This window comes from Lissotriton vulgaris, chromosome 7 (assembly GCF_964263255.1).
Source record: "Lissotriton vulgaris chromosome 7, aLisVul1.2, whole genome shotgun sequence".
NCBI lineage: Eukaryota > Metazoa > Chordata > Amphibia > Caudata > Salamandridae > Lissotriton > Lissotriton vulgaris.
The window spans coordinates 741,378,720-741,450,808 of NC_141695.1; the positions used below are offsets into that span (position 1 = coordinate 741,378,720).

Below are 72,089 nucleotides of genomic sequence, written 5' to 3' on the forward strand. Positions count from 1 at the left end.
AGTGCTATTTAACAACAAAAGTCTCTTTTTCGCAACAATGTCTTTTTCTCTTTAGCAACAGACAACCCTAACCCTTCTCCGTCCTCTAAATGTAATCCCTAATTTTATTCTTCGTTCCACTCGGCGCTAGGTTATCTTCTTCTTTATAGCTTAAACACAAAAGTCTTTATGCATCTACAATTATTCTCGTACCTGCAGCTTTAATAACATGTTCCAATAATTCAAAACGAATGACTTTTTCTTCTTGTTCTGGTATTTGATGACCAAAAGTCGGAAACTGTAATCGATTTAGCACTAGATCTTTGATCCGACTTAGGTATGGGGGTATGGGAAGTGTGAAAGTCAGTAACCCCTCAGTCTCGAGTCCAGGCGTCAACATCCATATCTCCACTGCCACACATGGATCGAGATCGATTACCTTCACTTCTTTCACTCTCCCAGATTTCTGTCCCCAAGACATCTGCTAGATAAGTCCACTCTGGGGTGGCGTACCTTCTGCAGGGCACACGTACCCTTCTCGATCTTCTTGGACTCTCAGTGCCTGAGTCTGTAGTTTCTTCTTCTTGGTCCGACTCTTCGGAAATCGGGACAAGGGTTCTTTCTTTGTTTGCTTTTAAACTTGGCCTTCTCCTTCTCTCCGGCCAACTGGCTTCGTCACTCCTTGTCCTCCTGCTCCTTGTTCTTGGACTTGTCTCTTGGTCACTCACAGCTTGTTCAGTATCTGATTCGAACTCCCAGGTACTCTCTTCTTCTGAGACGACTTCGGTCCCACTGGTGTCCTGACCATCGTCGGCCTGCTCCGACACCGGCTCAGCCTCTTCGATCACCTCTACAGCTTGGCTTTCCCCCTCTGTGGCTTCTCCGCTTTCCGCTGGATTCTCATCCGAGAGAGGAGCTGTTTCTTCTAGAGGTGTTGGCACTCTTCGGGTGTGTGAAGCGTGTATCCAGTTGGGCAAACCTCCACACTTTACTGCAGTGTTCGTAACTAGTATGACTTGAAACGGTCCTCGCCAGCGCACGTCTAGACAGTTCTTTCTAACGTGCTTCTTCACCAGGACCCAGTCCCCCGGACACAGGTCATGGCACAAGTCTTGTGCTGATGGAACCTCTGCAGCCTGGACCTGGAGGGACACAGAATTAATGGCATCAGATAGTCCCTTGCAGTAGTCCAAGATCAAATCGTCTGTGATGTTCAACAACGCTGCAGTCGGAACCGATGGCAATCTCATAGCTCTCCCCATTAGCACCTCATGTGGAGAGAGACCTGTTTTCCTATCTGGTGTGCTACGTATGCTCATAAGAACCAATGGAAGTGCATCAGGCCAATTCAGAGATGTCGATGAACAGACTTTGGCAAGTCTGGACTTGATTGTACTGTTGATTTGTTCTACGATCCCTGAAGCTTCTGGTCGATAACTGCAATGGAGCTTCTGATCGATACCCAAAGCTGAGCACAACATCTTCACTATTTCGCTGTTAAAATGAGTTCCTCTGTCCGATTCCAAAGAGGATGGCACCCCAAACCTCGGTATCAACTCTCTAAGTAACAATTTCGCTACTGTGAGTGTATCGCATCTACGTGTCGGGTAAGCTTCAACCCATCTAGAAAATATACAGACAATCACTAAAACGTATCTGAGTTGATTGCACTTGGGCATTTCAATAAAGTCCAACTGCATTCTATTGAAAGGCCCCCCAGACCTCCCAATGTGACTCAATGTGACTGGCGTTCTCTTTCCTACGTTTAGCTGCTGACAGATCGCACATCGCTGACATACTGCTTCTGCCGCTACTCTAAACTTCGGGTTAAACCACGTTTGTCTGAATACTCTCACCATAGCATCTCTACCTATGTGTGTTGATCCATGCAATTTCCTTGCCATTGGATTAACAAGCTCATTTGGTAAAACTGCTCTCCCATCTGCAGAGATCCAAAAATTCATCTCACTTCTAGTACATCCAGCTGTCTCCCAGCCCTTTTTCTCCTCCTCTGGTGCATTTTCCTGAACACTCTTTAGCTCATCCCACGTGTCTACAGTGTCTAACAACATTGTCAATTCAGTTCTTTCCTGTATTCCCCGCACTTCTACATTGGTGTGAGAATAACCTTGTTCTGCGCAATAACGCGCTACCTCGTCAGCATAACGGTTGCCTTGCGACACAAAGTCTACGTTCTTCGTGTGCGCGGCACATTTGACAACTGCTATGGCTGACGGACCTTGCAATGCCTCTAACAATAATCTCACGAATTCTCCATTCCTAATTGGAGAACCCGAGGAGGTCATATAACCTCTTTGAGACCATAACTGCCCATAGTCGTGAACTACCCCGAAACCATACTGGCTATCGGTGTATATGGTGACTCGAATTTTGTTACCTGCTAAACAGGCACGGGTCAAAGCAATAATTTCAGCTACCTGAGCGGAATGTACTCCTTCCAGGCAAGCGGCTTCCACAACTCTGGTAATAGTACAAACTGCATAAGCTGCTCTCAGCTGACCAATATCGTCTCTTACGCATGAACCATCAACGAAGAATATTTCATCGGGGTCAGTCAATGGCTCATCCACGATATCTGGTCTCGGTTTGGTGCATAGTTCAGTCACATCAAGGCAGTCATGATCTGTACAAATTTCATCATCAATATCATTTGGAAGTGGCATCAACGTAGCAGGATTCAAGACAGAGCATCTCTTTAGGGTCACATTCTCGGCAGCCAGTATGACTTGCTCGTAGCGTGTGAGCCTGCTATTCGTCAGATGCTGAGTCTTAGTCCTGGTCATTAACAATTCTACAGAATGCGGTACGTACACCACTAACTGATGTCCCATTACCACACTTTCACACCTTTCAATGCTGACACCCGTTGCAGCTACGGATTTGAGACATCCGGGCAACGCTGCGGCTACTGGATCTAATGTAGCCGAAAAGTAAGCAACTGGCCTACGCGCATCTCCGTGTATCTGGGCCAAAACTGCTAAAGCGCATCCCTCTCTTTCGCAGCAGTAAAGCAAGAATGGCTTTGTGTAATCAGGCATTCCTAAAGCCGGGGCACGACATAAGTCCTCCCTCAGCTGCAAAAATGCCATCAAACAATCTTTGTCCCATGGTACCGGATCACTTACTCCTTTGTGCGTCAGTTGTAGTAACGGTTTTGCCTTCAGTGAGAAGTTGGCTATCCACTGCCGACAATAACCGACCATGCCCAGAAACATCCTGACTTCTCTTTGTGTTGTAGGCGCATTCATTTTCATGATCGCCTCTATTCTGTCTGGAGACACCTTCCGCTTTCCCTTTTCAATCCTATGGCCCAAGTACTGCACTTCAGTCTTACAATACTGCAATTTACTTGGAGACACCTTGTGTCCGTTCTCGGCCAAGTGATTTAGTAAGGTAATGGTGTCTACTTTGCAAGCTTCCTCAGTTTCTGACGCAACTAGGAGGTCGTCTATGTACTGGACTAGAACCGAGTTCTTGGGCAGTACTAGACTTTCAAGATTCTTCTTCAGTAGCTGGTTAAAAATCGATGGGCTTTCTGTATACCCCTGAGGGATACGACACCATGTTAAAACGCGATCTTCCAGCTTAAAAGCGAAAAGATACTGGCTCTCTTCATCTAAAGGAATCGAAAAGAAAGCCTGGCACAAATCTATTACGGTGAACCATTCAGCTTGGAACGGTATCTGGAATAATATCACTGATGGATTCGGTACCACTGGACAACATGAGACAACGATATTATTAACCTTTCGTAGATCCTGCACAATTCTGTATTTTCCGCTAGGCTTCTGTAAACCCATAATCGGAGAGTTACATGGACTTCCCACGATCTCTTTCAGTATTCCCTGTTTAATCATGAATTCAATCACAGGCTTTATTCCTGCAATTGTCTCTGGTGTCAACTTATATTGTGGTGTTCTTGGATACTCAGCATTGGGTTTTACCATGATCTTTACTGGTTCTACCCCTTTGATCAATCCTATTTCTTCTCCGGTAAAATCCCACACCTCAGCTGACACTTTCTCCCTCAAATCCTGTGGAAGCTCCTCCACTGTCAAGGTAGGATATAGTTCCGCACATTCCTGTGAGTTTACGACTTTAAAATCGGCATCCTCATCATTGGTCTGCACTTCTACCCCTTCAGGTGTGCAATGTATTGTGCAATTCAATTTACACAACAGATCTCTTCCTAACAGACACACAGGGCTAGAATCACAGATTACAAACTGATGATCATCACTGTAATTCCCTATCTTCACTGACACTGGTTCTGTTAGAGGATTTGTCATTCTCCTGTTTGCGACTCCTACCACCTGAATCGTCTCTCCCGACATTGGCAAACCTGGGACTACCGCTGATCTCAAAGTGGATCGAGTGGCCCCCGTGTCTACCAAAAAGGTCGTAGGACATCCAGCCACCTCAGCCTCTACGTATGGTCCTCTCTGATCTACTTCCAGGGCTGCTCCTAGAGTACAGTCTTCTTCTCTATCCACTCGTTGCCCTGTAAGAGGATCAACGTAGTAGCATTCTTCTCCTCCTACGAACAATGGCATTTGTCTATAGGTTTTTCCTCCATTTGTAATGCGAGGCGGTTGGGGAAACGGCGCTCGAGGAGTCTGATTCCCCCCTTTGATAAACTTTCCCTTCGGGACTGCTGTTCCCTTTATCATGCTGGGTTGAACCTCATCCTCCTCCTGTTCTATCTCCCCCGTCTCGACATTATAGGGACACTCGCGTCTCCAATGTCCCACCTCGTTACACTGATGGCACCTCGTTGTCTTTTTCAGTGTTGCGATATCTACCCTCGGTCTCGATCTTTCTTCCTCATCTCTGCTCTGATTATTCTGTTTCTTTATTGGTGTTCCTGTTCCCTGTTGCCGCTGTCCACCCTTTCCAGCTGATTGCATCTGCACCAACATCAGCTTTTCTTTAAGTTTCTTTGCTTTTGAGTCTATTTCGTCGCTACAGTACCTTGCATATCTTAGAATCTCATCTAACGGTTTGTTCTGCCAACAAATCAAATGCTGTTGTATCATTAGGCTTATGTCTGGTCTCAATCCTAGAACAAACTTCGACACAAATTGTCCTATGTCTTTAGGATCCATGACATCCAATCCGCTATACTGTTTGAATGCTTTCAGCAATCTCTCGTAGAATTCGTGAACGGTCTCTTTAGGCTCCTGAGTTGTTCGATCTATCTTAACCCAGTCTATGTCTTGTACTGGCACTTTCTCCTTTAACCATGCTATTACTCTCTCGTACTTTTCCATGACTCTATCTGATGGACCATTCGTCCTGGCAACTCTCGGAGGCTCACAAGCGGGCCATTCGATACTAAGTTTGCATGCCGTCCACAAATCTCCGGGTACTACGATATCAAACAAGGTGTTCAAATCGATCCACAGTACCTTAGAGATCTTCACGAACCTCTCTACCTGCTTGTACCACTCCACGGGGTTCTCTCTAAGCTTGGGGAAAGAAATAGTAAATGCCGCTAAATCCCCCCTACTCCAGGGTACATGCACGTAGTTTCCGTTCGCGATTTCTCGCAAAGGGAAAGCTTCCATTCGCATTAGGTCTCCATCCTGGGACTTCACAAGTGCACTCCTTCTGACAGATCCCCTCTTGGACCATTTTTCCTCCCATCTATCCAGATCTCTCCATATCCTAATACACATAATCAGTTCCCTTATGTGTACTCTTAGCCCAATCGTCCTACGCTCATCTAGATCTCGATCTGTGCAATTCAGCCTATGGTTGGCCTGTAAGGCTTTAGTTCGTGACATGTCTATCATATACTTGTCTGCCAATTCAGATAATTTTTCATGAGCTGCCCTTGCCTTTCGAGTAACATCTTTAGATAAAAACAGTATTTCATCTGGTTCGTACAGCTCTAACCTTTCTATTGCCACTGTGCCGTCAATTATCTCATCCAAGTCTGATTTTAAACTCATCACATCAATCCGTCTTGCTTTGATTTCAGCTCTCAGTACATCAGTCCTAGGTTGTTCTCTTACATCCCTCTCACCTCCACTATGCGCCCTACGCCTAAGCACAGGTGAGTTATGAGGAGTTTTTCTTGCTTCTTTTTGTTCCCACCTCTCTAGATCCCAAGCTTTTCCATCTTCCCTTGGGGTGTGGTGGAACATTGCTCCATTCCCCATCACTACATTCCGTCTTTCTGGCTCGGTGTCTCCAGATACGATATAGGATCCACCGTGCTGTTCTAAACCATTGTAACTCGCTTGCTGTCTGGTGTCGCTCAACAACCGATAAGATCCTTCATGGCCCTCCATGTTCCCGCGATCTCGTTCGTGATCACCGGATGCATCGCGAGACGTTTCGCGACTCCCCATATTCTCATGACTTTGTTCGCGTTCACCGGATGCATGGCGAGACCCTTCGCGACTCTCCATCACACATGTCACACATTTTTGTCCGGGGCATGGTGAGTGCACTTGAAACTATTTCGGTACTCCTGCGTCCTTCGTTCTCCCTCACTAAGGATGACGCGAGGCACCTCCCCACACCCTGTACTTCTGTCGTTACACATTTCCCTATTGCCGCTGGTAATATGGCAAATATCTCCCCTGCTTTCCTGGCTCCCTCTCTCCCACTCCGGGCTGCTTTCGCCAGCTCCACAATGAGAGAGGATCTTGTTATCCTGGTCTCTCCACTCTGCTCCTGTTTCTAAACTTTTATTCCGCATTTCTTCGGCAGTATCCCATTCTTTCAGGTATTCCCTTAATTCCTTATGGGATTTTGGTTTCGGTCCCCTCAAATCCATCTGTTCTCTTTGGCCCCCTTGTTCTATCCAGGAACCCGTTGCGGAATCTAGTGGGGTACTCCGACTCATTGGTCCTAGCAACTGCCTCTGAGAATTGATCGTATTATTCCTTCCCTCTATCTCTGCCCTCTCTCTGTCCCATCGTGCCTGTTCCTCCTGCTGGACCCCCTCTGGGTTGTAGATTGACACTATAGGGCCTATGGTAACAGGAACTTGTAAAGCGTCGGGCATTTGATACGACCTTGCATGCTGTGTTTCTGGCACCTTCTGGACCACGAATCTTCCCACTACTCTCTGTTCGGGACTAGATTGAGGTACTTCCTCACCTTTCTTGGCATCCCACTCTGTTACTGGGAGTGATTTATATTCCCCCCATCTAGCTCCGTCCCCTTGCTGTAGTATGGGACTTGCGGTTTCGCTGTGGTACGGAGGTGGTCTATCTGTTAATAGCCTCTCTATCAGATCCTCCTCCGTCTCGCTTTCCTCATCTTCCTCTAGAGGTTTCTTTTCTCCCGTAACTTCTAGCATCGGGTATAGTTTGTCTGCTTCTATCCTTTGTACCCTCCACTTTTTAGCTTCATCGTCCCATTTAGCATCCTGCACTGCCTTTACCGATCGCCTCACTCTTTCCTGGCGTCTCTTTAAGCTCTTTTCGTGTGCTGCTCTAAACCATGCACTAAGGGCTTCGAACTGTGTTGGCCTCGGTAGAGGTCTCGTTGCAAGCATTACCGCTTTCAGTTGGTTCAATACTTCCAATTTAAACGTTCCGTATCTCGGAAACGTCAGTTCCTTATTCCCCTCCGTTAGCTTATTCCACTCGGAGATCCATAATATCGAGTGTAAGCCTACATTCACTGCCATATGATAAGCTGGTGTGCCTTCTGGTGGAGCTTCTTCTCCGGCATACAAGTTTCTTCTGTCTCTCTTAAAGATCGCCCTTAAACGTTTAAAACACTTCATTTTCGATAATCTACAATTTTCCTTTTCTCTTCCTTGTTTACGTCCCGATGACAAACAACCAATCCCTACGCGGCTCTCGCTAATCAGCCTATCCCAGCGCGATTCTACGCTGACCGACCAATCTCAGCGCGGCTCTACGCTGACGTCACTCGTTTCCTCTGCAGCAGTTCCCCTCCTTTCTCAACTCGTCTCACGATCCTGCATGCGTTTTCATTCATACGCTGAAAAATGACTACTTCCGTCCAAGCGATCACTTTTCTCTGACTGTACGGCCACAGTCTAACTGTAATTGTCACCTCAACTGACGAGACGTCTTTCCTTACACGGTCAGACGCTCGCCTTAACTGATAGGTTACTTACACACAGTAAACGTCCGACCAGCGTCCGTTTACTCATACACTCACTCTTACGCTCCCCCTATCATCGGTCTGTCGGGCGATCAATGGTACCTCATGACCCCCTTTACAATGGTGAACAATTACTCTGGGTGTTCGATACACCCGAACCACTTAAGCTCTCCTTGAACTTAAGATTTTATCCGGTTGCGCGCGCTCACAACCTTCCCTCAATCACACTACAGGCATTCAACTCCGCTTGACATTACAACACAGGTACAACATAAAATACCGCAATCTTACAACGCATGACCCTTATACTCACTCTCGACCGACTCTGCTGCTTTTCTCTCGACGCACCGTCAGCACCGTCTTCGGCAGGGATTCTTCTTCTGGTCGTCGATGACTAGGGACCTTGGGGTAATCTAGACCTGACCTAGGTTGTCTCCCTCAAGAAGAAAACCATCTTTCTCTGCTACCAACTGCGGGGAATGAGATTTTGATACCCTTTTTGATCACTTAGATACTAATCTCATTCATCAATTTGGATCGGTTGTTTTCTGTCATTGAGTAAAAGACAACCCCCGCATAGGTTAGATAAACCCCATAAACTGACGCAACTCTGAAGAACCACTTACAACTGATGAAGTTTTAAGAGTTTTATATAAAATCAGAGTTAAGTGCATATACAATCCTCTCAGGATGAGTTTCAAGAAATATACAAAAGAATACAATTAAAATCAATTCCAAATCTCCTCCAATTTCTGTTTCAAATCTGGTTCAAATCTGTAATTAAAGCATAGATACAATGTGGTCTCGTTGCGTCATCTACAAAAGAATAGGCAAGTTAATTCTGTCCCTACTCTGTACTATGTGACATCCCTACTTCGCAAGTTCCTTACCTAAAAAGGTGTCAGCAGTTTGACTTCCAAAGAAGTTCAAACTCTCTTAACCCCTAATGGTAATTTATCTCGAGAAGCAGTACCCTCTCTCTGCCTACCCATCCGCTCTCTAAGGGTCCTCGGCCTACTGCTCTCTCGCGCTCCGTTCTTCCTGCGCTCGCTCCTAACTTGCTATCAGGCCATCTGTGCTCTCTTCTCCCCGGGGTACTGTCCCTAAATACACAATCACAGTGTGGGTGGAACGCCCCTTCGACGCCCACCACGTACTTTCTTAATGATGTCATTCTTCGCTCTTTCCATGGCTTCATCTCTTTGCGTCGTTCATTAAGTTGACCCTTCTCCTTAGGCGCCATCTTCGTCTTCTTGCTGGTGACTTCATTGACATATCACTTGTCCTTTCGGAGCAAAAGTCTATCACCTCAGCAGAACTCTACTCTTTACAACTATATGCATAACCTTTCTTGGTCCTGTGAATGGTCATTTCAAAACAACACTCAAATTCCAAGCGTCTCTTATCACGTTTTAGGCCATAAACTCCGTCCGGCATTGTCACCTTAAATCTAGCAAGACTAGACCCCTTGGCTCGCACGTTCACATCAAGGCTTATTCACGACTCCTGTGAGCCCACTAAATTACAAACAGCGGACTACACTCCTGCGAACCCTTGGTCAGCTAGGTTAAAATCACACATGACCTAAATCCTTCTAACATTCTTGCAAGAAGCTTTCTACACAGTATAACCTTTAACACACATTTATATATAATCACATTTAGTAAATCGCTTGCTTAAGTGAATACATTCTACATAGAATATAAATTACATAAGATACAAATTACATAGAATATAACTTTATATTCCCATTCGTTACATCGTTATGTATGTTCTCTGCACATCTCTCCGTGTTACATTTCTCGTCGTTTCTCCATTTAAAGTTATACACGTACATGAATTCTACTTTGCACGTTCTTCAGTTCATAAGCATTTCTACACATTCCTACATTAGCCCACTATGTATACGGGCCTTCTAATTCTAATACACTTTATAGAATATATACATTTCCTATTACTTTGATTACATCGGCTAACTTTATACTACAAGTGTTAACTTCACGTTGCAGTGTACATTTCATTCCTACATTATACGATATGCTTGTGAATATGGCTCGGATATACGTTTTATTCAAATTGCGCTCTCTCAATAGCTTTGTTGCCTTCGCCATCAATTTGATTCCCCGACATAAAAGGATAGGTGAAATGCAACCTTTAGATATGTGCCTAATTGTGAATGCAGCGATAAATTTAGTCTATGCCAAGGTGTACAGCAGGTCTGTATTTTAGTGTCAATGTTATCCTTATTCTAGATTAACAACCTCGATATTAATATAGTTACTAATGAAAAGGATATGCCAATTGTGTGAGGGTGGAGTATTCCTGTCCTCCTTAATGCAGATGATGCTGTTTTAATTACCCGAACCCTGATGATCTTTAGCAACTTTTAGACCATTTTTGAAACTTCATGGAAAGGCTTCCCTACACAAAAATATGAAGCTGCAAACTCTTGTGTTGCATGGTATTCCCATTTCTAGACCCTGTGCATGTTCATGCCTGGGGCTTACAATTGACACCCAGGGAACATGGGGCCCATGTCTGAAACAGAGACTCAAATTCTGTAATTAATTTTTTTTTCTTTTTAGTATTGCTAGGAAATAAGTCTATTGCACCCATTGAGGCGATTTTTAAAAGTGTGTACTAGTCCTCATTTATGGAGCTGGCCTGGTGGGCTTTAAGGAAATCAGATTCCTCCAGGGAGAGAACAGAGTGTGCAGATGAATCGTTGACATTTCACTGGGCTCGTCTAAGTACTCTTTGCACAAGGAGCTTGGCATACCCTATGTTGCTTATGAGATCAGTTTAGTGTCACTTGTTATGGTGTTCAGTTTGGAAAAACCCTGAAGCCTTACGGAACAAGAAGATTATATTAGAATCTCTGTCATGTGACAGTGGCCTCGGTATTCCATGGTTTTCATACATCAAGGACACCTGTGTCAAGTTAGGCAGACCGACTTATTTATCCAGTCTGCTAACACTTTAAGTTGTGATAAAACCTGGGTCAAGATCAGAATGGGGAGTTTAATAAGGGGGAAAGAGTGCAGTTGGAGCTGAAGAAACTGGCCAACAGGGAGTAGCTGTCGGTCCAAACTACAACAGGGCTATAACAGTATCTGGAGTGGGTTACAAAATTCCAGGCCAGGACCCGATTGGCTAGATTTAGGCTGAGTTTGTTAAGGAGTCAGCTCTCATTTCCCCTGGGTCTGTAGGATCCTCATTTCATCTTGGTATGCCCTTGTGATGAACACTCTGCAAACTCTAACACAATTTCTATTTTTTATAGATTTTATCGCCGCTTTACCAAGAGTTTTATAAATACACTGCTTAAAGGTGCCTCAATTAACAGGTATGCTGCCGCCCTCCTATTTCTACAAATACTTTATGATTCTGTATTTACAAATCAAGCAAAGTAATAAAGAAGAAGAAGAATTATGAGTTTATATTACTTGTGATGTACTTGCATCTTGCTAGTTCATGATATTGATTGAGTACACTTATTTAGAAAGCATTTGGAAGCCTTTGTTAATTACATTCAATGTGGTTTTCATAATGTCTCCATTTAGGTGTCTAATTCTTTTTCCGGCTTACTTTACATGCTCTTGTTGATATTGGCTCGTGCTAACGTAAGTATGAAGTGTTTCAATTTTACAGGATGTGGACCAAGAAGACAATCATTACAATCAATATTTTCACTAGATTTGGATAGACGCTCCTTCACAGCCGACAAACAGGAAAGGGTTACCATCACTGGCAAGGTTTGCTTACACTGCATGTGGTTACTGTCACAGGAGTGTATATTATACCTTGATGCACTAAAATAGCATGACCTTAGAAAAGAAATATGTTCATACATACATTAGCATCTATAAGCCATAGGGTAATTGCATTAGAATCAAATGCAGTCACTTTGTAGGTATAATTCATTTCATTTAATTAATTATTAGTGGTTATATTTTCAATGCTAACTAGGAAACTGTTGAATTAATGTTTTGAATAGATAGTGTTTTAGCTCTCTGGTGTAAGCAAATCCTAGGCACAGGGTCTGCAGAATGGTCTCGATCAAAAATCATAATTTCTCTGGATATCATGCACGCTGTAAAAAGGCTTCTGCACCTTTAATTTGCCAAATACGTTTCAACATTTCAAATATAATAGCCTTAGACACTAAAGGCCTGATTACGATGTAAATCGGAAAGCCTCCGACCAACCGTGGCTACTGCAGGTAAGAGCAGAGGGGCCGGCTGGGGGGTGATTTTGAGAGACAACTACACTGGAGCTTGCAAACTTTAGGCCGATCTCATTACTCCCGGGACTTAGTAAAATCACAGAAAGACTGGTGAATTGCCAACTTTCCCACTTCCTGGAGTCCAATGATCTTTTTCGTAACTCTCAAACTGGATTCCGCCCAGGCCAGGGTACTGATACGGCCCTCCTCTCTGTCATCGAGGAGGCAAGGTGCCTCTTGGACTCAGGAGGATCAGTGTCAGTGATCCTCCTGGATTTGAGTGCAGCCTTTGATACGGTGAATCACCGTATCCTTATCCAGCGCCTGGCCGAGGTGGGAGTACGGGGGTCCGCCCTGACTTGGTTAACATCATACCTGTCTAACCACACCTTTCAAGTCTGGGAAGGTAACTCACGATCTGCCTCAATCCCCCTCCAGTGTGGCGTGCCGCAGGGCTCATCCTTAAGCCCCACATTGTTTAATGTGTACATGCCCCCCCTGGAGGATGTGGTTGCCCAGTTTGGGATTTAAATTGTAAGTTACGTAGACGACACCCAACTTGTCGTCTCACTCTCCCAACTCGATCAATGCCCTGACAGTCTTCGTTTATGTCTGACGAAGATACATGCCTGGATGTGTGACTCCTCCCTTAAATTAAACAGATCAAAAACGGAAATCATGTTACTTGGTCACAAGTTGACCTCAATGCCCACCTCCATCTGGCCTGCCTGTCTGGGGGATCCTCCCAGCCCAAAAATAAAAAATTAAAAGTTGAGGGGTCTGATTGGAGCAGGATCTCTCACTTAAAACACAAGCTAAAGAAACAGCAGGAATTTGTTTTGGTCTTCTTCGGTCTGCCCGGAAAGTCCTTCCTCTTCTCCCGCAGCACTCTAGGAAGTTACTAGTACAAGGACTGGTGTTGTCCAGACTAGATTTCAGTAATGCGATCTTTTTAGGAGCTCCTGAAGCCACCATCAATAAGCTCCAACAGACTCAAAATGCAGCAGCTAGGCTATTAATGGGTATTTCACTTAGGACGTCAGCTAAACCGGCCCTCAAATCTCTCCACTGGCTCCCATACGGGAGAAGATTAAGTTTAAATCTCTATGCATCACCCATAAACTTCTTCAAGGTAAAGGACCCTCGATTATGAAGAGTCTAGTTACGCCCTACAAGGCTAATAGGCCCCTGCGCTCCGATACTGAGTACCTGGCGAGAGTGCCTAGAGTCAAGAAAGCACGCACAGGAGGCCGGCGCTTCTCTGTAAATGCAGCCTCACTATGGAACTATCTCCCCTTGAAATTACGCGCGGAACCCTGCTATCTGCGCTTCCGGAAGCTACTGAAAACCTTCCTTTTCCCTAAATGACCCTTTGTTCTCCTTTTTCCCTCTTGAGCCTGATTCTACTGCAGCGCTGGGATGCCTCTGGGTAACCATGCGCTATATAAAAACGTGTTACATTGCATTAAATTACATTACAAGGGGAAATTATATAAATAGTTAATTTTCCCTCATGGTTGTCTCTCGAAATCCCCCTCAGCCGACCCCACCACCCCACCGCTCTTACCTGCAGCGACTGCTTTCTGACTTACATCATTGGTTTCAACTCTGACAGCCATATTACAATGAAGGCTGTCAGATTTGAAACTAGCTGGTCGGACTGACTGGCTTCTGAAGGGCTCGTTTACGCCTTGGGGATTATGATGTCAGTTTCTGACAGGCTTTTCATGCCGGACTTTTGGACATGAAAAACCTGTGGGAAAGCAACTTTGGGGGCCCATATTAGGGCCCCCTTGCTACAACAGCCTCTGGTTGGAGGCCTAGGGACATCTATGGTGCCCCCCTGTTAATCCCTGCACCGCATGGCAGGCACCCTTAGAAGCCTGCCACGCGGTGCAGGGATTTACAAAAACAGCCATTTCTCTATTGGAGCTTGTGCTACGGCTGGTTTATGGCTGCAGCACAAGCTCCAATAGAGGTATGGTAGTTTGTGACCGTACCATGTGCGATCGCATTGTAATGGTGGTATTGGGACCTTCAATTGGAGGCCTGTCGGTCTTGTGACCGTGGCGATGTCATTTCCTCCGATCATCGTAATCAGGCCCAAAGTGATGAAGAGTATATGAACTTGTGCCTGGTAATTACATTTTTCTGGAGATTTTTGTGCTTTCTGGTAATAACAGAAAGCATTGGTATCTGACCTGTAAGCAGTTTTGAAATAGGGAAATTTATTCGGAAAATGTTTGGGTCTATTAATGGACAGAGCCGAACAATGCTCCCACTGTGTATGGGAAACATCCATTACAATGCAGTCATTACATCAAACTGCTTTTACAATGCAGCTGTTACAAGGCAACTGCCTTTACATAGCATGCCATAACAACGTATGCCATTACAACGCATTATAAGGTAAGTAATAGAGATTCTTTACTTTTAGGGTGGGTATGGGTTTTGGGGTGGATAGGAATAGTAATTTTTACCCCTACACTATCCAACATTTTACCTACTGTTGTACTCACTGGAGTGGGAATAGTAATTTTTACCCCTACACTATCCAACACTTACCCTACTGTTGCACTTACTGGAGTGGGAATAGTAATTGTTACCCCTACACTATCCAACAGTTACCCTACTATTGCCCTAAACGTATTATGAGTTGTAATGGTATGCATTGTAATGGTATGCTTTGTAATGCAATTCTTTGTAATGGTAGTTTTTAAAAATGTGTTGTAATGGCATGCGTTGTAAAATCTTGTGATGTAATGGAAGTTGCGATGTAAAAACCATGTTCTAAAAGCATGCGTTGTAATTGTTTGCATTGTAACATCATATATTCCTGTGTATAGTTATATATTTCTCATGGACTAGTAGTTCTATGTATGTAATGGTGACCATAATGATGAAAAAAAACGTTTTTGCTGATTTTCAGCATTCAAATACATATCTTCACTATCTAATGTAGTGTATGAAGACAACTCAGTGATCAAATGTTTAACAGTGTGTATGAATGACGTGATTTGAATGAATGACGTAAATTTATAAAGCACGCATTACCCGGAGGTGTCTTAGAGCTAGGCGGATCAAGGACAGAGGACATGGCAGCAAGCTGAGTTAGGTCTAAGTCACTTTATTGTTACGAGCGATAAAGAACCAGGTCTTTAGCTCCTTTCTGAAAAGCTGCAAGCTTGCTTGAGACCAGAGGGAAAGAGGAAGAGAGTTCCATAACTTTCCCCCAGGAAGGTCAGCATTCTGCCAGCCCAGTTTGCTCGTTTGATTCTGGGGATCAGGATCATGTGTGCCGAGCTAGATTTTAGTGTCTTACTGGGCGCATACCAGGTAAAACATTCCTGAAAATAGAGCGGACCAGTACAGTGAAGAGCCCTATGTATTAGACATAGAGCCTTAAATGAAAATCTCTTCTCCACCAGTAGCCATTAAAGGCCGTGTAGCAGGTGAGATATTGGTTTAAACTTAGGGATGTTCAAGAGGGTTCTGGCCACCATGTTCTGTAAGGACTGTAATTTTTTGAGCAGATATTTCGAGGTGCCCAGATTAAGGACATTGCAGCAATCCAGTTTGGATCCTATAAGGGCCAACATTACGGTCTTCTGTAAATACATTGGAATAAACCGTAGAATTTTTTTGAGAACCCGAAGCATAAGTATCCCCCGAGGTCACTGTATTGATCTGAGCATCGAAACATAGTTTGTGGTCAAAAAAGGCTCCCAGGCCTTCTGCACAGGCTTGGGCAGGTCTCCCAGCTCCTGAGGCCACCAGGATCCATTCCAGAAGGAAGTCTCTCTCCCACAGAGCAGCACCTCTGTTTTTTCAGAATTTAATTTGAGGCTACTCTCCTCCATTCAGCTTGCAACTGCGGCCATACAGCTGCAGAAATTGTTGGCATCATTTTCAAACTTGGATGAAATGGACACCACTATCTGAGTGTCATCCGCATAGGATGATAAAGTCAGGCCGAAGCTCAGAACAAGCTTCACCAGGGGGTGATGTACACATTGAAAAGTGTGGGGCTAAGTGTCGATCCCTGAGGCACCCCACATCACTCAGCACTCAGACCTCCCGAGGCTTCGCCGGGAGCAACGTCAACTTTTTAAAGCCCCTCACTGACCTTGGTCATCGCTTGCTGTGCCCCTCAGCTGCGCTCTGGACTTTCGCGCACGGCAGCACCTTTTAGCAGCTTCTACCTTCTCCCTCCTGCACGCCACCCAGAGCGCCTCCCGCTGATTGTCTCCTCCTGAGACGGGCGAGTCCTCCATCTTGGGCGGCTCTGGGTCAGCGTTGCAGCGTTTGGGCCCCTCCCCCCCAGACCAGTACTTTAGGCGCACTGCGGACCTCGCGCCTCATCACTCAGCACTCAGACCTCCCGAGGCTTCGCCGGGAGCAACGTCAACTTTTTAAAGCCCCTCACTGACCTTGGTCATCACTTGCTGTGCCCCTCAGCTGCGCCCTAGACTTTCGCGCACCGCAGCACCTTTTAGCAGCTTCTACCTTCTCCCTCCTGCACCCCACCCAGAGCGCCTCCCGCTGTTCGTCTCCTCCTGAGACGGGCGAGTCCTCCATCTTGGGCGGCTCTGGGTCAGCGTTGCAGCGTTTGGGCCCTTCCCCCCCAGACCAGTACTTTAGGCGCACTGCGGACCTCGCGCCTCATCACTCAGCACTCAGACCTCCCGAGGCTTCGCCGGGAGCAACGTCAACTTTTTAAAGCCCCTCACTGACCTTGGTCATCGCTTGCTGTGCCCCTCAGCTGCGCCCTGGACTTTCGCGCACGGCAGCACCTTTTAGCAGCTTCTACCTTCTCCCTCCTGCACGCCACCCAGAGCGCCTCCTGCTGATCGTCTCCTCCTGAGACGGACGAGTCCTCCATCTTGGGCGGCTCTGGGTCAGCGTTGCAGCGTTTGGGCCCCTCCCCCCCAGACCAGTACTTTAGGCGCACTGCGGACCTCGCGCCTCATCACTCAGCACTCAGACCTCCCGAGGCTTCGCCGGGAGCAACGTCAACTTTTTAAAGCCCCTCACTGACCTTGGTCATCGCTTGCTGTGCCCCTCAGCTGCGCCCTGGACTTTCGCGCACGGCAGCACCTTTTAGCAGCTTCTACCTTCTCCCTCCTGCACGCCACCCAGAGCGCCTCCCGCTGATCGTCTCCTCCTGAGACGGGCGAGTCCTCCATCTTGGGCGGCTCTGGGTCAGTGTTGCAGCGTTTGGACCCCTCCCCCCTAGCCACTCCCCCTCATGTGTCCCTACATAATGGTTGGCCAGCCCCGGCAGCGCAGCGGACGAGCGCAGTGGGCGCGCCGAAGGCGCGCCGAAGTTGCGCCTAAGTTAAGCCCGTCTGCACCCGTCCGCAATGGGCCGGGACCAGGGGCCATAGACCCTGCCCCTCCCTTGGTGTACACCTCTGCCCAGTTACTGTCCTTTTCTGTTTCTGCCCCTCTTTCCCCCTCTGCAGTCCAACACTTAATTTTGCACGGTATCTACGTCCCCTACTCTCCTTGCACTCGCCCTGTCTCTCCTATTTCCTCTCCCTTTACCTCTCCTACTCCTTTTGCCACTGGCCCCATTTCCGGCTCCCCAGCTGTCTCTGCTATTCTCCTTAATACTCGTTCCGCCGTTAAAAACCAAACTGCCCTTTCAATCTTCTGGATACTGACTCCCCGGATTTTCTTTTTCTTACTGAAACCTGGATTTCTTCTGATTCACTCCCGGACCTTCTTGCTATTCTCCCCAATACCCACTATGCCCTTCGTGCTGACCGCCCTGACGGAAACACTGGAGGGGGTGTGGCGATGATTATTCGCTCTTCTATGAAATTCCAGCTTCTTTCGCACCCCGCATATCCAGTGTTGACTTTCTGGTGGCCCGCTCCCTCAATCTCCCGGTACCCCTTATGGTGGTCCTCATGTACCGCCCCCCTCAAAGTATGCCATCATTTGTGTCTACCCTGCAGGATCTCTTGGCCACCTTGGCGGTAAATAACTCCTTGCTGCTCCTGCTCGATGACTTTAACTTTTGGTCGGGTGATCCGAGGGAGGACTCCTCATCCAAAGACTTCTCTGCTACTCTTCAGTGTCTTAATTTCTTACCTCACGTTCTGGCCCCTACCCACAATCACGGTCACATCTTGGACCAAATCTGGTCCCTACGTTGTAATCTTTCGCCCACCTCCATCCTTCCCTGTGTCTGGTCGGATCACTCCATGATCTCCTTTTCCATCCACTTGGGTCAAGCTGAGAAAGCCCCCCTGCCTAAAAACATCCTGGCTCGAAGCTGGAATAAGACCGATCTTAATGACCTTTCCTCTTTATTGTCTTCATCTGCTCTTACCCTGACTGACCTGCCTTTGGAAAGTCAGGCGGATGCCATTAATACCTGGCTTTCTTCTGCTTGCGACCAGGCCGCCCTACTAAAAAAGGTCAAATCTGCTCGCCCCCACGACGCTCACAAGTGGTTTTCCAATGACCTTAAATCCCTTAAATTAGAGCTTAGGAGCTCGGAGCGTCATTGGCGACGCAACTACTGCCCTATCCTCCGCCTCAAATATAAAGCCCTCCTCAATAACTACAAAAAAGCCATCTTAGCGGCCAAATCTAAATACTTTACTGAGAGAGTGGCCCTCTCGGCCAACAAATCCCGTGAGATTTTCTCACTAGTTCATAGTCTTGCCACCTCTGATCGCGCCTGTCTCTCCCCTGCCCCCTCTCAATCTCTCTGTCACTCCTTGAACGATTATTTCATTAATAAAATCATTACCATTAAGGCCAACATTCCCATTGTGTCTCAACCTGAACTTTTTGATTATTCTCCTCTGTCTCCTTCTGTTCTGGATCACTTTGAACCAATTTCACCGGAGCTTTTCCTCGACCTGCTTGTCAAGGTCAAGTCTGGTTCTCCTGCGGACTGTGCTCCCGCACGGATCCTCAGAACTCTCTATAGTAGCTGTCCCATCCCCCCCCTTACTTTTCTCAACACTTCTTTGGCCTCGGGTTGTGTTCCCTCCCCTTTTAAATCCGATATTGTTTTTCCTATTTTGAAAAAAGCCGGTCTTGACCCCTCTCTTCCATCTAATTTCAGGCCGATTTCCCTTCTTCCCTATCTAGGGAAGATCCTCGAAAGCCACGTGACATCTTGCCTCTCCACATACATTGAGGAGAACCATCTCTTGGCCTCCCACCAGGCGGGCTTTTGTCCCGGCCACTCCACTGAGGGCGTGGTCCTCGCGGTCCTGGATGAACTTAAGGGGAAGGCTGACAGCAATCTCCCCCAGGCCTTGGTCCTTTTGGATTTGTCCGCTGCGTTTGACACGGTCGATCATGCCATCCTTCTCGACCGTGTCAGCGCAGTGGGCATCCAAGGCATTGCCTTCTCCTGGATCGCGTCCTTCCTTCAAGGCAGATCACAGGCAGTTCACCTCACTGATTTTTCTGCTCCCCCTCTTCCGGTCACCTGTGGGGTCCCTCAAGGCTCTTCCCTTTCCCCACTTCTCTTCAATCTTTACATCCGCCCCCTCATCTCCTCTCTTCTCGAGCTGGGGGTCTCTGTGTACAATTACGCAGATGACCTCCAGCTCGTCTTTGATCTTTCATCCCCAGCTGACTCTCTCCCTAAGTTTTGTTCCACTCTTGTTTTCATTTCCCAGTGGATGAGCTTCAATCACTTGAAGCTCAATCCCGATAAGACAGAGCTCGTCCTCACTGGTGGTTTGTCTAATCCCTGGTCCTCAGCTCACTGGCCCCTTTCTTTTGGCCCTCCCCCTCCCCTGTTTCCTCTGTCCGGACTTAGGGCATCAAGATCAGCAATGATCTGTCCATGCATGCCCAAATCAGTTCCGTCGTGTCTTCTTGTTTTTCTTCCCTCCGTTTAATCCGTAAGATCTCCCGGTTCTTTTCTGTGCTTTCTCTTAAAACCATTATCACGGCCCTCATTACATCCCGCCTGGATTATGGAAACGGCTTGTACGTAGGTATTCCTGCCTACGAAACTCGCCGTCTCCAGGCCATCCAAAACCAGGCGGCCCACCTTATCCTTCGTCTCCCCAAATTCTCCCACATCACCCCTGCCCTCAAAACCCCCCATTGGCTCCCGGTTCATTTCAGGTCTCATTTCAAACTAGCTTGCTTGGCCTTTCGGGCGCACGCTCGCTCTGCCCCGCTTTTCATCAACTCACTTATCTCTTCTCACGCCCCCAGCCGTACCCTCCGCTCTTCTTCACTTTCTCTCCTTCACGTCCCCCGCTTCCGCAAATCCCGCACCGGGGGCACCCGATTCTCTGTGCTGGCCCCCCAGATTTGGAACAATCTCCCTCTCTCCATTCGCTCTATCCCTATTTTTTCTCACTTTCGTAAAGCTCATAAAACTTTTCTTTTCCTTCAGGCATTCCCCGGCTAATCTCCTTGGGTTTCCTCTGTAGATTCTGTTGTGCTCCTCAGCGCCAGGAAGCCGCTTGGCCGCAGTGCGCTTTAGAAATTTCTTTTTCATTTCATTCATTTCATTTCAAGGAGAAGGAGCTGGATTTTGCATCTCCCACCTCGACCCACTGTTCACTGTTTTTGAGGAAAGAGCTTAGCAGAGTTAGTGAAGTGCTCCTAAAGCCCAGGCAATGCAGGCGTTTTATGAGAAGCATAAGGTGGCCGAGAGATCAAGTAAAATTAATAAAGCTCTTCTGCCCTTGTCAACCCTATCTCTAATTTCCTCTTATGCGCCAACCGGTGCCGACTCCGTACACTGGTGGCCCATGAATCTGAAAAAGGACCAGGAATTATAACTTCATCTAAAAGACTTTTTAAAACATTATGGGCCCGATGTAGGTAATCCCAGATTACCGATTCTTAAATACCGAATCATACCTATTCGGTATTTAAGAACTGGCAATCGGGATATGGGTATTTTTACGGAATTCAATACCGAATCGGTAAGTTTCAGTATTTACCGAATCGGTAATTACCGAATCGGTATTTGCCATTGATTCCTAATCTATGGTAAATACTGATTCGGTATTTTACAGAATCTGTAAAATACCGAATTGCCAAGGGGGACAGGGTGCCACTTTGACACCCTGTTGCACCCCTGTTTCTGGCTTGTGTGCCATGTGGCACACATACATGCCCTTAGGGCATGTATGTGTGCCACACGGCACAGGTGTACATGCACAGATGTGCATATACACAGAAATTCTTAATTTACCACCCAATAGTATTCGGTGGTAAATTAAGAATTCCTAAGGGCCTGTGGCACTGCAAACTGTGCCACCGACATATGGATTTACAGAATCAGTATATTTACCGATTCGGAAAAATACCGAAGCGGTAAATTTACCGAATCGTTAAATATAACGATTCTGTAAATTCCAAGCCACCTACATGTCAAAAGCCAAATACCGGTCAGTAACGGCCAAAATCGGCTGTTACCGACCGGTATTGGGCGACCTACATTGTGCCCTATGCATCTGAATTAGTTCTATTGCCCCCATAACTTGATAAGGGCCATTTTCCAAAACTACACCATCCAACACATTATATGTTTACAGCATGATTGTCCTAACAGAAGAATGTGGCTGCAATTGCTGGACCACAAAAAATGGCACAGTTTTACTGAAAAATATACTTTCTATCTGTTAATAGCATAATTGTAAATGGCATACTAATCCAAATCAGAAAGAAAAATACTTTAGTAGCATTCCAAAAATAAGACCATGGTGGTAAAATGTATCTGTCTCAAAACCAACTGGCAGGCAGGAAGCTATTTGTAACATTGGACAACCGTACAATGATTAAGTGAGTTTATTATTTGAAAATCTCCATTAGAATTATTCTGACAGCACAATGTCTTGAAGGGCTGCCATTTCAAAAGATGTTGGTTCGGTTGTGAGTTCCTACTAAACCACAGGAGAAGTTCCGGTAATTTTAATTGGTGAAATTTCAGCATCATGTTCTTTTACTACAACTGGCACTTAGGGGCCGATTATGATGGCGGACGGACCTGGGTCCGTCCGCCACCATAGAGAAGGAGGGACCGTCCGCAGGGGCAGCGGCGGTCCCTCCATGCAGATTAGGATGTGACCGCCAGGGTGGCGGTCACATCCTCTATTTTTAACATTGCGGCGGGTGCAGCTTCAAGCTGCACCCGCCGCAATGTTAAAAATGCATGTATTACATTTACATGCACAAAGAGGCAGGCACCGCGCGGTGCCTGCCGCTTTGTGCATGTAAATGTTGGGGGGTACCATAGGTACCCCCCATGTGCACCCCCCACCCCCCGACACCCTGGGGGCCCGCAACGGGCCCCCAAAAGCCAAAGTCCACATGCTTTTCCACGGTGGAAAAGCAGGTCTCCGTGCAAATCCTAATTTGGCTGAAAGTGTCTTGCAGACACCGTCACCAAATAGCCCTCCCCACCCCGCGGATCAGTGGCGGACGGAACTGCAGTCCGCCGCTGGTCCATCCGCAATCCCACCGCCATCCTAATCTGGCGGCGGGTGTTCTATGTGGCTGCAGCGGTGAATCCGCATACTCCGGGACGGCGGTGGCTTCAGCCGGCCCGGAGTATGCGGATTCACCGCAATCATAATGAGGCCCTAAGTGTAATGCTGGAGGCACAGCAGTCTCAGATGTCCCCAGAATGGGGCTCAGGATATCAATGTGGCGTGTGGCTACTCTTCTAGGGGAAGTTCTTGCAGAGTAGAGAGAGTGTATGTGGTTCTTCACCGGAGTTACCTTGGTGTCAACAGGGTCTGATGAATTAAATTGACCACATAGTGCTTTTTAATATGATCGATCAACACCTTCTTATTTCATCTTTGAACCAGGCAATGGTGTGTCTTGTACTTCAAGAACTGGAACAGGTGGTCAGTACCATAGCCCAAAAATATGTGCATCAGGGATCTTTCCTTGGACATGCTCTCCCACTTTTAAATGCCATGAGTCAGCAGATTTAGGAATCCTATCTGCAATGGTGACAGAGAAACAAACTTCACATTAGATTAATTCAGACTTCTTGGACATCCTGAAACAGATTCAAACAAATATTGGGGTCAAACATTTTAGACTCTGCCATCTTTACAGGAACATTTAGATCAGGCTTGTACATTGATATTCCAAAGAGCATTTAATATGGAGTGGAGCCACCTGATTCTTTAGGCAAATTATTTAATGCTCTCTGGAGCCCGTACAAAACATGTGGCTAACTCTGCTCTGAACTCAGTACCATATCAGTCAAGGCTTATTTAAGATTACTGCTGTAGTGCTATACTACAGCGCTACTTTCTGGGCTGAAAGGGTGTAAGTATGGCAGTCATGCTTCCAGAACAGACATAAGATCCTTTTAACAGCAAATGCTGGACCATTAACTGAATGAAAGGTTTGAACTACTAGCACTGTAAGTTTTTTTGACTACTTGGCATTTTTTTGCATCCCAGCCCAAAGTAACTTGGAGTAGAACCAACAGCAACTAATAAGTAGTTATATCAGTTTATACTTGTAATGTTTGAAGAAAATTACTCCAAACAGGTGATCATAGATAGTAAGGGCAGTCTGCGTTGGTCTTAGAACAGTGGAAGTTTTTATCTGTTAACAAATACTACATAGCTGCACATATTTTTTTATTATCTTGGTAAGCACAGCCAGCAATATGGTTGCTGTAGCATTGGTACATACCTGTATGCCAGCATGTGCAACACGTTTCCCTCATGAAGCTGATTTTATTAAATCTTATCTAAATTACCCATTTTTAATATGCCTATTTGCTGCTCCAGGTATATAAACCATCAGACTGTTATCTGGAATGGGGGTGTAGGAGCAATCAGAACGAAAGTCATCAGGGAACTTCTCTCGTTTTATTGGTGATTGAATCACTGCAAAGATATCTGTGGTGATTGTAGTTTGAGATCAGGTTACAGCTTTCACCTTTGAGGTCGGCACTGCTGTTTTTGCAGCCATATTTGTAGGTATAGGAGAAACTATAATGATTTGTTACCCTACACCAAAAGGTGCTCTTTGAATATGGCCGCCTGCACCGCAATAAGACTTTTTTTCTGGAGAACGGAAGCGTGCTTCTGCTGTGGAGTACAAATGTGATCTGTACACTGTTGGAGTTGTCTGTGCTTCATTGTAAGCTGTGAATGTGTGGCCTGATGCACTGAGAATAATTCTTATTACTAGGGTTGTTTTGTTATCTCTAGTATGTAAACATTTAGGGGCCCGTTAGGATCTCGGGCGGATCAACACCGCCTGCATGGCGGTGGCTATCCGCCCGAGATCCGTCCCCGCTGGCCACCCATTTCCCCACCATATTACTATGGCGGGGGGACCTAGGCGGACGGAAAGACCGTCCACCATTTGACCGGGCGGAAAAGAGTTTATTATAGTGACGGTGTCTGTCAGACACCGCCAGCCATATTATCATGGGTGCGGAAACATGCCTTTCCGTGGCGCATTGCCGCCATGGAAAGGCATGCAGTAAGTGCTTGCGGGGGCCCGGTGCGGGCCCCCAGGGACTCTGGGGGTGGGGAGTGCACATGGGGGGTACCTATGGTACCCCCTGCAGTTCCATGCACAACATGGCAGGCACCGCGCGGTGCCTGCCATGTTGCGCATGGAAGTGCCCAACATGCCTTCCTGGCATTGTGGCGGGCGGTGCTGAGTGCACCGCTCACCACAATGACAGGAATGCAGGATGCACCCGTCACTGTGGCGGGCGCATCCTAAAGGCCCGCACGGGACCCCCGCACTTATGGCGGGCAGTCCCATTTCCCAATAGGATGGTCGGCAGACAAATCCCAACTACCATCCTAGTGACCCCCTAAGTTACTGGCTTGTATTTCATGAAAGATAACTGGGTGCTTTTCAATCCAATGCGTTTTAGAAAACATGGGAGAAATCAAATCATGCAAGGCCTTCTCTTGGTCGGTCAGCATAAAGTGGTAAGAAGGCCCTCTCAATGTTAAGAAATCCCATTAGGGTTTGTAATTTTCTTATGGTACTTGGAGGTTGTGAAGTAGCACAGTACTGCAGGAAGTCAGGTGCCAATCCTTTACTCTCACTGGATATTTCATAGATTTGGAAAATAATATTGCTATGCTTAAAAACTCAATTTTAGATTTTTCGAAATTGATTTTATACCTGTTCTGGGCTAACAATGTTACTATCCTGTCCACTCTAGTAAAGTGTTCAGTTAATTCATGATCTTTGATGCATATATCATCAATGTAAGAGAGCATCTGAAGAGTCAGCCATAATATCTTCTGGATTCTTACAGCAAACACATAGGAACTATTTCTAAAGCCCATAGGTAATCTTGTATAGGAGTACAAATACATATTGAATGAGAAAGCAGTGAAATACTGGCTTTCAGGCACTATGGTTTGTCTAAAAACGCTTTGCAGATGTCTAGGGTTGCATTGCATTTTTTTGCACCAAGTTCCTATTTAGTCCCTTGCTTTGAGCATTTATTACAGCATGTGTGTATGTCTACTTGTGTTTATATTCCTATACCCTAAAACTATTCTATAAGAGCCATCATATTTTATAACCGGTAAAAAAAGGGGTATTCATTGAGGAACTACAAGGTAATAAAATGTATTGACATTGTAGCTGATATAACATGACTTTTATGTCATTTTTAGCCTCTGGCTTAAGAGGATTTTGAGCTTGCACTTGTGACTCACTCCTTAAGGAATTGAGATGTAGACCCAAATATTTTTCCTAACCAGCTTGATTTCTACATAACTGTGAAGGTTCCTTTACACCCCACTCACTTGCACATTTTTCCTTAGGGTCTTCTGGTATTTGAGAGGATAAGGCTTCCTTGTTTACCTATTTCCCCAGATGTACACGCCTTATGAAATCCGAAACCCAATCTTCTGCAATATTGATGTCATAAGCATTAGACAAATGAGGCAAGAGAACTGTATTTTACTACGTTGTGTATGCCCCTCAATTTGTATTTCTACATTAGAAACACTATAAGGGGTTTATATTTCCACCTGGAGTATCAACCTGTATAAAGAATCTAGTTGGAGTTAGGAGAGCCCGGGGCAATAATGATTAAGCTACCCTCAGAACGGCATAGCCCCAGTAGAAAACCAGGACCGCAAGGTGCGTTCAAAGTGTTGACACACTAATTCTCACAGCAAGCTGCATTCTTCCTCAAAGGGCAAGGTAAGTAATCCACTGCCAAAAGTCACAGGCAACTTTCTCAATGTTTGCCCTCTTGCGGGCCCAAGAGATGAAGGTATCACTACCAGTCCACCGCCCACGAGGCAAGACAGCCTGGCACCCTGTCGGGCATCTTCTCTGGCAGTTGCCATTCACAATTCAAAGAGAAATTTCAGGCATTCAATCCAGGTACCCCATCCCATCGCTGCAGCAGGTGGGCAAATGAACCGCTGCCATAGTAGTGAGACAGTCAGCTCCATCATCTGCTTTCCCAGACTGGATAAGCCAAGTCTTCAAACCCCAGCCTATCCACATAGGACAGAGCATCATGTCAATAAGGGAGGGTCACCACAGCTGTTTGTCAGCTGCCCACCACTCGTAGCCAGGGTTTGATACCTGCATCTATTGAGTCCCCGGTTTAGGCGGTGGCCCATCGCCATGCCTGCAGGCTGATGCCCCCTGCAATGGTGGAAATCACTGCTGGAGGTGAGCTGCATTTCCCCCATGCTGTCAAAGAGACTCACATGATTCCCCTTGGAGGTATTGTTAGACCTGGCTTTCTCAGCGGGTTTATCCCCAGACTTCTTGGCCTCTTATGTTTGTCCCTGCTCTTGTTGGATTTAGCCCTCTGGGCACTTTACCACTGCTATTCTGTGCTGAAGTGTATGTGCTCTCTGTTTCAATTGTGTTTCCATGATTGGCTTATTTGATTTACCTTTAAGTTCTTAGTACAGTGCACTGTGTGTGCCCAGGGCCTGTAAATCAAATACTGCTAGAGGGCCTGCAGCACTGGTTGTGCCACTCACACAATTAGCCCTTCAAAAGATTCTCAGAACTGCCACTGCAGTATATGCACAGTTGTGACTGCCATGTCGACCTGGTAAATGCACCCACTTGCCAGGCCCTAACCTTCCCTTTTCATACATGTAAGGCACCCCCATGGGCAAGGTGCAGTGTATGTGAAAGGTATGACATGTACTGGTGTGTGTGACATGTACTGAGGGTGAAATACAGTGCATGTCATTTTTCAATATTGAAATGCAGCTTTGCCATAGGATAGAATGGGAGATACTTTGTAACATCTTAAAAATATAGCTTTCCATTAGGACAAGATAGGAGAATGGAGTTTAGTATGCCTAAACTCAGAATTTAAAATTACGTCTCTTAGTGAAATGGGTTTTCAATCGTGTGTTTGAAAATGCCACTTTTAGAAAGTAAAATCAAATATGTGTGAGAATGCACTCCTTCCCTTAGAGAATGTAATCCTTTTCCAATGAGAAACTATATGTTTGTGATGCGTGCACCCACATACTGTGAAACGTCCCATATCAAAGTGATGAACAAATCGAGCCAAATAACACTTTCCTCGCGCACCCAACTGTTGCACTGCAAAATAGGGAAGACATTTCTCCCAATATGTCACTTATTACTGAACCAGCATGATTGCATAGTAGTTCTTTATTCAACATTTTTCAAATGCCTCCTGCTGCCAATCCAGGCTTTTAACAGTGGTACTTGAACTTTGGGTGGGGTCTAGGTGGTTTGACATTTAGCTTGAGCACATGAACGTTATGTTCTGTTTAGTACAAGGAAGGCAGAGAGAGGTAATGCGGGTGGAAGCTTAGTAAGCAGTTACATTTTTATTTTATTTTCTGTTCTTTTTTATGCACACAGTAAGTTGGCAATGAGCAGTTAGTTGAACCTTTTTTTCATTTTGTTTCAGTGAACCCCTGACGAAGAGCCAGCAGGCTCGAAATGCATTGGGTGTATTGAATGAAATGAGCCTACTTTGAAACATTATTGACCTCACGTGCCACTGTTAAAAGCCTGGATTGGCAGCAGGAGGCATTTGAAAATGTTGAATAAAGAACTACTATGCAATCATGCTTTCTCCACAGTGGTCTAATCAGCAGGAAGATTAAATACATAAGGATTGGTATATTGATTGAAAAATAATGACAAACAAGGATGGTTCATGAAAAAGTGACAAATTGGGAGAAATGTCTTCCCCATTTTGCAGTGCGACAGATGGGTGGGCGAGGAAAGTGCCCTTTGGCTGGACTTTTAGAAAGTACGCATTTTCTTCCTTAACCATCCTGTGTGCCTCTGCTGAGTTGTAGATTGACTGTCTGGCTTTGGAGTGACAGTGGCTGGGGATGTGCATTCACTGTAGACAGCTACTGGGGGGTTGAGGTGTGTCCTGGCTCTCCTGGATGAGTCCGTGCTGGTATGAATAAACCTGGGCTGCATTTAGAGTAGTGCAAGGATATTTCTTTTCACCTGAATAGGCCTGGTCTGCCTTACACAATGCTGTCTCCACCTCTTGCCAGGAAGCTGGGTCAGAGAGAATAGAACTGGTTTGGACTAAGCACAGAGACTATCTGCCACAGGAGAACAAAGGGAAGTAAGTATAAATATTGGGACCCAGACCCCAGCTCTTCAGAACTCGCTTGAATCAAGGAATCTGCAATGAAGAAGAGCTGGGGAAGCAATGAGGAAAGACTACCACTTTAATGATTGCTTTGCTATGTTGGCCTGCAATAACTACTTCTGTCTGAGGTAGGGAAAGGACTGGATTGAACTTTCTGTAACTTTTCTACTGAGTTTCTCCAAGGGCTTGGGGTAGTGCTTGCCCCCTGTTCAAGAAGTCTCAGGTACAGCAAAGACTTAACCTCCCTCTGGTTTCTGCCTCTGGGACAGTCCATTTCAGACACCGTCGCCAGTCCGCATCGACACGGTCAATCAACACTGTTGGATTTGGTTGTTTTCAGCACGGCGGTAGCACCGGATGGAGCTACCAACTTTGAAAAACTGCATTTTGAAGGTTATTCTTGCAAAGTGCATAGTTTGAGTATTGTATGTTGGATTTTTCTTGTTTTGTTCTTGTTTGTTTTAGATAAAAGATTGCTGTTTTTCTCAACTGGTGTGGTGTCCATTTGCAGAGTTTTCACTCTATTACTGTATATGTGCACAAATGCTTTACACACTGCCTCTGAGATAATCCTGCTTGCTTGTGCCAAACTGCCAAGGTGGTGAGCAGGGGTTGTCTAAGAGCTAACTTTCTTACCATAACTAGAAGCAAGGGTCCCTACTTTGACAGAGGTGCAAACCATTGCCACGTAGCGACCCCCATGTCCAACAGGTGCACACGTGAAAGCCCATGCAGCCGGGATAGCTTCCCATACCACCTCTTAAAGCAGTTTGCACTGTCTTAGAGGTGCATCACATCTCTGCCAAGAAGTGCCAGGGTTCCCTTGTGGCTCCAGTGTGTTCTCATCCAGTCTGCCCTGCTACTCAATATAGATTGTTCCTTAATGATTTAAAACCCAAGTGGGCCTGGTTAGGTACAACAGGGACCAGGCCGCATGGCCCTTAGGAGGTTTCAGCCCAAGGAGGCACTGTGTTTCCTCCTGGATAAGCATGGGTTTGGTTTCAGAAAGGTTTTGGATGCATTGTGCCGCTCCCAGAGAGGGTAGGTTCTACCTGGGTCCCATGCATGCCAATTGGCTCCTCCGGGGTGAAGGAGGCCCCCCAAGCCCAGTCCTTGCTGAAGCACCCAGCGGCCACTGACCTCTCTGCCAACCAGCACTTGAGGGTAGGTCTGATTTTCACCTACTAAATCCTGGTTAGAACTTTTACTTCCTGTAGGTAGTGAAGTTTGACCATCTTCTCGATGCTCTGCTAGGGCTATTGCTGCTCGGGGGGGCTGATCCGAGGACCTCACTAAACCATCCATTCGGTAGTAGCAGCAGGCAGTGTGTAAAAAGCGCAGGTACATCATCAATGCAAGCATGTTACCCACACATAATGGGAGTTTATCTTTCATGGGAAATAATTTTATAACCCTATCATGAAATGGTTCAGTGGATTACCCACACCTGTTGAAGATAGGCAGGCATATGCTGATCTGTTCAGCAGAATGTGTGCGCAGTCCCGGGCACCCAAGTGCATTACAGACTTGTGTAGTTGAACAACACTTGTCCATCTAAGAAGCAGAATGCAGACTGCAGGGTGGATCACACAACTAGTTAGCATGCAGGAGTCTCATTTGTTATCAGAATTAAATAGACAAATCACTCCACCAACCAAGAATGGCCATACACCTCCACTCACAGAATTGAGAAAGAGCTATCAATCTGTCAAACTTTCTGTTTTCAAGCACAATGAGTTTTCCCGTGTTGAGTCAAATTAAGTGATATGTTTCACTCCTTGTGGTGCCCTTCTTTCAATTCTTTTAAGTTTCAGCTTTTCAACCAGGCTCCATCACAGAACTCACAAACATTGGTTTGCAAGCAGCTACACTCTTTGGCCAGGGTATAATATCCGCCATATTGATCTTCGACTGGTTTCTGCTTAGGTTTGTCTCTTTTTCTAGTGATACAGTAAGAATGCCCAGGCTGTCCTTCTTAATTAGGCCTGGGCAAAATTTTAATTACAGTGGGGTAATGGGAGTATTTTCACATTACTCTTGTGATGTAAAATTAGAGAATAATTATGCAATTAGGCTCCCTCACATAATCATTACACAATTATGCTCCCTCACATAATTTAGAGTCATTTGGGTCAAAAACGCCTTTGCAAAAGCACAAAACAGAGAACGAGCAGTTGCTGGCTCCTCCACTTTGTGTTTGTGTTCTCCTGCTGTTTGCATTCCATTATGGATGCAAGGGTGCATTGTGCATTAAGAAAATAATGTGCAATGCTAAGATACACTTCTTGCATAATTCTGTGCAATCTTGTAAAATCTCTCTGTAATTTTTAGTAATTACAATACAACACATCACGTAAGTTCCTCACACCCCTATTCTTAATCATGGCTCCAGTTCCAAAAACCACCAAAGTAGAACTGCATTTCTATTCTGTTATTCCTAGCTAAAGTATCCTGGCAACCAGCCTGTTTGAACACTACAGATGTTTCAAAGTCAAGGCTTTAGACAATAGGACATTTATTCAAGAGCATCAAGGGGCTGCAGAGAAGCAGGGGCTGGGACAGGAGGTCACTCACTTTTTAACTGCAGCAACTTTAATATATATGGTATTGGACCTGGAAGGCACCAGACTTGCCCTCAAGTGGATCCCCGTTAAAGGATTTAAATTGTACTCATTCCAATTACAGGGCATCCTGCACTCTTTATTTTCATCACTACCTCCCAAAGTCAGGAGTGGAAAATGTGTGTGCCCTCTGCCTTCCTTGAATGTGGTAGCTGTTTTTCAGGCTCCCTTTCCGGAATCAATCTGTGATTCCCAGTTACCTGTGCCCACCATAATAGGCTTAGAAAGTGCAATTGAAAGTTGATGGGTCAGACATTCAAATGTATCATTGCCTTCACAAGGATATCGGATCGACTTGAGACTATCTCGAGCCACTGACACTGCGGGTTGAGTATGGATTGGTCTTGATCTAATAAATGCATACATCCTGGGAGGGTAACGCTTGTCAACATGTATTAGCTTTAGTATTACCACGTTTTTTCCAAGTAACAGAAGGAGTGCTTAAAGAAACCATTTCATGAGCCACTCACAGTTTCACTTTAGTGGATGTGTGTACTTATGCGTGCATGGCTTAACCTTTGAGACAAGCATATGCGGCCGGCAGGATCAACCGGATAGACACATCTCTTGACTGAGAGAAGAAGCTATGTGTCCATGCAGGACAAACCTTTTTACACCTCGGGAACTTGCTGCACGAGTCCCTGCTAACCTTCAGGGGAATGTTTGTACAGTCAGTCACACTTGTACATGTCGGCTCAGCCTACTCTACAACAATTAAAAGATAGGTAGGCCGAGGCATACCCAGGGCAAGACACGGGGGCGCTGGTCTGGGCAGCATGCACACCTGGAAGAACCTTTGTTCAAAGCTGTTTTGTGAATGCACTGGGTGCAAAGGGCAATGGAACAGAACCTGGCCCACCAGGTGGCAAATGGTACTTGTGCCACCCAAAACCATCCACTCAGTTCAGACCATTGCAGGGCACAAATTACCAGGCTGCTTGGCCTTCCCTCTGCTGGATGACCTCCATGACAGGCAGACCCTCTAACAGTCCAGGGGGGCTGGAAGCTCTTTGCTTGAAGCAACAGCTGTGACTCACCAAGCAGTCCATTCCTAAACAGACCACGTATAACCAATCAATCAGACTGCAATGCTGGCTAGACTGTTGTTGAGTAGGTCACTCTTCACAGAGCTTTCATGTTCACATAGCTGCCTGCTTTTACGGAGGCTCTGCGAAGGTCCATATCATGAGAATGAAAGGCACTTAAGGACTAGGGCTACAGTGGTGCCCAGGGCAGGCTGTCCCAGACCCTTCATTTGCCAGGTAGTACAACAGGACAGCAAATGTGTCCCTAGTATATTATCCCTACTAATCTAGAGAAGTGCCTTGTCCCTACTAATCTAGAGAAAGGCCATTTGTCTATCTTGAAATCCATGCTCACCAAGTGACAAACAGGGACATTCAAGCAAATGTATCCAACCTCCTTGGAACTTGGCCAGGTCTGAAGAGTGAAATGAACCCTAATTAGGAGTTCCCGGGCAGTTTGGACCTTTTATCACCACAACAGTACAATCAGTTGACAAACAGGTCCGTATTACCTTGCCCCTTCTAATGTATAGTGCGGCCACATGCCTTTCTCCAGGCTCTTTGGACCAGATTCTCAAAGTTCAAGCTGGGACTCGGGCATCTCTGTGGAGGCCTCAGTGAGCTCTGACCTGGAGACTCGGTGTACCTTTTCACCATGGCAAATAGCACCATTACTAAAGAATGAAGCTACTGGCCTGGGCCAGCCAGAGCTCTGACCAGAGACCCAGTCCGAGCTTTCTCACTCAGGCTAGCAGGGTGTACCTCTCAGTACCTGTGGGACCCTGTCTAGGACACTTAGCAAAATGGCAGTCCAAGACTGGATCTTCTACCCTATAGCCAACCGGAGCTCTGAGCTGTGGCCTAGCCAGAGCTTCTTTACCCTCCTAATAATGGGAGCAATGCCCTGGGCCTTCGAAAGTGCATCTCAAACACTTTGGGACACAGCAGGCTGGTGCATGAACCCCAGCCCCCAGAGATCCCCACTGGGGGCTCACCAAAACTCTGACCTGGGGCCCAATCAGGTCTTTTTAAGCCAGTCAAGCAGGGTAGCCATATCCAGGCAATCTGCACATGGTGGTTCAGCTCATGGATCCCAAGCGGGACCCACCAGCAGATTGGCCTGGGGTCCTGGCAGAGTATTACACCCCACTGAGCTTGAAGCTTCAAATGAGCCTTCTTTGGAGCTTACAGTCTAGCTTTGAAATTTTAATACTCAATCAATCAAGTAATTTGTAGAGTGCGCTACTCACCCGCTAGGGTCTCAAGGTGCTGAGGGGGGTCGCTACTGCTCGAACAACCAGGTCTTGAGTTGCTTCCTGAAGGTGAGATGGTCCTGTGTCAGCCGGAGGTGGGTGGGGAGGGAGTTCCACGTCTTGGCTGCCAGGTAGAAGGATCTTCCTTCGGCGTTGGTTTTGCAAATACGTGGGACGGTGGCAAGGGCGAGGCTGGTGGAGCGGAGCTGGCGGGTAGGCGTGTAGAATGCGAGGCGGTTGTTGAGGTACCTGGAGCCCGCGTCGTGGAGAGCCTTGTGTGCGTGGGTGAGGAGTCGGAATGTGATTCTCTTGCTGACGGGGAGCCAGTGCAGGTTCTTCAGATGGGCAGAGATGTGGCTGTGGCGGGAGATGTCCAAGATGAGTCTTGCCGAGGCGTTCTGGATGTGCTGTAGTCTTTTCTGGAGCTTGGCTGTGGTTCCGGCGTGGAGGGTGTTTCCGTAGTCCAGGCGGCTGGTGACGAGAGCCTGGGTGACCGTCTTCCTGGTTGCGGTGGGGATCTATTGGAAGATTTTTCGGTGAATGCGCAGGGTGTTGAAACAAGACGATGAGTCGGCGTTGACTTGCTTGTTCCTCATGAGGGAGGAGTCCAGGATGAAGCCCAGGTTGCGTGCATGGTCCGTTGGCTTGGGTGCGGTGTCCAGGGCAGGTGGCCACCAGGAGTTGTCCCAGGCGAAGGGCGAGGGTCCGAGGATGAGGACTTCCGTTTTGTCAGAGTTTAGCTTCAGACGGCTGAGCATCATCCATTCCGTGAAGTCCTTCATTCCTTCCTGGAGGCTGGCTCTGGCGGTGGGGGGGTCGTTGGTTAGGGAGAGTATCAACTGTGTGTCATTGGCCTAGGAGATGATGTTGAGGTTGTGTTTCCGTGCGATGGTTGTGAGGGGGCTCATGTAGACGTTGAAGAGGGTGGGGCTGAGCGAGGATCCTTGTGGGACGCCGCAGATGACTTTGGTAGCTGCTGACCGGAACGGGGGGAGGCGGACTCTCTGGGTTCTACCAGCGAGGAACGAGATGATCTATTCTAAGGCTGCGCCTTGGATTCCGGTGTCGCTGATGCGTTGTATTAGGGTGCGGTGGCATACCGTGTCGAAGGCTGCTGAGAGGTCCAGGAGGATGAGTGCGGTGGTTTCCTCGTTGTTGATGTCGTCGTCGGCTGCGATGTGGGCGGTCTCGATGCTGTGGTTGGCTTGAAAACCGGACTGTGATGGGTCGAGGGATCCGTTCGTCTTAAGGAAGGCAGAGAGTTGTTTGTTGATACTGAGTCACAATTGGATTTTGACGGATGATGACAAGGGAAAATTAAACAAATAATTAATTTTCCCTCATCATTGTCTGTTGAAATTCGCTCCACCCGGCCCCATCACTCTTACCTGCACAGGACACAGCTGTGTATATTTATTTTAAGAACAAACCATCACCAGTGCTGTGTGCATGGCACATTTTGCACCACCCATGTAGGCACGGTGAATAGCTCAGACATAATTTCACACAACCCTGAATATATTTTCACACATTCCTATTAATTGTGGCAAAAAAGGGGCCTAATCCTAAAGCTAATACCTTGGCAAAGAGTTTGTAGTCTACATTAAATGAAATTGGCATGTAATTTCTACATAAAGTGGGGACTATACCATCTTTGTGTACAAACCAAGCTGTAGCCTCTTGGAAAGTTACCTTATATGAATTATTAGAAGAATAAAATAAACAGAGGTAACATTATTAATAATAAGATGTTAGAAAAGTGGGAACTAAATTCAATAAAGTGGCTGTCAGGGCCAGAAGCATAGTCTTTCTTTAACAAACCAACTGGTTTACCATTTGCTTGAAAGGATATTTGCTGTTAGAAAATAGAGAAATCTATACTGCTGTTGTCAGATTTTTTACATTGATTTAAGAAAGAAATTAATGTTCTCTTCCTACTTAGGGCCCCATTAGGAAAGCGGGAGGATCGACCCCACCGGGCCGGCGGTGGTCACCCTGGCCCGGCGGGGGTGATCCGCCGCCATCCTCGCATCAAAGACCCCCGCCATTTTACAATGGTTGGGGGGTCGTGCAGCGGAAAGGCCGTCCGCCGCTTTTCCACCCAGCCGACAAGTCGACCTGGCGGTAAAGGATTCAATGTGGTGGCAGTGTCTGTTAGCCACCGCCATCCATATTAGGATGCGGGCTGGGACATGCCTTTCCGTGGCGGGGCATCCTGAGTTTGCTTGCGGGGGCCTGTTGCGGGCCCCCAGGGACTCCAAAGGGGTGGGGGTGCATATGGGGGGTACTTGTGGTACCTCCTGCAGTTCCATGCACAACATGGCAGGCACGTGGTGCCTGCCATGTTGTGTATGGAACTGTATGACGTGCCTTCTTGGCATTGTGGCGGGTGGTGCTGAGTGCACCGCCCGCCGCAATGTCAGGAATGCAGGATTCGCCCCCCGTGTGGTGTGCGCATCCGAATATCTGCAACGGGAACCCCGCATATATGGCAGGCAGTCCCATTCCACGGGGGATGGCGGGTGGACAAAGTCAGCCTGCCTTCCAAATGACCCCCTTAGGATTTTTGAAACTCATTTAAAATATATTTAAATAACTGGATAACCTCATTATTCTTCAAATATTCAATCTTGGTATGCTCTTTTTAACCTTAAGATGGCTTGCCAATAAATTACCAACTTTATTCTGGAGCGCCATAGTATCGTGCAATGCTCTAAAAGAAACAAAGAGGCCATGTAATTTTGTCTTAACAAATTTGTGTAAAACAATATCTGGTTTACAAAAATAAAATTGATGTTCTAACACTTTAGCATTAGTTAGCAGTGTACTATGTTCCTTGTCTAAATTAGTTTTCTTTCATAGAAACATAATTAATAAGAACCCCCTGAAAAGCTTCAGTAAATATATTCAAAACCAATTGAAGAGGGTCGCTATGCAAACAAAAAAGTCTGTAGTGAATTAAGTAAATGGAGAAAAAAAATGATATCTTTAAATAATGAATGATTAAGTTACCAGTTAGTAATACATGTATGAACATGTACCAAATCCAAGTCTGTGATAACCAAAGCATGATCTGAAATCAAAATGTATCCCATTTCAGTATTAATATTGTTCTATGTTATTTACTTACTTCAATATTTATGATCTAACCTAGTAAGCAATCCATGACCTGGAGAGAAGAGAGTGCACTCTCTTAACATAGAATTGCATAGTCTCCATTACTGTACCAAAGCTGTCTGAGAAATAGTAGAGTAATTAAAATGGCTACTTTTATATGCTCCACTCAGAAGAAGCTAGTTGCAAGCAAACACATGTATTACAGGGATTTTATTCAGAAGATTACACCCATATCAACATATACTACACACCTGAGTTAAGATGTAAAAGCCTTGTCGCAGGGTAATACATATATTTCCATCAGGCATCACGAAAAGGCATAGCAAAAAGATTGCAGTCCACAAAATGAGGAGAGGAGGCGAGACTCTTTACAATCGGACAGTCTCCCTGAAACCGTTCGGGTGGTGGGATCACTTCCTCAAGGACAAACAAAAGAGGGCAGCACAACTAACACTATACTCACCAGCTAGCTGAGAGTTGCTGTACTCTAGAGTTTGTGATCTGGAGTTCTTTAGAGGTTAGATCATGGGGTGAAAAACATCTACAACAGAACTGAATAGAAAATCAATCATGATAAGTTGGGAAATATTGTGCCTACCAGGCTTAGACTTGTTTTCCTTACAGTGACTGAAAACCTTTTTAAATATACCCTGGGAGAAACCATTAAACCTGCAATGCCTTAATTCAGAGGCAGACTGTTGTAACAGTACATTTGGGGGTGTATGCCATGAGTGCTAATATTCAAATTATGGTAGGAAAAAGCACAAGTACATCTTATGCTTTTGAGAGTCACTGCCCAGTTCAAGAAATCTGTGAAGTTTTCCAATGGTCCCATCTATGTACTTTTCAGTTTTCAATCCGTTCACCACATACTGGGCACATCGGATTAATATAGAATGAAATCCGATGCACATTCATCTTTTTCCTGCACATCTAGCTAAAAAGAACGAAAAAACAAGAAAACGGCCAGTTTGGGCAATTTCTGTGTGATTGCAGTGACCTTCATCTTGCTAGGAGGAAGAGAAACAGAAATAAAATACTTCATACAACTTCTTTCTTTATCTCAATTAAATAGACAATCCAACAAATAAACCTCATTTCTGCTCACTTCATGACTTGTCTTTCTTTAAAAAGATAACAGCTTTTCAGATATGCGATTGAGGCACCAGCCTTTTAGCAATCTCTGGCTGCGTTTACATAACATGTCCTTGCTAGACCAAACCGTAATAAAATGGGTTTGTAACCTGCATTATTCTTAATTCCATTCCACCTCAAATGCCAAGATACATTAAGACATGAATTTCTTCTGAAAGTATCAAACCCACAAACTACATCAAACACGTTTCCGCCAAGGAAAGCCAGTTCTTGAGGCTTAGTAGAGGTGGTCTGCATTTTTCTATCAGAGTTGTCTGGTCTAAGGTAGGAGTTTTCAGCACCCTGTTTGTCAAACAAATAGCTGATTGGCTCTACGACTTTCCTTAAGAAGATGAAAATGTGCACCTTGGGTTGTATCCCTTGTCAGCAAAAATATATATTACATTGCCTTGTGTAGAGTGTTCTTCAATATTAAAATATATTTTTGTCCACAGCACTATGATAGCCAAATAAAATGGAAACACACTTCCATGATAATATTTTCTCAGGCTGCTTGATTTTCCTAAAAAGACACAACATATTTGTAGGAAAACAAATAGTAGCATGTATTACATTCATTGCCAAAGCAGGAGTGAAACGCCAAAGTAAATCCCGTTGTTAGAAATGGAAGTCTATGAGTCCTGGATCCATATCGACATTCCATGACCCATGTGCTTTAATATGTTCCATCCTTACCCATGGTTCTGTGGGCAAGTAGAAGGCCATATAAAATCAACTTATCACTACATATTAAAAACATTTAGGATCATTTGACATCTCGGAAAAGGCACACAGCTAGGTTTTACTAAAGACACTCATCCTCAAAAAGATCACAGCAGTACTAGCACAAAGTGTCACTCAGATTATCAAAATTCATGATCTGACATTGCTTCATAGAGCCTGAAGATTAATTGATAATGCCTCATATATGGTGACTCATCGTGGGCCATAATTTTCACTTTTTCATATTGAGGCCAATAGAAGCCTACCTTTCGCTCTGGCAGGACCTACCTTGTGCCACACTTCCTCAGAAATTGGGATATAATGAGAATGAGTGAATGTACGTGAGTGTGGGTTAGAATGTGATGTTATACTTGTGAGTCTGCCACTGACTCCAGCATACTAAATGTAATTTTTGTACTGCAGAAGCACCCATGACAAACTACTGGCACATGTATACTGGAGTATGTAATTCTTGGCATAATGGGCACCCATAGTACAGTACTAGGACTGGCATAGTAGAATTAATACTTGTCATATGGGGCATCTATGGAAAAATTCTGACATGCTTGAAGAAATCTTATCATAGTCAGCACTCTCAGTAAAATGCTCTCAGTAGCACATTCACGTTAGTTATTGCCTGAAGGAAGGAAAACCATGGTATTTGGGAAAGGGTCAACCATGACAAAATGCTGGCCTTGACTCCTGGGGAGCATCGGTTTTTATTGGCTTAGCACACAGTTAAAAGACTTGCATATTTAATGAGTGCTCTTTCAAAGCCTTTGACATGTTAGCAAATTTATGTGAAGATTGTGCTTTGAAATACACTATTTGACGTCTTTCTTTCCAATTTTTATTAGACTGGATCGCCAGGGAATGTCCCTCCAAGAGGTTTAACTCACTTGCTTTGCCTTACTTGCTACAGTTCAGGGCAAGTATTGTGAGATCATGTGAGCACTTTAATATAGGTGGTTTCTAGACTAGACATTTGTCTGTGTCGTTTTGTTTGTTATCTTAATCATGCAGTTGTAATGCAACTCCATGTAAATTAGTGTGGTGTCTTTATAGTTAAGGCCATGTGACATACCTTCATGGGAAGAGTCACTGTCAAAAAGTCATATGATGTTACTTCCAGGGAGATCATTAAGGTCAAAATGTGTTTGATGAAATTCCTGCTACCCCAGTGAATTTGGTTAATTGACATCCATGTGTATTGCTTCAGAATTGATACTTGTCTCCTACACAGATTGTTTTCATTTGCAAATCAAAACTGATTCATTGAAGGACTTTATAACGTACTCAGGATGTATTTGGCTTGCAGCACACATTTCTTCATAAGCATTTTATCACAGCACCATACATCTTGCTCAAAGATAAAGTACACTGAGGTCTCTGCCCTTGTATTTTGTTGTCCGTTTGGACCCAGTTCTTAATTGGTAAGTCAAATAATAACATTGACAAAGAACCTCAGACACAGTGTGAACAGTACCAGTTTTGATTATATAAACTGCTTCTGAAGTTTGGCTCGTCATCCAATCTCAGTGACTCATATGATTACCATGTTAAGCGAACGTGTTCGTCACCTCCACCGCGTGAAACTTGGCACTATCTTAAGATATTCTTTGGTCTTAAAAGTTAATAATAAGAAAATTGGAAAGACTGGCCCACAAGACAATATCAAGGTGGCAGTTTGGCGCTCTTTTGGTATTTTTTGATATACAAAAATCGTGAAATACATTTACCTCGCATCGATTTGACTATTTTTCTCATCACTTCTTGCCCTGAAGAAGTCCTCTGGACGAAAAGCATTGCCTACGTTGTTTGTTTGAAGAAAAAAAGAATAAAAGAAAATTTTAAAGCCCTGCTGAACAGATTCCTTAAATTCTTACCTGATTATTATTTATGAAAGTGGGGAGTGCTGAACCATTGTGCTGTTTTGTTAATTTTTGGGCAATGGCCTTTGAAGTCTAGGGGTATGTGGCTTCAGGTTCTTGGCACCCAGATTGTTTAATTATTTAAAGACCAAAACCTCAGATTGGTGCAGTCATATTTTGCCTTGTACCCTTGATATTTTCCTGTTGTTTGCTATTTTGAGTGACTGTTCTATTCAATATTATACAGAAACAGAAATATGTGAGGATTGGTTTGTCACTTCACATAGAACAAGCATTGGGAAACCAATAGATCTAGCATTGGCAGCCAGACTTTTGGACTTGCCAATGCCTATTCTTTTTTGTTATGGTGTTTAGGAGAACTATTCAGCCTTCACCAATATATGTATATATATATATATGTATATATATATACTAGCAGCCCCCCCAGCGTTGCCCGGGGCATAAGGGGGCTGGGGGCAGCATTTCAGGCTTGCGTGCACTCCCGCCCCGGCCCCCGCCCGCCACGACATTGTCTGTGTCCCGGACAATGTCGTGACGGGCGCGGGCTGGGGCGGGAGTGCACGCAAGCCTGAAATGCTGCCCCCAGACCCTGAACCTTACCGCAGTTGTTCCGGGCCAACCTCCCTCACCGGCTCCCTCCCGTCCCGTCTCCCAGAGTCTTACCTGAGCCGCCGCTCCTCCCCGATCTCCACACTTCACCGCCGCTCCTCCTCGTCATCACGTACTTTGCGGCCAGCGCTACGTCGGGCCGTCAGCATCGCGGCCGGCGCTACTTTCAGGGCACTAATTTATTTTCAAGTTATATTTTTAAATGTACGTTTTTTAAAAAATTTCTATAGCCTATGTCCATCTGCACACCCTGAGGATTACAACAATGTATTGGGTATGTTGATTGGCGCGGTGGTTCCCGAGTTTACCTTGCCAACAGGTTTGTGTTCTCTCTTTATAATAGTAGTATAAATATATATAGCCCATAGAATCCAAATAACCTGGAAAATTAAGAACGCACACACTCGTATTCTTCGTGGCAATTACAGCGGCTTTATTTTAGACATGATTTCCAAGTCCCAACGCGTTTCACCTTCACTTAAGGCTTGTTCACGGGAAAAGGAACCCTGAATGATGGACTTCTTTTATTTCAACACGAGGTAACTTCCTGTAATCGTATTTGGCGCATTGTGGTTAGTGAAGTTCGTGACTTTTTGCAACTATTTGAATGCCACTAGAGTGTTCGTGCCTACTGTGCATTTGATGCTCATATTAATTATAAAGAAATGTGTAAAAAACTTGCATCCATTTCTCTGCTGTGATATTTTTTGAAAGTATTAGTACTTCACTTATTGCTCTTTAGTGAGCATTATTGTATATTCACTGTAGTGACGATATTTTGACAAATGTCCACAATTGCTAGTCCATCCTTTTAATTGCTCTCTAGTGAGCTTTTGTAGTGCTTCCATGTTTTGCATTTTATTTCTTCAGTTCTTCAGTGAACCGAAGTGCTGCTTCCCTGTTATCTTTCATTTCGCACTCTTTTGCATTGCTCTCCAGTGAGCTTTTGTTAAGCTCTTTACAAGTGGACATAGAGGTCCTCATTTTGATTCAATCCGCTGGGGTCCAATGTTCTGAACATTAGAATATGTTTCGATTCTTTCTGTCGCAGCAATTTGATCCGATCTCCTCCTCTTTCTGATTGTTGTATTTGTTCCAGTGCACGATATTTCAAGGTCTCCCGATTGCTTTCATGGTATTTCTCAATGTGCTTGGCCACTGCATTTGTGCGATCTTTATGGGTTGTGGCTCGGATGTGTTCTCGAATACGTTTTTTTACTTAAAAGATGGTACTTCCTATATATCTCTTTTAGCATGGGCATTCAATCATATAAATCACATGTGAGCTTTTGCATGTGAGATGTTGTCTTATTTGCCATTACTTGCCTTTGTTGATTTTGATTTCCTTTGTTGGCGTTGCTATTTTGTAGACCTTACGGCCAGAACCCTTCTCTCTGAAGCCAAGTTTTGTTTGGAGTATCTTTGAAGTGACTATGAACTAGTTGATCACCTATGTTTCTGGCTCTTCGAAACATAACATACATACAATCACTCATCAGTACAGCACTATCATATGCACTCATATACCTATACAGACACTCACACACCACCACTCACCCATAGAGTTACTCACACACCTAGTCAGTCATGTAAAGAATCGATCAAACTCCCATGTACTCACCTAAACAGTTATACACACACCACCTCACTTATTCATACATATACTAACACATACTTATAATCTTATACAATCACTGAGACAAGCACACACTCATGCATACAGCCACTCTCACAATCTCCCACTCTCTCATATAGTAATTTATATACTCCAACACTCACATATACTGCCTTTCACATATGTAGTTACTAACACATGCACCACTGAGACATCCATTCACTCACCAACACACCTATACACACACGGCTGCACTCTTGATACCATACACCCAGTGAATCACCCACTCACACATCTATGCAGAGTCACACACTCCCCACCCACCCTCACAGACACTCAGGCACCCATATAGATACTCAGATAACCAATCAATAACCCATATAGACACTCATTCAGTAAGACATGTTTAATCACTCACTTATACAGTTAGTCACACGCACCTACTAAATAAATATATATATATATATATATATATATATATATATACATATATATATATATATATATATATATATATATATATATATATATATAACCTACTCGCGGTCGCCAGTAGGTAGTTATAGTTAGGACCTACTCTACATAGGAATTCGCAGCATTCTATTGGGAATAACTTTGGCGCCTGTTGTTGAATCTTCGCAAATTTCTCACAGAAGATGGCCCGCTTTGCTCCACTCCTTCCCTGAAAGTCTCGGGAAGATTCGTCAAGTGGGGGGCCGAGAAAAAAGGGAGGTCCCAAAACGTGCTTTCCCCATGTTAATTTCCATAGGATGATTAGACACGGCTACAGCCCGAACCGCTGAACGGAATTACACCAAATTTGGGAAAATGGTAGGGTCTGGTACTCAGATCGCCCCCTTGGCTTAATGGTGTAAATCCCTCCAGTTGTTCCTGAGAAAATCAAAAGAAAAAAATATATATATCTGGGCGGAGCCTAACCACACATCTCATCGTGAGATCTGATTGGCTGTCAGCACTTCATCCAAGAAATGTTGGCAGCCATCTTAAGACCAATATACATGATATCACCTCATTAAAAAGCATTACAGTTAATAGAAGGTTTTAGGACTTTAGTTACATTATAAATCATTTGTTGATGGTACCATACTCATTTTAGGAATTGTGGTGTGTTCTAAGGTGATTTTACCATGTGAAAAAGCCTTCCGCTGGGATATCATGAATCATGTTTGAAAGAAAACTATTAAATCATGCTTTTCCCACAGTGGTTTGGAAGGGGATCTATAAGCTAAACTGAAAGCATATTTTCTGTAAATTCACATTATCTTTCTCAGTCATGTGAGAATGAATTCTGACATTCTCAGCCATCCTGTTTGTAATGAGGTGGCTTTTTAGCTTTGCTTTTATTGGTGTTTTTCAAACTTTCATGTAAATAACATGCATATGTATGCATATATGTATATGTATGCATCCATTTATATTTGTATTTATATAGCTATGCAGATTACATATGTTTATATATGCATGTATATATAAATATATATACACATACATATATATAAATGCATATGCATATATATGCATATATATATGTGTATATGTGTGCGTGTAGAGAGAGGTAGAGAGGTAGAGGTGTAGAGGTAGAGAGGTAGAGGTAGAGAGGTAGAGGTAGAGAGGTAGAGACTAATAGAGAGAGAGGTAGAGAGTGAGTAATAGAGAGTAAAGAGTGATTAGTAGAGAGTAGTAGAGTGAATTGTAGAGTGAGTAGTAGAGAGTAGTAGAGAGTGAGTAGTAGAGAGTAGTAGAGAGTAAGTAGTAGAGTGAGTAGTAGGGAGCAGTAGAGAGTGAGTAGTAGAGAGTAGTAAAGAGTGAGTAGTAGAGAGTGAGTAGAAGAGAGAGAGAATAGTAGAGAGTATTAGAGAGTGCGTAGTAGAGTGAGCAGTAGAGAGTAGTAGAGAGAGAGTAGTAGAGATTGAGTAGTAGAGAGTAGTAGAGAGTGAGTAGTAGAGTGAGTAGTAGAGTGAGTAGTAGAGTGAGTAGTAGAAAGTGAGTAGAAGAGAGTAGTAGAGAGAGAGTAGTAGAGAGTGAGTAGTAGAGAGTAGTAGAGAGTGAGAAGTAGAGAGTGAGTAGTAGAGAGTGGTAGAGAGTGAGTAGTAAAGAGTGAGTAGTAGAGAGAGAGTAGTAGAGAGTGAGTAGTATAGAGTAGAGAGTAGTAGAGAGTGAGTAGTAGATAGTGAGTAGTAGAGAGTGAGTAGTAGAGAGAGAGTAGTAGAGAGTAGTAGAGTAGTAGAGAATGAGTAGCAGAGAATGAGTATTAGAGAGTAGTGGACTAGTAGAGAGTGAGTAGTAGAGAGTAGTGGAGAATATTCCAAAGTTTGGCACAGCACCACTTGCACAACAAGTCCAATCAAATCATATCACTTAGAGTCCTTATTGAAGTGCTGAATCTTGGTGTATATTGGTGGAGAAGCGTGGCTCAGTGGTTAGAGGCGGCAAACCCAGAAGCTGAGATCGTCCGTGGACCAGGGTTCGATTCCCCGCCTCGGCTGGTCTTGGGCTCAAAAATTCCACTGAGTCGACAATTCTCGCTCCGGTGCCTACTCGACTCACGGGGTCACACTCTGCGACTCTGGGCAATAGCTTGCTTAATCTCCACTACGGCCCCTCGCGGCGGGATGCCTGGCTTTCACCTTGTGGATACCCGGCCGGGATATCTCACAGGGGAATACCAGGACGGGTTCCCTAAGCAAGCGCCTTGGGACCCCTCGGTTAAAGTGCGCTATATAAATCGAAACACATTTACATTTACATTTACATTCTAATGCTTTTATTTTCCTTAAGTTTATGTACCACAGCCAGCCGACGCGTTTCGTTCTGTACAACAGAACGTCTTCAGGGCGTTCTTATTTCCTTCAAGTTATGTCGGTATCCTGTTGTCATATAACTAGATATTTCTTCCAAATGTTAGACGAGTCGTAAGTACATTCTTATTCAAAGTGACTAGGTATCAATTTTACCCACACAATTCGAGCAGACTTGAGTAATTTATAGCATCCTCAAAGTCAGTCTTTCAAAAATTCCAAAGTATAGGACATGATAATCCAAATCCAAATGTTTCTCAAGAAAAGTCATTTTCAATCGTTCGGAATATCGGCATTGGGGCAGATATGACCCACGGACACGGTTTATGACTTTTCTTGAGGCTTTCAGGACACAAAAGTAGGATACGCACTGGCAATTTAACCTCTCCACTAGCCACTCATTGGGCAGAACAACGCCACAAGATAGCACAATTGAAATTTCAGATCATTGAACAGGTTGCTAAACAACCAGGGGCGGACAATTCGAAGAAACATCTCCAGAGAGAAGTATTCTGGATAAAAAATTATAAACCATGATTCCGTTTGGATTAAATGATAAACTGGAACTGTCGTGTTTCCTTCACTAAACCATCTGCCATTCCTAATGTATTCCATCATAAAACCCTTAAATTCCTCCACACTGAATATAACAGATACACACCTCACTTAGGATACTCAGAAAACAAGGTATAGAATGTTTGCTAGCGCCAATACCGATCGTTTTCATTTGTATATTTATGTCATTCATAATATGCTGTAACAGAGCCAGAAATTAAGGTTTTCATAATGTATGAACTGCCCTGACATCTGATAACAATATTGTTTGTATTTGATATGGCACTCATGTGTCCTTTTGAAATTCACTACTAATATTTTATGTTCATAATTGTGCACTTTTTAATCAAACGCATAAAGTTTGTTGAGGAGTTATTAGTATGTCGAGTTACGTCATTGCGTGCAGTCGCCGGTTGCTAACACAAGTTTTTCCACCAAGTGTAGTTCGTTGTTTTTGTTTACTGCAAACACAAGTTTTAAGTGCAGTCCGTTGTTTGTGTTCATTTATAGGCAGAGCGATTCTTCTGACGTTTTCCACACTTTTTCGAACTGCTGTTGTATAGATACACAGAGCCAGTTTTTCTGAATCGAGTTTTTTAACTAAATTTTTCACGTGACGCTTCCCCAATACGCTTTTATAACAAGGTATTAACATTAAGAGCCACAGTCTGTTTTCTGTGTCCATACTCCCGCACCACGTCGTTACTCAACCAGATAGGTATTTGAACCTAGCCGAGTTCCGTCGTAATCATGGCATTCAAAGACATCCGACATCGCGTGGCCCACTTCTGCAGAATTCCATCTACTATCTTGGTAAGAATGCCGCTTTTTTGCACAATATTTTTTTCCTTAAAGTAACTACTCGGATTTTGACTGTGATTCATATTTCGATTTAGTATCGACCTCAGGACAACCAGTGTTGCGCAAGATTACATCGAGACCTGGATTTTCATTTCCGGGTTTTCTTCAATGTGCAATAAGGTGAGCCTTCTTGACTCACGCCGCCGCTCTTTTCCTAATTGTTCACCTCTTGTACATCATTCTCAAGCCCCATCATTTGTTTAATAGGGATTACGGATTCCACATTCTACACGTGGTCAGAACGATCATTTCCTTTGTTCCTGCTTTCTTCGGTGAGTATACGAGATTTCAATAGAATTTGATGTCGATGAGTGATCATTGATGGTGCTTGGTTTCTGATACTGTTAATTTCATTTTCAGATCTTTTACACAAACTGGCAGAACACGTCGTAGTGATTATTAAGAAGACTATTTATGCAAGGTATGTTTACCTCGATTTCACTCAGGGATTTCACATTCTGCTTTCCTCAGGGCGTTTATACTTTATTTCTGATGTTTCTCATGTTGTTTCAGTTGGTAGCAGCAATTATTCAGATATTCGCAGTAAGTTTGGCATCATGGCCATTGGTTTTCTCACCTTGGTGATGGTTAAAATTACTGTGTGGAGCCTTTTAGGCATTTCTTTGTTTGTCTCTACTAACACATTCAATATATCTATTTTGTGCCACAAATGAATTTGTTGCCTTTCACTTCTTGTTTTCACAGATAACACCTGATGAAGGGACGTGGGTCCCGAAATGCATAGGGTTGGATCATTTAAAACAAGTTTTATTGTTTTGTTTCATCAGAAATAATGTATGACAACAGGTTGTAGTACAGAAATCAGATGTATGATTAAGAGACCTGCTCATTTTGTTTAGCTTGATTTTCACAAGGCTTTCATTAAATGTGAATGTACTTTATAAGAAAATTGTCATTGTTGTTGCGTGTTAGAGTCCTAGCTGCCTGCTCAGGGGCTAGGCCACTTATATTCTTTGATGCATATATGTTTAGTAGACATAATGTTAACACTGCACACTTATCGAGTTTAAAAGCAGGAATTACCGTTTCAACTGAGTGCATTTTCCACCTACTTTTATTACTTAGGGGGTCATTAGGATGGCGGGCGGACTTTGCCCGCCCGCCATCCTCGCGGTAATAGAAACCACCTGCCATAAGGGCAGGGGTCCCGTGGGGGGTATTAGGATGTGCCCGCCACAGTGGCGGGCACATCCTGCATGTTAAGCATTGTGGCAGGCAGTGTTCTTAGCGTGCGGTGCCTGCCGCTTTGATTATGCAAATGCACTGTTCTACCCCCAGTGTGCACCCCCCTACTCTCCTTCACTCTGGGGGTGGCAGTGTCTGATAGACACCGCCACCATATTATTCCTTTTCTGCCCCAGCCGCAAGGCGACCGGGGCGGAAAAGTGGCGGACAGTCTTTCCGTCCACCGAGGTCCCCCCTGCCATACTAATATGGCAGGGAAAATCAAGAGTGGATGTCGGGCGGATTGACCCCGCCAGGCTGGCGATGGCCATGCCACCCTGACGGGGGCAATCTGCCCGACATCATAATGGGCCCCTTAGTCTTCAAAACACATACAAACAGTGACACACTCATTCATGCATCTGTGCGCTAAATAATACCCCCACCAAACCATAGAGACACTCATTCTGATACTCAAATAAACAACTAATAACCCAAATAGACACTCATGTAGCTACTCACCAACCCATGCAGCCACTTCTACACAAAGTGAAACACTGATACAGATATTTACATATTTAAACATTACTCGCTAATACATGTATTCACTAAGATACACTTAATAAGTCCGTTATACAATCAATTTTACAAAAAAAACATCCATTTAGACACTTATTTACCCATTTATTCTTCCATCGACCTTTAGATAAAAATATATAAAAAAAATATTTATTTTTCAGAAAGACACACATTCACTGGATGATGTCAGCAGTGATGTCATTTGAGATGTCATCAGTGATGTCATGAGTGATGTCACTGACCATGTCATGAGTGATGTAATATGTGACGTCATCAGCAGTGCATCGCGGGTGCGTGAGTTATAGTTAGCTGAACTAACTATAACGGGTGAATTTCAATGGTTTTGGTTAACTATAACATGTGTGAAACCTATGTTTTTTCAGTGAATTTCTAAGGTTTTTTAAACGCTAATTCCTAAATATAACGTGGCCGAAACCTATCTTTTTTTCAGTGAATATATATGTATATATACCTGGTGCGCAACTCCCATTAGATTCAAAGGGCTTCAGCCCCCCCCGTCGTGTGTGGCAGCCCAGGGTGAGACAGCTTCCTGGGCACACACACAGCCACCACATGGCAAACTATCATAAGTGCTTGTGTTTAATTAAGTGCTGGTGTCCAGTGCCGGTGTTGAGCACCGGAAACCGGCTCAAATAAGCTCTGCTTCCGTGGCTGCCAGGTCAGTCCATTCAGTCATTCGTTTGTACAAGGATCACTATGTATGACATAATTTTTTTACCGAAATTTGCATATAAAAATCTGAGCACTTCACATGTCTTTTGCATGTTAATGAGGCGTTGTTGTTTCACCCCTTCTAAGAGCCCCTATCAGATCCACTCTGCCTATTGCTTAAAGATTCAGCCCCCCGGAATTTTTTCTTAGCCCCCCCGAAATTTGGCTCTAGTTGTGCCTCTGATATATATATATATATATATATATATATATATATATATATATATATATATATATATTACCTACTGGCTGTCGCCAGTAGGTATATATAGTTAGGATTATTTGTCTATGGAACTTTTGAAAATTCTATGTCTAATAACTTTGGCGTTTGAGGACGGAATCGGCTGAAATTTTCAGGAAAATGGCACATTTTGTTTCTGAGCAGCCCCTGAAAATTTGGTGGAGTTTCGTCAAGGGGGGGCTGAGAAAAAAGGGGGGTCCCAAAACGCGTTTTTCCCATTCATTTTTCCATAGGGCGGTTGGACTCACTTTTAGCTCGAACGGCTGAATGGATTTGCACGAAACTTGGCAAAATTGTAGGGACTGTTAGCCCGATGTGCCTTTGCTAGGTCTCAATATATGTGCTCCAGTAGTTTTTGAGAAATTAACGTTCAAAACAAGATATATATCTGTAACAGCGCTCCGGGCAGCGATCCGGTCCGCTTACTTTTCGCGAAACGGAACTTTGCGCGCAGAAAGCTGATTGGCTCTCCGGTGTCTGTCAACATTCTAAACAGTCCGGAGCGGCCGCCATCTTATCTCTCGGTAGGATCGAGAGAGAAGAGGTGAAAAACGAAGGGGGAATTTATTGAAAGGGTGCAAGGTATACCCCTCTTGACCCCCTAGGATTGTTGTTGGGGTTATTAAAGGGTCCCGTGGGGAAAATAAAAAAAAAATTATTTTTCACGGTAGAAGCGTTTCCCGGGCCGCGAACTGGGCCGCAAACTGGTAGCGAAACGGGAATTCGCCATTTTGTGCTTCGTTTTAATTGTTTAGAGACAAAAATTATCGCCGCACATCGGCCACAATGCATGAATATCGTTGAAAAGTCAGCGATATTCATGCATTATCCAGCAAATGCTCTTAGCCATGTTATCCACCTTCCATTGGATAACAGAAAGCTGATTGGCTCTCCGGTGTCTGTCAACATTCTAAATAGTCCGGAGCGGCCGCCATCTTATCTCTCGGTAGGATCGAGAGAGAAGAAGAGGTGAAAAACGAAGGGGGAATTTATTGAAAGGGGGCAAGGTATACCCCTCTTGACCCCCTAGGAATGTTGTTGGGGTTATTAAAGGGTCCCGTGGGGAAAATAAAAAAAAAATGATTTTTCACGGTAGAAGCGCTTCACGGGCCGCAAACTGGTAGCGAAACGGGAATTCGCCATTTTGTGCTTCGTTTTAATTGTTTAGAGACAAAAATTATCGCCGCACATCGGCCACAATGCATGAATATCGCTGAAAAGTCAGCGATATTCATGCATTATCCAGCAAATGCTCTTAGCCATGTTATCCACCTTCCATTGGATAACATGGCTAAAAACCGCTCTGTGCGTGAGCTTTTTTTTTTTTTTTTTTTGCTGCGTGACGTTTGTTAACGTTCGATTCGATGGAAATCAGGAAGTGTTGAACACCATTTTGTCACTGCGAGTAAATATTTTGTTATAAATGAATCCTTATTGATAAACATTGTCTGCGCCATCTTGCGTTTCTGTCCAATGCCACAATTTTGTCATGCACGGCAGCCATTTTAGATGCCTTGACCAGGGCCACTCTCTGCACGCCGCCGATTCTCAGCATGGCTCCCCACCCTCGCACGCATCTCCCCCACGCAATGGTCACCCCCGCTCTCTCTCTCATGCATGGGCCATATACTTCCCCCATCTGCGCTGCTCTTCTCTGAGAATCACACCCTGTGTCCGCTCGACACCTCCCTTTCACCCTATTCACTACCGCACCCTCTGACACTTCTCTTCCTCTGTGTCCGATTGTCCAGGCCGGACCTAGGCTATCACCTAGCCCTGCGGATGTAGTTTATGGCTCCAGCTGTAGAGTATCCAGACATGTCAACCCTCCCGATTCAGGTGTGAGACTACTGATTTCAGTGCTAGTCTTTCGCTTCCCGATTCCTGCAAGGAAAAACCCGGGGGCATATTTCCAACAACTAGCGGTAATTTTTGTCTCTAACTTGTTTAGAGACAATAATTATCGCCGCACTTCGGCGAATTTTATCGCACATAAACCTTGCTATTAGCAAGGTTTATCGCAAATGCGATAAAAAACGGCCGCAATGCATGAATATCGCTGAAAAGTCAGCGATATTCATGCATTAGTCAGCAAATGCTCTTAGCCATGTTATCCACTTCCCATTGAACAAGCACATGGTCTTTTAAAGATTTGTGAAGTACTCGGGCGGCGGTGTGTGTGTGTCCTCTTTCAGGAGCGGGCGGAGGGGCACTGGCAGCAATTTGCAGGCCAGGCAGTGTTCAACACGTGCATCACCCTTTCTCTGCCTGCTATTGCGCTCCATGCTTCGGAAAGGTAAGAAAAAGAACGTGCATTTGAGTTTGAAATGTCCGATCTTGTAGCAGTACACTTGCAAAGCCCACACATGACAATAACCCGATTCAAGGCCCCATTCACCCGATTTTTAAAAAATATATAGTACTCCAAGACAGTTACATTTTAAAACTTTATTAATATTTAAATATAACGAACGCAACAAAAACTGTAAATATATTTAACCATTTTTTGAAATTAACCAGAACTATAACGATAACAACAACAATAATATAACTTTTATGCCTAAATTACGGAAACATTTAGCTAATCTGCTCGCCATTTCTTTACAATAATCAATAATGAAAAATCCACATCAATAGGGTTGCCCGTTTTCTCGATGCAGCACTATAGTGCAACATACACAGCACCTGGGGTGTCAAGAGTGAACAGGTCTTTCTTTGTTCCTTAAGATGTTATCTCCGAGAATGCTGATGCATTGGTGTCTGTACACTTCTTTGTCAATTCTGTCAAGATGATAACTGCTTTATAAACAGACGATATCTTTGTTTCGTCATTAGAGTTAAGTGTGTCTGAAACTACAGTGCCCTTCTGTTTTTTTTTCTTCAGGCTCTACAGAGTTTTGTGTGTTGTTCTTTTGAGCGACAATTATTCCAGAGGTTTCAGGTTCACTTGTTTTGTTTTGCAGTGAGTTAACAGCTTTAGAGAGTTCATGTTTATTTGCTATTTCCTGCTGTTCGTGAACTGCTTCAGAGACGTCAGCCTCATTTTTTATGTTTCAGTAGATCCTGGACCTGCCCGGCCGCGCCCAAAATGGCGCCGGTGTAAATGGGACTCGTAACTGCTTGTTCTGTACTGGTTCTCCAACCTTGATATCACGAGATACATATGCAGTTTTGAAGCACATGGCGGAGGCTTGTCTGCTGTAGTGGGGCGCCCCTTTATCGTTTCAGTCGCCATTCCGCCCGCTTTTGCTACACTGTGCCTCATCCGTCATTCAGCTGTTTATCGCCCGCTCTTATGGCTACAGCGTCTCGCTCACCATGTAGTTGAGTTGCTCCCACTCTTGCGGTGCAGCGGTAGGCGGCTGCCACAGGACTCTTAAAATGGCGGCCGGCTCTTCGGATTTGGGCCTGGTCCAGTAAAATGGCCCTGGGACACCTTGGAACTCGGACGCTTGTCTGCCAGGGCTTGGGTTCCATTCTCGAAAGCGTCCCCTCAGCCTTGAAGATTGTACAAAAGTCTTGGGGGCCCTCGACTCCCGCAGGCTTCGGGTGGGGAGCGGCTGCCATGATTGCTTGCGGAATGGCCACGACGGAGCTACGAGATGGTGGTGCTCTCATGGTGACGCCAGCTTCAGTCTGAAACATCCAGAAACAAGGTGGGGCTTTCATCGTTTGGGGAAAAAAAATGTTTTAATCCAATGAAAAGTGTTATTTTTAGGTCACATGACCTAGTCTTACATAATTAGGAAAAGAAAAGTAAAATGAACCAATGAAAAGTTTTATTAACAAGTCACATGACCTGTTATGCTTACGTTACGCGCTGCGCGGCGCGCTTTGGATCGTTTCCGGGAAGCTGCGCCTTGCGCACCGGAGCACTTCCGGGTGCGCTAACGCGTCGCGTCATATGACGCATTACGCGACAATGCAGGTGCAGAATATAGTCAAAATGTCTCCACCAACCAGCGGTCGGAATTCCACCGCTTTCAGCAGTCCAAAAAGTTCGGTCAAATCTTAAGAGCGGGAGCAACTCAACTACATGGTGAGCGAGACGTTGTAGTCGCAAGAGCGAGCGGCAAACAGCTGAATGGCGGAAGAGGCACAGAGTACCAAAAGCGGGCGGAATGGCAACTAAAACGGTAAAGGGGCGCCCTACGACAGCGTGTCTTCAGGTGAAACGGATTGTGGGACAAGGTCCAGAATGAAAGATTCTTCAAAAGGGAAAAAATTCCGCCGGACCCCGGGAGCCGGCCGCCTATGCCGGGGGCGATCTCAGGCCTCACCAGGGCAACACGACTTGGGGAGGGGGCAGGAGCCAAGCGCCCCCTCTCAGTTCGCGCCATCTCACCGCCCCTCGGGGGCCTCCGTCAAGCGGTTTAGGGAGGCACCGTATCACATTGTTTTCCAATGCAGTCAGGTCCACAAATGGACCCCACTTACTTTGAATAGTGAAGCTGCAGCAGGTGCAAATAAGGTTTAAACAGTGTTACAAGAACTGCTTAGAACTCTGAAGTACGGCACTCAATAACCAGGACTTATGCCATTTATGTAAGGCAGTGACATGGAAGCAACTTAGGGTCAAAAAGCATGAACGAACATTCACGTATGAAAATCTTATTTGGAGAAGGGGTAGAATCCAAACGCCCCCTGCCAGTTCGCGCCACTACACCGTATGTGGAAAATCTGAAGCCATCATTCTACAAACTCTCAACGCTTGTTATCAGTGCATGACTTTCATGCTCCATCGATTGAGCTAGCCGGATCGGGCAATAAAAAGTATAAAATAGTTATGTAAATAGTTATTTAATAAAATGTTTTATTCTGTTTCTTTGGTGGTGTGTTGTGTATATTTATAATATTTGCATAGGGTTTGCCGTTATTTTGGGCGGTGTGGGTGGCGGAGTCGAGCTGTTTTGCAGCCCTCATGGTGTGGAGCTCAATTCATTTCACTATTTTCGTATTTCTCATGAAGGGTTATTCCTAATGTTTGTATTTTACCGAGGTTAAAAAGAGATCGAATTAGTGGTCTACTGATTTTGCTCGATTACTTTTATTTTTTTACACGATTTTTCACTATCTGCAAAGACTAAACAGAGTATTGCGACTTTGTGCTTGTTTGAAAATAGAGAATGATCCAAAGAGAACCAATTGTAAAACAGTAAATGCTTGGATAATAATCAATCAAATGGAGAGACAAGCAGGTACGACGGATTACAACAGGGGTAAAGGTCTGCGTTAACTACCGTTCACTATCTGCAAAAAGAGAGTACTACTAAGAGAAAAGAGGGGAGTGGGGGGGGGGCAGCGTTCAAAGCACATCAGCGTGCATAAACATGAAAACGTTTTTACCTATCACGTACTTGACATTTGACAGCTTTTGATGTTTGCTATTAAAAAACCATTGAAATTCACAGAAAAAACCATAGGTTATACTCCATATATAGTTAGGAATTTGCATTTACAAAACCTTGAAAATTCAATGAAAAAACCATTGGTTTTAGGCCATATATAGTTAGGGATTTGCATTTAGAAAACCTTATTTTACTCGCATAAAACCATTGAAATTCCATATATAGTTAGTTGTGCTAACTATATATCGCGCACCCGCAATCCACTGCTGATGATGTCACATATTACATCATTCATGACATGGTTAGTGACATCACTGATGACATCACTGATGACATCTCAAATGACATGGTTTTTTCATTGAATTTCAATGGTTTTTTAATAGCAAATATCAAAAGCTGTCAAATGTCAAGTACGTGATAGGTAAAAACATTTTCGTGTTTATGCACGATGATGTGCTTTAAACGCTGCCCCCCCCCCCCCTCTTTTCTCTTAGCAGTACTCTCTCTTTGCAGATAGTGAAGGGTAGTTAACGCAGGCCTTTGCCCCCGTTGTAATCCGTCGTGCCTGCTTGTCTCTCCATTTGATTGATTGTTATCCAAGCATTTACTATTTTAGAATTTATTCTCTTTGGTTCATTCTCTATTTACTAACAAGCACAAAGCCGCAATACTCTGTTTAGTCTTTGCAGATAGTGAAAAATCGTGTAAAAAAAAAAAAAATAATCGAGCAAAATCAGTAGGCCACTAATGGGATCTCTTTTTGACCTCGCTAAAATAGAAACATTAGGAACAACCCTTCATGAGAAATACGAAACTAGTGAGATGAACTGAGCTCCACACCATGATGGCTGCAAGACAGCTCGGCTCCGCCACCCACCTCCCCCAAAATAACGATAAACTCTATGCAAATATTATAAATATATACAACACACCAGCAAAGTAACAGGGTAAAACATTTTATTAAATAACTATTTACATAACTATTTTATACTTTTTGTTGCCTGATCCGGCTAGCTCAATCGATCGAGCATGAAACTCATGCACTCTGATAGCAAGCGTTGCTGCTGATGCTATGCAAACAAAAACTGGTTTTCAGTTTGTACATTCTTCAAGATTTTTCATCCTAGGCTGGTTGAGAGTTTGTAGAACGATGGCTTCAGATTTTCAACATACGGTGTGGTGGCGCGGACTGGGAGGGTGCGCTTGACTTCTGCCCTCTCCCCAAGTCGTGTTGCCCTGGCGTGGCCTAAGATCGCCCCCGACATAGGCGGCCGGCTCCCGGGTTCCGGCGGACCTTTTTGCCTTTTGATGACTCATTCTAGACCTAATCCCACAATCCGTTTGACCTGAAGACACGCTGTAGTGGGGCGCCCCTTTACCGTTTCAGTTGCCATTCTGCCCGCTTTTGCTACACTGTGCCTCTTCCGCCATTCAGCTGTTTACCGCCCGCTCTTGCGACTACAGCGTCTCGCTCACCATGTAGTTGAGTTGCTCCCACTCTTGCGATGCAGCTATAGGCGGCTGCCACAGGACTCTCAAAATGGCGGCCGCCTCTTCAGATTTGGGCGTGGTCCACTAAAATGGCCATGGGACACCTTGGAACTCTTGTCTGCTAGGGCTTGTGTCCCATTCTCGAAAGCGTCCACTGAGCCTTGAAGATTCTACAAAAGTCTTGGGGGCCCCCGACTCCCGCAGGCTTCTGGTGGGGAGCGGCTGCCATGATTGCTCGTGGAATGGCCACGACTTAGATACGAGATGGTGGTGCTCTCATGCTAACGCCAGCTTCAGTCTGAAACATCCAGAAACACTGTAGATTACCAATTCGATCAGTTCCGGTAGCGCCCCAACGTGACCCGGTAGTGAAGAACTTGCCCTCCCCTCTTTGACTGATGGTTCTTGTTGCCTGTCCCTTCTGTTGTCATTTAACAGAACTTTTTAGACTGCTGAAAGGGGTTGTGTTCCGACCGCTGGTTGGTGGAGACATTTTGACTATATTCTGGACCTACGTTGTCGCGTAATGCGTTATATGACACGCCGCGTTAGCGCACCCGGAAGTACTCCAGTGCGCGAAGCGCAGCTTCCCGGAAGGGATCCGGGGAGCGGCGCGCAGTGCGTGACGTAAGCATAACAGGTCATGTGACTTGTTAATAAAACTTTTCATTGGTTCATTTTACTTTTGTTATTCTAATGATGAAAGGCTTGGTCATATGACCTAAAAATTACGCTTTTTATTGCTTTCAAACATTATTTTTTCTTAAACATATATGTTATAATGTTCCAGGCTAATGTATTTTCCCGGAAAATTTACAACTGTCCTGCAAGTAAAATATATTCCTTTTTCTAGAAAAAGGGCGTGTCTTCGTCCCATGACGGAGCCGTTGAGCAAAAGATGCTCGGCCTGCTGTCTTAGTCGCCGATACGCCTGAATATCAGATTCTTATCGATCACTTTATGTTGCAGGAGTAAAAAACACAACAGCCCTTGACCATTTATCTTTACTGCGTTCCTGCGTATTATACCTTTTATCCGTCATGTAATTGGACTGCTTTATTTCACTTGCCTTTTACTGATTCAAAAACAGTGTCTAAAATTAAAAACTTTACCAATGTAAATACTACTACCATGTTTTGTTTTAAAAACCTTTATTGTGAAAATGTCAGTATACAAATACGGGCCTATAACCACGTGGGCCGGCCACGGAGCAAACTGGAATCGTATATGATGAGGAGACATTTACACTGTAGAGGAACGCAACGAGCGGGCCATTAGGTTGCAAGAACTAAGGTGTCTAACAGTTGCGGAATCGGTGGACGTACATTTTGTAATTAAAATACGACAGGGCCACTTACAATAAAATTATCTAGATATACATTTGCAGGCAAGTACCATGGGTGACGTTAATTCGAACTTTCAATAGTACAGTAATCAATAACACATCAGAACTTAATATCAATAGGGATGTCGAAATATTCAATCAATTCTCGTTCCCGCCCGCCATGTGCTTCAAAACTGCATACGTATCTCGTGATATCAAGGTTGTGCAACCAGTGCACAACAAGGAGTTACGAGTCCCATTTATACCGGCGCCATTTTGGGCGAGGCCGGGCAGGTCCAGGATATAGTCAAAATGTCTCCACCAACCAGCGGTTGGACCAGAACCCCTTTCGGCAGTCAAAAAAGGTTCAGTTAAATGACAACAGAAGAGATAGGCAACAAGAACCAACAGTCAAAAGAGGGGAGGGCAAGATCTAAAGCCATTGTTCTACAAACTCTCAAGCAGACTTGGATGGAAAAATCCTGAAGAATGTACAAACTGAAAACCATTTTTTGTCTGTATAGCATCACCAGCAACGCTTGAGTCAGCTTTGTGTGAAGCCGCCATTTTGATTCAATCAATAGCGTCCCCCTGCACACATTCAGGGACCTGGTCGTGTCTAAAGGTCAAACGGATTGTGGGACAAGATGCAGAAAGGAAAAGGAAAAAAGTTCCGCCGGACCATGGGAGCCGGCCGCCTATGCCATGGGCCATCTTTGGCCACACCAGGGCAATAGTGAAGCTGCAGCAGGTGCAAATAAGCTTCAGACAGTGTTACAAGCACTGCTCAGAACTCTCAACTATGACACCACCTCCGTGCCATCCGGATCTTGGCGCCTTGTGCTGGTTCCGACCTATTCACACATCGGTCCGCTACTGACACCACCTCATAGGCCAACGGGACACCCCACGCCGACTTTCGGCGCAGCATTGTAGGATGGCCACACCAGTGCGGCAACTTGCTAGACACCACCTCGGTGCCATCCAGATCTCGGCGCGTTGTGCTTCCTTCGGCCTACTATAGCCGCAAGTGCGGACGCAACTCAGCTGGATAGCGAGTGAAACACCAAGGGGCGCCCCACTGCAGCCGAGGAGCCTCCATCTTGGGGGCGACGCACAGCATCACATTGCTTTCTCAAACAGCCCCCACTGACTGACGCGACCTCACAGGCCAACGGGGCGCCCCACGCCGACTTTGGGCGCAGCATTGTAGGATGGCCACACCAGTGCGGCAACTTGCTGGACACCACCTCGGTGCCATCCGGATCTTGGCGCGTTGTGCTGCCTTCGGCCTACTGTAGCAGCAAGTGCGGGCGCAACTCTGCTGGACGGCGAGTGAAAAGATAAGGGGCGCCGCACTGCACATCAGGTGCCTCCACCTGGGGAGGCGAGAGAGGCCAGTTTGCGCCACCTCTCCCCCCCCCCCCCCCCCCCCCAGGCACCCCACGCCGACTTTCGGCGCAGCATTGCAGGTTGGCCACACCAGTGCAACTTGCTGGACACCACCTCGGTGCCATCCGGATCTCGGCGCGTTGTGCTGCCTTCGGCCTATTCGCACATCGGTCCGCTACTGACGCCGCCTCACGTGCCAACGGATTTTCTACGCTTTTTATAGCAGCGCGTAACGTAAGCATAACAGGTCATGTGACTTCTTTATAAAACTTTTCATTGGTTCATTTTACTTTTGGTTTCCTAATGATGGAAGGCTTGATCATATGATCTAAAAATAACACTTTTCATTGGATTAAAACATTTTTTTTTCCCAAACGATGAAAGCCCCACCTTGTTTCTAGATGTTTCAGACTGAAGCTGGCATCAGCCTGAGAGCACCACCATCTCGTGGCTCCGTCGTGGTCATTCCGCGAGCAATCATGGCAACTGCTCCCCACCAGAAACCTGCAGGAGTCGGGAGCCCCCAAGACTTTTGTAAAATCTTCAAGGCTCAGGGGACGTCCGAGTTCCAAGGTGTCCCAGGGCCATTTTAGTGGACCAGGCCCAAATCCGAAGAGCCGTCCGCCATTTTAAGAGTCCTGTGGCAGCCGCCTATCGCTGCACCGCAAGAGTGGGCGCAACTCAACTACATGGTGAGCGAGACGCTGTAGCCGCAAGAGCGGGCGATAAACAGCTGAATGGAGGATGAGGCACAGTGTAGCAAAAGCGGGCGGAATGGCAACTGAAACGGTAAAGGGGCGCCCCAGTACAGCAGACGAGCCCCACCTGGGGAGACCCGTTCACGCCGGCTCCCCCCCCCCCCGGGACGCCCCACGCCGTTTTTCGGAGCAGCATTGTAGGATGCTAAAACCAGTGCGACAACTTACTGGACATCACCTGGGTGCCATCCACATCTCAGCGCGTTCTGCTGCCTTGGGACTATTCGCACAACAGACCGCTACTGACGAGGCCTCCCCGCGCACCCCCCGGGACGCCCCACGCCGTTTTTCGGAGCTGCATTGTAGGATACCAAAAACCAGTGCGGCACCCAGGTAACATCACCTGGGTGCCGTCCAGAACTCAGCACGTTGTGCTGCCTTGGGACTATTCGCACAAAAGACAGCTACTGACCATTGTTGCTTCTTTTTTCAAAAAAATGTTTAAATGTATTTACTGTTTTTGTTGCGTTCTATATATTTATAAGTTATTAAAGTGTTATAATCCTACTTTGTTGGAGTGCTATATATTTTTAATGTGACACATAATTGTAAAAACTTTGATGTACAAAGAGGCATCCCTGGAATCTTCCGCTTCAGGCTCGGTCCCACACACCCTCACAGTGAGAATCCCCTCCCCAAGCACAATACAGGATGGTTATCAGATAGTAGGAACGCGTGTGGTGTGACGGATCTCATCGGGTGGGGGCCTTGATCTACTGTAACTCCTTTGAAGAGGGGTGATTCTCTACAGCTGGGGCCATAAACTACATCTGCAGGGCTAGGTGATAGCCTGGGACCGGCCTGGACAATCGGACACAGAGGAAGAGGAGTGTCAGAGGGTGCGGTAGTGAATAGGGTGAAAGGGTGGTGTCGGGCGGGCACAGGGTGTAATTCTCAGGGAAGAGCAGCGCACATGGGAGGAGGTTTCTGGCCCATGCATGAGAGAGAGAGCGGGGGTGACCAGTGCGTGGGGGAGATGCTTGCGAGGGTAGGGAGCCATGCTGAGGATCGGCGGCGTGCAGAGAGTGGGTCTGGTCAAGGCATCTAAAATGGCTGCCGTGCTCAACAAAAGTGTGGCATTGCAAAAAAGACAAGATGGCGCAGACAATGTTTATCAATAAGGATTAATTTATAACATTTATTTTTAACAAAATATTTACTCGCAGTGACAAAATGGCGGTCAACAGTTCCTGATTTCCATCAAATCGAACGTCAACAGACGTCACGCAAAAAAAAAAAAAAACGCTCACGCACAACCGCTGGAAGACATGTATCAACATATATGAGCCTCCTCAACCACCCTCAGAAAACAAAAGGGGTCAGGATACGTCTCCAGTACCCCCTTATACCTAGTAATTTAATGAAATCGAAACACAAAATGGCGAATTCACGTTTCGCTACCAGTTTGCGACCCGGTTCGCGAACCGAGAAGCGCTTCTACCGCGAAAAATCTAATTTTTATTATTTGCCCCATGGGACCCTTTAATAACCCCAACATCATTCCTAGGGGGTCAAGAGGGGTCTACCTAGCCCCCTTTCATTAAATTCCCCCTTCGTTTTTCTCCTCCTCTTGTCTCTCGATCCTACCGACAGACAAGATGGCGGCCGCACCGGACTGTTTAGAATGTTGACAGACACCGGAGAGCCAATCAGCTTCGCTACGCAAAGCTCCGTTATGCGAAAAGTACGCGATCTGGAGCGCTATCTGGGACGCTGTCACAGATATACCTGTTTTTTAAACGTTAATTTCTCAAAATCCACTGGAGCACATATATTGAGACCCAGCAAAGGCACATCGGGCTAACAGTCCCTATAATTTTGCCAAGTTTCGTGCAAATCCATTCAGCCGTTAATTTGCGACCCGGTTCGCGAACCGAGAAGCGCTTCTACCGTGAAAATCAAATTTTTTTTATTTTCCCCACAGGACCCTTTAATAACCCCAACATCATTCCTAGGGGGTCAAGAGGGGTCTACCTTGCCCCCTTTCATTAAATTCCCCCTTCGTTTTTCACCTCTTCTTGTCTCTCGATCCTACCGAGAGACAAGATGGCGGCCGCACCGGACTGTTTAGAATGTTGACAGACACCGGAGAGCCAATCAGCATCGCTTCGCAAAGCTCCGTGACACGAAAAGTACGCGATCTGGAGCGCTATCTGGGACGCTGTCACAGATATATACATTTTTTAAGACGTTAATTTCTCAAAATCCACTGGAGCACATATATTGAGACCCAGCAAAGGCACATCGGGCTAACAGTCCCTACAATTTTGCCAAGTTTCGTGCAAATCCATTCAGCCGTTCGAGCTAAAAGTGAGGCCAAACGCCCTATGGAAATTAACATGGAAAAACGCGTTTTGGGACCCCCCTTTTTTCTCGGCCCCCCCTTGACAACCCCCCCCCAAATTTTCAGGGGCTGCTCAGAAACAAAATGTGCCATTTTCCTGAAAATTTCAGCCGATTCCGTCCACAAACGCCAAAGTTATTAGACATAGAATTTTCAAAAGTTCCATAGAGAAATAATCCTAACTATATATACCTACTGGCTATCGCCAGTAGGTAATATATATATATATATATATATATATATATATATATATATATATATATATATATATATATATATATATATATATATATATATATATATATATATATATATAATATATATATATACTAGCTGCCTGCCCCAGCGTTGCCCGGGGCAGAAGGGGGCTGGGGGCATCATTTCAGGCTTGCGTGCACCTTACCTCAGTGCTTGCTCCCAGTTGCCCAACCCAGGCCCCCGCTCCAGTCCGCCTCACTTCACTGCCCCCACTACTCTCACTTAAATGTCTGCACCAAATGTGAAAGCTGTTTTAAAACCTATCATTTATTTTGCTATCCCGCTCCAGTCCGCCTCACTTCACTGCCCCCCACTACACCAAGCCAGTCTACACGCCCCGCTCCAGTCCGCTATCCCGCTCCATTCCACCCCACTTACCACTCCTCCCCGCGTACTTCACCGCTCCTCCCAGCGTTTCACATACCTCATGGTGCTGCAGTCTTGCTACGTTCTCCGCTCCTCCATGCGCTGTTGTCCTCCATTCCGCTCCAGTCCGCCTTACTTCACCACTCTTCACCGCGTTTCACGTACCTCATTCCCTCCAGTCTGGCTAAGTTTTCCGCTCTGTTGTCCGCTCCTCCTCGCGTTCCTGTCCTCCGATGATGTCAGCACGCACGTTGTTAGCACACACGGCCGGCGCTACTTCTTATGGACTACTATTTTTTTATTGTTTATTTTTTAAATAACGTTTATTTTTATTTTTTCTATAGCCTATGTCCATCTACTGGACCCCCCCTTTCCAACGCTGTATTGGGTGTTGCGATTGGTGGTGTACTTTTCGAGTTTACCTGGCTCAAAGGACACAGTTCTCTCTTTATAATAGTAGTATGGATATATATCCAACAAACAAACAGTCTGTAACCGGTGCGCTCTTAATTTCGAGGCCAGACCAAGCCCCGTAAATCATTGACCAGCAATCGTTGAAAAACCGCATTCCGAAAACACAGGAATCTTTCTTTGAAGCTTGTTTTAATTCATAGAAACCGCCACCCTCACCCACCAACATTTCGAACAAGAAATGTTCTTTATCACGTTCTTTATACTGTATACTTTACACCAGTTGGAGTGTCCCCACAAAATACACTACATCTAGAATACAACAAATGTGCTAATTTTACCAAGTACTATGATAACTCATCACAAGATTTTGTTGTTATTTCAAAGATCCTGATTTAGGCTGCCAAGACGAATCAGGCTATCTCTCCATGCAGTCCTTGCTTTGTTGTAGTAGAAACATCCTGTTTCCCGTGGCTCGTAGTTCAGATTTTTATATGCAAATTTCGGTAAAAAAAATATGTCATACATAGTGATCCTTGTACAAACGAATGACTGAATGGACTGACCTGGCAGCCACGGAAGCAGTGCTTAATTTGAGCCGGTTTCCGGTGCTCAACACCGGCACTGGACACCAGCACTTAATTAAACACAAGCACTTATGATAGTTTGCCACATGGTGGCACTGTCTGTTTGATTTAGAGAGGAGCACAATAACAGTTGTTCATTATTCCCTTAAGGAAAACGGGATGCATTTGAAAAAAAACTGCTTTATTTAAAAGCAGTCCCAGACATGGAGGTCTGCTGACCCCAGCAGGCCACCATCCCTGGGAGGCCCACCCATTCCCAATGGGGTCACAAATTGTGACAGCCTCATTAACATTCATGAGGCATGCAATATGCGACCCCATTGGGAATCGCAAACAGTGTCACAATTTGTGAGTCGCAAAATGCTATGGTTGTAAATCTGGTCCTAAGTGAAGACTGTTTAGCGATAAATGTTTGATGCGACACTCTTTCTTTTTGCCTTTCTATTCTTTTCAAGATATAAAATTAAGATCATAAGTTTATACAACTTGTTTGTATTAAGGAGTATAAAAGTCAGATTCTCTTCTTTTGATTATTTTCTTTTCTATGTAATTCAATTTCACACTGTTTTGCTCAGCCATTTTTCAAATGTTTAAAATCACAAAAGTAAAAGCAATGAAATGTACCAAACTCACTTTCTCAGTAATTTTCTTTCTTTCACTCTCTATCTCTCTTTTCCACCTTCTCTGTTCTCTTTTTTTCTCACTCCCGCTCCCTTTCTTGTTCCTTCTACCATTTGGTCATTGTCATTCGTCTTACAGGATAGATATTAGCACACCAGTTTTACAGTTCATTACAGTTATTTATTTCCACTTCTCCTTACAGTAACTAGATATGAACTCATTGTGAAAAGTCAGTCTTCTGCCTTTCACAGAGAATCAGAAACAACATTTCCAACCCCAAAGTTTAGATACGTCAGTCATGCTCCTCCTATCGCAGTAAAGTTGACAGCTCCAATTCTGTATTTAAAGGTATTCAGTCTGGTTCCTCCTAACATACCTGCTAAGACCAATCAGTCATACTGTTCAAGCACAGGAATGGATCAATGGTGCATAAGCAGGATTCCCTTCATCTGACACATCTTGTACATACCTTTCACCTCATTTTTCAAAGTTTCTGCTGAACTGCCATCACAGAATCATGAAGAGTGTTGCTGTCTTTCAGAAGCTTTTGCTGCCTTTTGGTAATTCTACATAAACCGCTTCATTAGACATTTACTTTGTCAAAGAAGTACCTCAACTTTTCCACAAACAAAATAAGCTCCTAATTTACGGTGCAGATGAATTCACAAATAACGTTTTCCCATATAATTTATAAAGAAAAAGAGATGGCAGGTCAATAGTTCTTTCAGAGGCATTTTTATAACATACAAATTGCGGCATTGTATACATGATGGGCTCAGTGAAGTCACTGATGATGTAAATTGCTATGTCATATAGGATGTCATGTGTGAGGTCATTACCACTGCAATGGTGGTAGAGTTATGGATGTGTATCTAACCCTAACTGGTGAGTTTAAAGGCCTAATTATGATGCTTTCGGAAACGGTTCCGTATGTATCGTAATATGCCGGTCAAATTCCTTTGTGACCGACCTATTACGATGGAGTCAGTCGGAGAGGAATGCAAAGGGTCATTCCGAATCGCTTCCGCCGGGCTCAGAGAGCTCCCCTGCCAGTCGGAATGTGGCCAATAATTCCAAGAGTCGCTCTTTCCGCCCTTGGGATTCTGATGTTGGGTTTACACAATCTTTTTGTTCCGGTCTTCCCAAAACAGAAAGGCTGTGGGAACTCAACTTTGGGAGCCCCCAGCAGGGGCCCTTTTGGTGTGCAGCCTCCGGTTAAAGGCAGAGGTGGCACCTATGGTGTTCGCCTGTTGATCCCTGCACCATTTGGCAGGCACCTTGAGGTGCCTGCCATGGGAACAGGGATAAACTGCCCCTAGCAGGAATGCATTCTCCCATTCTAAAGTATAGGAGTGCGACCGAACAGTGTTCAATTGCATCCAAATTAATCGGCCGCAACCACCGACCGGGTGTCAGTTGGGGGAAACTATTATATCAGTGAGATCCTGCAACTGAACATTTGCCCGTTAAGTTCTCAGTTATTCATAACATAGGTGACCATGTAATAGAGATCCACAGTGGTTGGCAAACAAAGTTTCTGAACTAATTTCTTGAGTTTGTCATGATATACTATGATCACTTGGTGCAGTACCCAAAGGGTATAGCCTTCTGTCCTTCTTTGTGAACAATGAGGGCATAACTGAACAAGCTAAAAATGCTTTGAAAATCCAAACATTAGTCGATCATTAATAAGCAGAGCAAAGATACAAATGTGTCCCTACCAATATGGTCTTCAACCTACAGATGTATCTTTAAAAGATAGTCCTTGGAAATAAACTGTGTTATGATTATGTATGTGCCAGATTCCCGAGGAAATATTTAGTTTCCCAAAAAGGGAAGGATATGATCTGAGACTAAGTATATTGGGCCCTGTGCACAGGGCATGGCTTTAAGGCATGCACTGTGCACGGTAGCCCTGCCAGCAAGATCCATGGGACATGGCCTTTGGCCATATTCTGTGAATCCTGGCAATCAACATGTTATTCTTCCATGTCCTGTTCTAACGTCACCTAACACATATTTGCTTTTTATTGTTCTGGGTTCACTGCAAAATATTGATGACAAAAATGTAGATAAAAAACATTGAATGCAAACATATCGACTCTGTATACTTAAACAGGTAAGTACAAAAGTATTGAATCAAAAATATCGAGCTTAAAAATATAGATGTACAAAATATTGATTTAAAAATATAAATACAAAATAATAATATATATTATGTACTTTAATACATATATATATCTACATGCATATACATATATAATTTATTAAATGCATCTTTATTTAATTGAATTTATTTAATATTTTTTTTAATTATATAGAAATAAAATAAATAGATATATCAATAATTTAAAATTAAAAAAAACATTATATGATTAATTAAAACATTAAACTATTTAAAAAAATGAACATACATCTTGCAATAACATAAATACAACAGTAGGGAAAATGCTCAATATCGGAAAAATTTAATTTACTATTCCAACTCCAGTGAAAAAACATTATATGATTAATTAAAACATTAAACTATTTAAAAAAATTAACATACATCTTGCAATAACATAAATACAACAGTAGGGAAAATGCTGGATATGGGAAAAATTTAATTTACTTTTCCAACTCCAGTGAATACAACATTAGGTAAAGTGTTTGATAGTGCTTGGGTAACATTTACTATTCCCACTCCAAAGAGTGCAACAGTAGGGAAAGTGTTGGATAGCAGAGAGGTATAATTTACTATTCCCACTCCAGTGAGTGCAAATGTAGGGTAAATGTTGGATACCAGAAGAATTAAATTTGCTATTCCAACTCCAGTGAGTGCAACAGTAGGAAAAATGTTGGTTAGCGGAGGGGTAAAAATTGCGATTCCCACTCCAGTGAGTGCATCAGTAGGGAAAGTGTGGATAGCGGAGGGGTAAAAATTACTGTTCCCACTCCAGTGAGTAAAATAGTAGGAAAAGTATTGGGTAGCGGAGGGGTAAAAATTACTATTCTCACTTCAGTGAGTGCAACAGTAGGGAAAGTATTGGATAGCGAAGGGGTAAAAATGAATATTCCCAATCCTGTGGGTGCAACGGTAGGGAAAGTGTTGGATAGCAGAGAAACAAAAATTACTTATAACATTTAAACAATTAAATAATCTTAAAAATAAATAAACAATATTTAAAAAATATACAATTGAATATATTAAACATATAAAAAACACATATTATAATATTAATTACATTTAACAAAAAGGTACAAATACATAAAATAAATTAATAAATACATTTATAATCAATATTATTAGAAACAAATATTAACAAATTATTTCAAATATAAATGCATGTATTTTATTTCCTACCCTATAACACCACACCAATAAAAAAGACTTCAACGTGTTTATTTACATTTATTTGCATAATTAACGTTATTAATAATGAATTTTAAAAACATTAATAATAAAAATAAAAAAATATATAACTGAGTACACATTCTTTAAGACTACAATATCCATAACACACACCTACAATTAATTACACAATTACCATAATTAATTACTAATTAATTAATGTTTATCAATTAACAACTAATTCATAAATCATCAATATGAATGAATTACTTCCCACCCTCCCCACCATTTACACCTATACACACCACAACACACACCTAAAATTGATTACAGAATTGCCAATTATTAAGTAAAATGAATTAACAACTAATTATCAAATAATTTATAACAAATTTACAGATTTACCACTATAACATTTCGACTAAACAAATATTAATAAATGAAAATGATTCAATAAATGTAATATAATTAAATTACTTCCTACCCTTCCCAACTAATTAATAATGCACCAATAAAAATAAATTTCTCCCCACAATTTACACCTATACACACCAAACCACACGCCTAAAATTAAATACAAAATTACCATAATTAAATACCATTTATTCAAAATTAATTAACAACTAATTGTTAAATAATTTATAGCAGATTTACACATTTAACACTATAACATCTCGATTAAGCAAATATTATTAAATGAAAATGATTCAATAAATGTAATATAATTAAATTACTTCCCCCCTCTTCCCCTATAAACCCACAATCTGCTACAGAACTAAAAATGCAAAATTAAAAAAAAATACAATTAATAACTTCTAACATTTTAACACATATAATAAACATACAAACAATTCTTATACAATAACATTAATAAAAAATTCGATATTTTTAACAACTATGGGCCCTATTACGATGGCGGGACCAGAGGTGTGGCGGTCCGGCTGTGGCCATTAGGATGCCACCGCCCCAGTGGCATTCCCCATTCACAACATTGTGGTGGGTGGTGCTCACAGCACCGCCCGCCAGAATGCTGTGAATGCACGGTGTGCATTGGCATGCACAAGGTGACAGGCACAGCGCGGTGCCTGCCACCTTGTCCATGCCATGCAACCCCTCGAGTTCACCCCCACCCCGAACACCCTAGGGGTCTGCAACAGGCCCCCTATGGCAGAAACTGCATGCCTTTCCATGGCGGCAACACCGCCACCATATTGGAGCCCTTTTCCACCCGGCGAAAAAACAGCAGATGGTCTTTCAGTCTGCCAGGGGCCCCCGCCATCATAATATGGCGGGAGAATGGTAGGCGGGAGGTGCGAAATGGCGGGAGTATCCCCACCGCCATACGGGTGGTTGCGATCCGCCCGCTATACTAATGACCTCTTATATTTTCGCAAACAATTTTAAACATTTGGATATTTTTTAAATTGATATTTCTTACCTAAAATCTATATTCTTGACAACGAGAATTTTTCTATTGATATTCCTGACCCACAATATTTTTGACACGATATTTGTGCAATTCGATATTTTTTACTCAATATTCTGCCTCTGCGCCATTGTTGTGCATATCCACTAACCTCTGGAAGTCATTTCTGTTTAGTACTGTAGCTTTTATTTTGACTAATCTTACATTGAAATGTTTTTCAAAAAGTTATCTTCATATGTGAACTATAAACCAAGAACCTTCATAAATGATGCAAATTCTTTTTTTAAACTCAACGCTTGATCTACCATCAACATTATAGTCATTGTCAGGGAGTTATAAGTTGACCAATGTAAAGTCACCAAAAATATAAAGAAGTGGCCCACGGGTTAAATTTTTCTAACCCCAGACAGTAAACCACTTTTTATCGGACTCTCTCTGGTCACGATGTAGAGAATGTGAAGGGCATAAAATATGTAGGCTGCTCTTCTTTTCTGTCCCTAGCCTGCATATAACTAAGAGTCTCTCTCTTTTATATTAAAGAGCTACATACTTAGGATTTAAGAGGTTTGGGAGAAAGGTGATTAAGTGACCATGTAATATAACGGATAAAGTACCCATTGTCATACATGATTAGGATATTGAAACTCATCTTGGACTTCCATAACCTTATAAAGAATTTTGGCTTTCGGTCTCGTTCCTCTATATGGTCATGGAAGATCCCATGGGATTTACAATATCTTTATAATGTATTTTGTGAGGTACTTAATCCCATATATAATATATGTATTATTTTGTAAATCAGCATTCTATTCCAAGACATTTACGTGAAGATATGTATTGCTGATTTCCACATCTGTTTACTGGAAGTTGAACTATAGCCTGATTTAGGTATGTATCATTTGTGAGAACATTATTATGTTGAAAATGGCATCATAGTCTTATGACTAAAAGTAATTTGTATGTGCATATGTATTACTTGAGAACAATGCATCATTTATTCTCATTATATAGAGATGGTGTCAAGGTATATTTTTCATGTGTATTTAGTGACTGCAAAGACAAACCTGTATCTATATGTATCAATCCAGGGCAAAAGTCCTGAGAAAAATAGTGTGGGGCAAATTGGCATATGTAAATAACAATGACACAGGGAGTTATGCCACAACAAGTAATTTCATTTCTGTCTCTTATTCCTTACGGATAACGTAGAACAGGCCTATTTACAAAAACAAGTTAATATAATCATGCAGAAATTCAAAAGAATATGTTTTTATTTCACTTCTTATAAATACAATGTAAGTTTTCATCATTTCAGTGTGTAATTCATCTCAGAAAGGGCTCAAAGGGATATTATTTTTAAATATACTTGATGGACACAGGATTACATTTCAAACTGCATTTACAGAGTAAATATCAAATACATGGTGTATTTTTTTTTAAATGGTCAAACCTGCTGTTCATGCATGTTTGGCCTCTGCTGGTTTTCTTTGTCCAGTATCAAAGTACAAGGCACTGCACAATTGGAGAACTTTTGGTGGCAAAAGTGTTAATACTTTGAAGCTACTTTTCAGATAAGATATTCAAAGAAAGTCCTTTACTGGGTCTCTCTCACAAACAAAGTGAATTCTTTCAGTGGTTTTAAAACACCCTCAGGCCAGGTAAGTAAGTAAGTAAGTATTTATTTGTTGATTAATTAAAATCATTACAAACAAAGATAGATAAAAGCAACCAACATAAACAACGACATACCATGCACAAAGTTAGTTATCGTCCTAAAATGATCACCTAAAATTGCTTTAATTCCATAATAATATTAAAACGTTTACACAATGATTAAAATATAGGCATTAACTAAAATACAATATATTAGCAGCAATCACTATTATAACAGCATTTAACTAAAGTGATAGGTGTTAGCAGTAGGAAATACAAGTATAGATACATTTTTTGCTGTTTTTCCATTTGCTAGCTATAATAAAGTTCAATGTGCATAACTATAGTAAATTATACTAATAGACCCTTCAACTGACATACATTTTGATTTAAGCAATTCTTAAAATAAGTTTCTTTGAATATTTTTATATCACGAAAAATGAATATTTACTTGTTCTTCATCTTTGAGTTTCTTCTCAACAATAATGATGAACTTAACAAAGTGATAAATAAGTTTTATATTGGCCCCACTCAAGCAGGTAATCATTGCTTGCCTGCATGTTCTAATTCCTAATTCATTAAAAATTGGTTTTAGGATCAACTTCCGTGCCTCTGCCAAAGCTGGGCATAAGGTTACTATGTGTGTTAATGTTTCCTCCCTTTGACTACAAAGCCTGCAAATGCTCGATGACCATTGATTTTCCCATTTTGGTATACCATCTTTTGTCGGATATCTTCCCAGCCTTAAATACATAAATGTATTCTTAAACCTAAGTTAAAAATGATAAGACAAGTAAGATTGAGGTGACAGCCTACCGAAAGAGTTAGCAACTGTCCAGAAATGACTTCTTTTCCTTAGTTCCTCCTTGTCCGCTATAGTCGTTAATAATGCGGCCATTTGATTC

General features: G+C 44.0%; 2 pseudogenes; both read right to left on the reverse strand.

Annotated features, from left to right (window-relative positions):
* Positions 1–26,376: 26,376 nt before the first annotated feature.
* On the reverse strand, positions 26,377–26,509 carry LOC147702350 (5.8S ribosomal RNA; annotated as a pseudogene).
* A 3,560-nt stretch (positions 26,510–30,069) lies between these two features.
* Positions 30,070–32,091, reverse strand: LOC147702351 (18S ribosomal RNA; annotated as a pseudogene).
* Between the last annotated feature and the right edge of the window lie 39,998 nt (positions 32,092–72,089).